General features: G+C 44.6%; 3 protein-coding genes and 1 pseudogene across 5 annotated transcripts; 3 read left to right on the top strand and 1 right to left on the bottom strand.

Moving 5' to 3' along the window:
* The first annotated feature begins 19958 nt into the window (after nucleotides 1-19958).
* On the top strand, nucleotides 19959-33712 carry LOC125550203 (dehydrin HIRD11-like). Of its 2 annotated transcripts, none has more exons than XM_048713146.1 (2): nucleotides 19959-20450; nucleotides 33648-33712. In XM_048713146.1, the coding sequence occupies exon 1, from the start codon at nucleotides 20115-20117 to the stop codon at nucleotides 20415-20417; it is 303 nt and encodes a 100-aa protein (XP_048569103.1). In that variant the 5' UTR covers nucleotides 19959-20114; the 3' UTR covers nucleotides 20418-20450; nucleotides 33648-33712. The 2 variants fall into 2 exon arrangements, with proteins under 2 accessions (XP_048569103.1, XP_048569102.1); XM_048713145.1 differs by lacking the exon at nucleotides 33648-33712 and adding an exon at nucleotides 20603-20809 and having other exon boundaries at nucleotides 19972-20450.
* Nucleotides 27613-30112, bottom strand: LOC125554497 (annotated as a pseudogene).
* Nucleotides 30762-31648, top strand: LOC125550204 (dehydrin HIRD11-like). Of its 2 annotated transcripts, none has more exons than XM_048713148.1 (2): nucleotides 30762-31248; nucleotides 31389-31648. In XM_048713148.1, the coding sequence occupies exon 1, from the start codon at nucleotides 30973-30975 to the stop codon at nucleotides 31225-31227; it is 255 nt and encodes an 84-aa protein (XP_048569105.1). In that variant the 5' UTR covers nucleotides 30762-30972; the 3' UTR covers nucleotides 31228-31248; nucleotides 31389-31648. The 2 variants fall into 2 exon arrangements, with proteins under 2 accessions (XP_048569105.1, XP_048569104.1); XM_048713147.1 differs by having other exon boundaries at nucleotides 30764-31248; nucleotides 31384-31646.
* Nucleotides 33713-44491: 10779 nt separating the features above from the next.
* LOC125553375 (protein VAPYRIN-like) lies at nucleotides 44492-46801 on the top strand. The gene has a single exon (XM_048717166.1). The coding sequence runs from the start codon at nucleotides 44952-44954 to the stop codon at nucleotides 46608-46610; it is 1659 nt and encodes a 552-aa protein (XP_048573123.1). The 5' UTR covers nucleotides 44492-44951; the 3' UTR covers nucleotides 46611-46801.
* Nucleotides 46802-53410: the final 6609 nt, after the last annotated feature.

The raw sequence follows: 53410 nt of genomic DNA, 5'->3' as shown, positions 1-53410 counted from the left end.
CATAAGCGTAGAGGCACAATTATTCCATGAAGATATGTATGTAGTGTCGAATTGAATGTGGTGGGTGAAATTGTGATCGCGTATCTATAAAGTTCGCACATCACACATGAGTGTTGAAAAACGAACTCAAATCATGAAAGACAAGTAATGTTAGGACAATAAATGACATATTGTTTGATCCATTCCATTTTATGGAAGATATACATAATCATCGAAAGTGATTGATAAGATTATCTGGCAATAACGTGGCCTGCACCAAAACGTGACTGGTGGCACCCTACCTAGGCGGTCAACACGTGGCATGACTCTGGAACTAGCAGAGGCAACATGTTGTGCCAACAACGCCATCCAAGTTTACTAATGGTGTGCCGCGACTTGGTTGGTCCGCCCGTAGGCTAGCCGCCGACATGACCTCCCTACCTTCCCCTCTCTTCTCGTCCCCATCGCATCACGTCCAAGATAGAGAGAGAGAGAGAGATACTGCTACTTGGACCGTGCGAAGCGCTAGGCGTTCCCCAAACGCTACCCGCTCGTCACATGCAATTCTTTGATTTCTACTAATGTAAAAAGAACTGAAAAAGGATTACTTGTCATAACAAGAGCCAATGATCACATGGTATTCCTGTCAAGTTACTAATATCGTGGTCCATCACATTTAAATTGGTACAATTTTTCCTCAAGAAAGGTGCCACCTATCCCGACTGTTCCTTGATACGTTGTTCGTCTCAGCACTCATGCTAATTGACTCGAATATCTCTCCATTGAATCGCAGCACTCTCGTCCGGCTAAGCATGATGCCAAACACCATCTTATGTTGTTTGACACATAAAGGCATGGTTAGTACCCGAGGCCTCTCATTTCAAGGTACTGTGATGCATTGGATTGTGCATTGGACAACGAGATGACAACGAAAGAGATGGCATATCCTCCAAAGGTCGCTAGTCATGTAGTTGAAGCAGATGAAGGAGAGGCACATGATGTCCATGAGAGTAGAGGCTTATTCCACGAAGTTATGTATGTAGTGTCGAATTGAATGTGGTGGGTGAAATTATGATCCCGTGTCTATGAAGTCTGCACAACACTCAGAGTGTTGAAAAGTAAAATCAAATCAAGAAATATACCAATAGCCTGGTCTCACAACTAAAATTGACACCATTTCTCCTGAAGAGAAGCTGCATGTATCCCGATGTTCTTCGAAATGTTTCTCGTCTCAGTATGCATGCTAATTGACCTAGACATCCTTCCACTGAAGTGTGACACGCTTGTCTTACTGAGCTATTAGGTGTGCAAGGTCTTGTGTTGTGTGACAACCAAGGGCATGCTTAGTTCACGAGGCCTCTCATTTCAAGATAGTGTAATCCATTGGATAGATATTGGACAGCGAGATGACAATAGAAGAGATGGCATATCCTTAGCTAGTCGTATAGTTGAAGCATATGAACGAGACGAATGATATTATATATCCATTGGAGTAGAGGATTATTCCATGAAAATATGTATGTAGTGTAGTGTCGAACTGAATATGGTGGGTGAAATTGTGACCACGTATCTATGAAGTCCGCACATCGCACGTGAGTGTTGAAAAACAAACTCAAATCATGAAAGATGACTAATGTTGGGACAATAAATGACACATCGTTTGATTCCATCCATTTTATAGAAGATATATGTAATAATTGACAGTGATTGAAAAGACGATCTGGTGAGAACCCCCTCTCCTTTTATTACTCTCTTGATCTTTTGCATTCGTTAGCTGATCATTTCTACATAACTTGTTAAGTGTTCACAACAAGAGCCAATGATCACATGAAACTCCCATCAAATTACTAATACCGCGGTCCATCACATTTAAAATTAGCATCATTTTTCCTCAAGAAAAGTGGCAGGTATCCTGGCTGTTGTTCGATGAGTTGCTTGTCTATATATTAATGCCAATTGACTAAGGCATGCCTCCATTGCAGTGCAACGCGCTTGTCTGCTTGAGCTATTTGCAAAGAAATATCGTCTTATGTTGTTTGACACAGAAGGGATTCTTTTGTTCCTGAGGCCTCTCATTTCAAGACAATGTAAATGCATTGGACAACGAGACGACAATGGAAGAGAGATATCCTATCTTTCAAAGCTAGCTAGTCATGTAGTTGAAGCATATGGAGGAGAGGCAGGTGATATTATATATATACATTGTCATAGTAGAGGCTTATTCTGTGGGCTGAGCATTGGATGACGAGATGACAATGGAAGAGAGATATCACATCCTTCAAAGCTAGCTAATTGTGTAGTTGAAGCAGATGAAGGAGAGGCAGATGCTATTATATATCCATGAGAGTAGAGGCTTGCTCCGTGAAGATATGTATGTAGTGTCGAATTAAATGTGGTGCGTGAAATTGTGATCACGTATCTATGAAGTATGCACAACATCATCAAAGTGTTGAAAAATGAACCAGATCAAGAAAGATAGCTAATGTTAGACAATAAATACATATAGTTTGATTCCTTCCATTTTATAGAGGATAAATACAATCATTCGAAAGTGATTGAAAAGATGATCCAGCAAAAACCCTCTCTCTTTTTATTGCTATCTCGGTCTTTTGCAGCCATTATCTAAGCATGTCTACCGAACATCTCAAATGCATGTCCACTCCCCATTCTTTTCCGCATTCTTTCCAGCTCACCGAAGGGGTTGTGTAGGATGTTTTACATGCATGAAAGTAATCCAAAATAGCCAAGGTCAGCAAAGATACATCTACTATTTTGAAAAATTCAAAACAACATGTAGCTATTAATATATGCCTGATTCACATTGTATTTTATCATTCGTTTTGTACAAACGATGGTTTCAAATTTAGACTCCACTTGGTATATGGTTCGGCAAAAGAGTCGAGATCAAAAGTGACCAACATTAATATGCGAGTCATCAGACAACGTATTAACATATTCACAAAGTATTTACCATCTTAAACACTATATCTCACTTCACTATGTTATGAGCCATCGATTCACGAGTTGCAAGTAGTCATCCACTTTACAACCAGACCACTTGAACAACCACTTACCTATGTCGGTGTCGTGGTAAAAACTATAACATCGACAGTCGGGTGTCTGTATAGTGCCATCATGGTAACTAGTAACTTGAACCTAAAAATTTGGCAATTAACTACCCCTGACTCCAAAACTAAGGCGTAGTTTGAGCATTCAAATTCATGCTTTGACAGTAAATCTCTTGTACAATATTTAGTCAATGGTTATAAAATCATAATCTTGCGTAAGTGCTTTTGACGATGAATTTAATGATTGATGAGGTTATCTCCCACCACGTAGGCCCATGGTGACTTGAAACCCAACAGAGGCCATGGATGCCCATGCCCACGTCCAACATGTATCAGGATAACATCAACACATAAGGGTTTTAGTTACTCGATATGGGTTACCCGTGTGGAGATTTCCGTCACTCAGCTCAGATTGAAAGGGGAGTATCCTCACTCGGATGGACCTCACCCGGATCAAAGCAACCTAATGGCTAGAAGCATTAATGGAGAGCTACCATTACTTGGACCGTGCAAAACACTAGGCATCCCCCATACGCTACTCGCTTGGGCACGTGATTCTTTGGTTTGTACTAATAGTAAAAAAGAGGATTACTTGTCACAACAAGAGCCAATGATCACATGGTATTCCCATAAAATTACTAATAACATGGCCCATCACAATTAAAAGCCGCACCATTTTCCGTCAAGAAAAGTACTAGGTGTCCTTGCTGTACCTTGGTATGTTATTTGTATCATTATTCATCTTAATTGACTCGTGTATTCTTTTGTCAAAGTGCAACCCTCTCGTCCGAGTGAGCACAGTGCAAAGTATCATCTTATGTTGTTTTACACACAAGGGCATGGTTAGTTCCTGATGCCTCTCATTTCAAGATGGTGTGATGTGTTGAACACTAGAGGACTAAGATGGCAGAGGAAGAGATATGGTATCCTTCAAAGCTAGCTAGTTGTGTAATTGAAGCGGATGGAGGAGAGGCTAATGATATTATATACTTATGAGAGTAGAGGCTTATCCCATGAAGATATGTATGTAGTGTCGAATTGAATGTGGTGGATGAAATTGTGATCCCATATCTATAAAGTATGCGCAACACATAGAGTGTTAAAAAATGAACTCAAATCACTAATGCAGAACCGGGCAATAGCACCGGTTCGTAAGGCCCATTAGTGTCGGTTCAGTAACCGGCACTAAAGTGTGGGCACTAAAGCCCCCCCCCCTTTAGTACCGGTTCATCACGAACCGGTGCTAAAGGGCAACCACGTGGCACGAGCCAGCTCCGTGGGCACGTAGGACATTAGTACCGGTTGGTAACACCAACCGGTACTAAATGTTTGGGTGTGTTTTGGTTTTATTTTTTATTTTTACTTTAATTTTGTGTTTTCAATTTAATTTAGTGATTGTTTTACATTATAATGAGTTGTTAAATCATTAGGTGAATGTACCGCAGATTAGTTTAACTGGATGCATGTGGATCCTAGCTAAGTCATCAAGTATATGTCATATCCATATTATATATACTTGATCACCTAATTAAGTGATCGAGGTAATATGGATATGGCATATACTTGATCACTTAGCTAGAATCCATCCAGTTGAAACTAATATGCAGTTTCTTTCATAAATGATATAATAACTCATCATCATCATATTAATATAAAAACTCTTGCATCATATATATCATCACCAACAACAGTTTTCATAGCTAGCTAAAAATCATCATATAATAGTCGTCTCATTACCACTACCTAATCATCATATAGTCATTATCTATCTAATCACCACCAACACTAGCTTAAAGAAGAAACGTTCACTTGTACCAGAAGCAAAGATATCATCGAGCTCAACATGATAATGATATTATAAGCGTTCATAACACCACAAAAGCAAACCACTCTTTGAGATTAAGTTCAGAACAAAGAACACGGACATGAGAGGACAAGTACTAATAGCATGAACTAGCTAATTAATCACTCCTGCTGCTCTCTCTCAGGTAAAATAGCATAGAACATGTATAGCTTTCCTGATTCATCATATTGGAGCATGCAGATGAACCTGTCTCCTAATCGTGGGTTGCGCTTCTGATTGCTGCCCCCTAGTACTTCTCTGTGATCGTTCATAATTTTGCTCCAGTCTTTTACTATTAAGCATTTCTCGCTATTAGAAATCCTGCACCATCGGGAGTCCCTATTGAAGAACATTGTATAGTAACATACTTAGCAATGAAGTTTAGCTTAAAAAAATAATGTATGCAAAAGATGCACCGAGGAGAAATAGTAGAAATCTTACCATCTTTCCTAAATATATGTGACCATAGTTCAGTATGAACACTATTGGTCACACGTTTTGAGTACTAACATTTCTAAGTGCAGGAATTTTTTTTGTCTTGACAGCATCAAGATCCTCAAGCCATGAAACATAATGACTTGTCTCCTCGCAGTTTAGTTCAGCCCTGGGATAGTGGACAGTCCTGTCTACCAAGCGCCGGACATGTTTGCTTGATTGGAAATAAGCTGTCAATATAAATTGAGATCTATTAATTATTCAACTGGTTCAAATAATCTCATATCGAAGACATAAATATGGTTGAGAAACTCACATAATGGTAGAACTGGAGGCGTCTGCACATCGACCCAGATGTCTCTATTACCTTCGATATCATCTTCCGGACGAATATCAAAGGTGATAACCATATCAGGCTCAAATGCATAAGCCTTGCATAGTGCTTGCCAAGTTTTGCATTCAAAATAGGTGTATGTGTCTGCATTGTATAATTTGACATTGAAGGTATAACCATGCTCGGTCTTCAAGTAAACTCTTTTTACCTCCATAGTTTCGTTAGGACTGAAACCTATCTTATCCAAGACAACAAATTTGCATGGCAGGGGATACGCTAGTAGAATAGTGAAAAATTAAAATTAAAAGTTGAAGCAAATGAAGCATAAGTCATGCTTAATTACGAAAAAAGACTTGTCGTTGTGACTTACTGTATCCACTTCGAAGTTCTCGTCCAGCTTGATGCTGAAGCGTCTATCATCAACTAGAAAATTTCTGCCGCACAGGCCGCGCTGGTCTTCGCAGTATTCGCACATAATGAAATCGTGTTCGTCGTCAGACGACATTCCTATGTTCAAAAAAACATTCCTATGTTCATAGGTGAAACATTAAACACTTATTAGTTCTATTAATTCAACTAATTCTGTTAATTCAACTAGTTCAACTAATTAATTGAACTAATTCAACTAAGCACTTACGAAAAATATACCTAAATAAAGTAGCTCAACTAATTCAACTAACTAGTTTAACTGATTAATTCAACTAATTCAACTAAACTAGTTCTATTAATTTTCTTACTAAAAATAAGGTAGCTAGTTATATATAATAAAATGTTAATTAGATAATGAATTCTCATATAATTAAATTAAATATATATCTAACATATAACTTATATCTAACTCATCTAACATTTGACATTAATATCTAACATATGTTCATATATAGGTGAAACATTAAACACTTACTAGTTCTATTAATTCAACTAAGTAAACTAGTTTTATTAATTCAACTAAGCATTTACTAAAAATAAACTAGTTCTATTAATTTCTTACTAAAATAAAGTAGGTAGTTCTATATAGTAATATTTTGATTAGATCATCAAATCTCATATACCTAAATTTTCTTACTAAAAACAACTAGTTCAATTAATTCAACTAATTCAACTAAGAAATTACTAAAAATAAACTAGTTCTATTAATTTTCTTACTAAAATATATAAAGTAGCTATATATAGTAATATTTTAATTAGATCATCAAATCTCATATACCTAAATTTTCTTACTAAAAATAAACTAGTACTAATTCAACTAGCTAGTTCAACTAAGCATTTACTAAAAATAAACTAGTTATATTAATTCAACTAGTTCAAATAATCTCATATACCTAATTAATTAATATCTAGCTAATTCATCTAACAATTGACATTAATATTTAAGTTCTCTATCTAATTCATCTAACAATTGACATTAATATTTAACTTCTCTATCTAATTCATCTAACATTAACATTCTAACATTCTTATCTAGGTAATTCATTTATATAAAAAACATTTATATATAACTGATATTTCTAATATTTCTATAACTAAAAACAGAAAAATTTCTAACATTTCTATAAATAAAAAACATAAAATTTCTATAACTAAAATTTATAACTAAAGAACTAAAACACAATGTGTGTGTGGACATGGCGGCCGGGGTAGGATCTCACCGGCGAGGCGAGGCGAGGCGACGGGGGCGGCGATGGGGACAGCGACGGGCGGCGCCGACGGGGATGGTGACGGCGGGGATGGCGGCGACGGGAATGGGGACGGGGCGGCGACAACGGGGACGGGGACGGGAACGGTCAGGGCGGCGACGACGGGGGCGGGGACGGGCGGCGACGGAGGCGTCGACGAGGGGTGGCGACGGGGGCGTCGAAGGGGCAGCGGGCGACGGGACAGAGGAGAAGAAGCAGATGAGAAACTGAATTTTTTGAAGTGTTTTCTTATATAGGATGGGCCTTTAGTACCGGTTGAAGCCACCAACCGATACTAAAGGCCAACTTTGGCCAGGCCAAGAGGCGGGAAGAGCAACGTTTAGTACCGGTTGAAGCCACCAACCGGTACTAAAGACCATCCTTTAGTACCGGTTGGAGCCACCAACAGGTACTAAAGGTTATGCGCTGCCACCCGCGATGCACTAAGTTTAGTCCCACCTCGCCGGGCGAAGGGCAGCCGCACTGGTTTATAAACCCAGCCGCGGCTGCCTTTTCGAACTCCTCTATAAAGCAGGCTTCTCGGCCTAACTACGGCGCGCTGTCCTGTGAGTCTGTTGGGCCTTGTGGGCCTGAAATTGCACGCCCGTGGTCTAGCAGGCCCACAGGGCAGTGCCCCAAATTTTTATATATAGTTTTTTTTTCTTTTCTGCTTTATTTTTTCTTCTATTTATTTCTGAGTAGTTTTTTCTTTTCTGCTATATTTATTTTCTTCTATTTATTTCTGAGTAGTTTTTTATATAGTTTTTTTCTTTTCTGCTATAGTTTTTTTCTTTTCTGCTATTTTTTCTTTTCTGCTTTTTTTCTTTTCTGCTTTTTTCTTTTCTGCTTTATTTATTTTGTTCTATTCATTTATTTTTATATACCATGCCAAGTTGATGGTTGAAAGTTGATGGCGTGGCTTTCAATGCTGCATACTAAACGCAAAAGAAGTCTGCAATTATAATAAGTTTAAAAAATGAAGTGTCGCTGTAACAGATGAGTTCTCGTCCGAAACCCTGATACTCCGAAAGAGATTGTCCAATTTGTACACGAAGTGCGTCCGGTTTTTGCCGTGACCCTCTCTACTGTTTCGCACATGCTATGCGGGTGAAATGATGATACCATGCCAAGTTTCAACATTTTCACAGTTCATTTTATAGTGATTTTCAATTTCATGGTCATTTAGCTCTCTAACAATTAGGTAAATAACTGAAAAACAGCAAATGATGTCAGAACATGTTGGAAATTGATGACGTCGCTTTGAATGTTGCATACTGAACGCAAAAGAAGTCCGGAGTTCAAATAAGTTTAAAAAACATTGAAGTGCCCACGTAACAGATGAGTTCTCGTCCGAAACCCTGATACTCCGAAAGAGATTGTCTAGTTTGTACACGAAGTGCGTCTAGTTTTTGCCGTGACCCTCTCTACTCTTCCGCACATGCTATGCAGGTGAAATGATGATACCATGCCAAGTTTCAACATTTTCACAGTTCATTTTATAGTGATTTTCAATTTCACGGTCATTTATCTCTCTAAACAATTAGGTAAATGACTGAAAAACAACAAATGATTTCAGAACATGTTAGAAATTGATGACGTCGCTTTGAATGATGCATACTAAACACACAAGAAGTCCGGAGTCCAAATAAGTTTAAAAAACATTGAAGTGCCCATGTAACAGATGAGTTCTCGTTCGAAACCCTGATACTCCGAAAGAGATTGTCCAGTTTGTACACGAAGTGCATCCAGTTTTTGCCGTGACCCTCTCTACTCTTTCGCACATGCTATGCGGGTGAAATGATGATACCATGCCAAGTTTTAACATTTTCACAGTTCATTTTGTAGTGATTTTCAATTTCACGGTCATTTAGCTCTCTAAACAATTAGGTAAATGACTGAAAAACAGCAAATGATGTCAGAACATGTTGGAAATTGATGACGTCGCTTTGAATGCTGCATAATGAACGCAAAAGAAGTCCGGAGTTCAAATAAGTTTAAAAAACATTGAAGTGCCCATGTAACAGATGAGTTCTCGTCCAAAACCCTGATACTTCAAAAGAGATTGTCCAGTTTGTACACGAAGTGCGTCTAGTTTTTGCCGTGACCCTCTCTACTCTTTCACACATGCTATGCGGGTGAAATGATGATACCATGCCAAGTTTCAACATTTTCACAGTTCATTTTGTAGTGATTTTCAATTTCACGGTCATTTAGCTCTCTAAACAATTAGGTAAATGACTGAAAAACAGCAAATGATGTCAGAACATGTTGGAAATTGATGACGTCGTTTTGAATGCTGCATACTAAACCCACAAGAAGTTAGGAGTTCAAATAATTTTAAAAAACATTGAAGTGCCCATGTAACAGATGAGTTCTCGTCCGAAACCCTGATACTTCGAAAGAGATTGTCCAGTTTGTACACGAAGTGCATCCAGTTTTTGCCGTGACCCTCTCTACTCTTTCGCACATGCTATGTGGGTGAAATGATGATACCATGCCAAGTTTCAACATTTTCACAGTTCATTTTGTAGTGATTTTCAACTTCACGGTCATTTAGCTCTCTAAACAATTAGGTAAATGACTGAAAAACAGCAAATGATGTCAGAACATGTTGGAAATTGATGATGTCGCTTTGAATGCTGCATACTAAACACACAAGAAGTCCGGAGTCCAAATAAGTTATTAAAAATAAAAAAGAGGTGCAATGTTGGTTAATTTGCTTCAAGCCTTTCGGAATAGTGTAGACTGCACTGCACATAGCTCAGTGCAATCTATACTATTCCGAAAGGCTTGAAGCTAATCAACGTGCATGTGAGCATTGCGCCTTTTCGTCATTGTCTCTGCACTCTTATAAACCGCTCATACTGCCTCTCCCTTGGCGAGGTGGGACTAAAAATCAGCTTAATAAGAAACTCTAGTACAGGTTCATGCCATGAACCGGTACTAAAGGTCTTCGTGGGGGCCCCAGCCTGACCACAGCCGCACTGGCCTCATTAGTACCGGTTCGTGGCATGAACCGGTACTAAAGGTTGCCCATGAACCGGTACTAATGATGTCCGTCCGCCTAGCCGTTGGAACCGGAACTAATGGTCACATTAGTGCCGGCTCAAATTCAAACCGACACTAATGTGCTTCACATTTAACCCTTTTTCTACTAATGAATCAAGAAATATAGCTAATGTTGGGACAAGAAATACATGTCATTTGATTCCTTTCATTTTCAAGAAGATATACTTAATCATTTGAATTGACTGAAAAGATGATCCGACGAGAAATCTATATCTTTTTGTTACTCTCTCAGTCTTTTGTACTCATTAGCTAATCATTTCTACCGAACATCTCTAATGTATGTCCATTCCCCATTCCTTTCTACATTCTTTTCTCCTCACCGAAGGGGTTGTGTAGGACGTTTTGCACGCATTAAAGTAATCCAACTAGCGAAGGTCAGCAAAGATACATCTACTATTTTGAAAACTCAAAATGTCATGTAGCTAATAATATACGTCCCCTTATTCACATTGTATTTTTACCATTCGTTTTGTATAGATTAGACCCCACTTTGTATGTTTTGGCAAAAGAATCAAGATCAAAAGTTACCGGCAGTAATATGTGAGTTATCAGACAATATATTTAGATATTCACGAAGTATTTACTAGCTTAAACATTATACTCACTTCAGTATGTTTTGAGCCAACAATTTGTGAGTTACCAAGTTGTCCACAAGTAGGGTGCCGAGGACATCCGCCACCTACTATTTGTGTGGGCACATGCACTAGACCTATGGAACCGTCTTGGGGTGATTCAGATTGTTGATCAAGCATTCAAGCTCTGCCTATAGACAGATTGGGTTCGGCAATCTTCGAACACATCCTCTCTCTTCTAGATGAACATCTGGTTATACACCCAAGGTTGAATTTCAAGCAAGTGGTAGCAGCCAGAGGCTGGTACTTGTGGTGGATCGAGAGACAGATTACTCACAATGGTTTGATCCCGCCAGGAGATGGAAGGGCCGCAACTTGGCTGGTCCGCCCATCCGCCAGCTGGCGACATGTGACCTCACTCCCCCTATCTCAGCACTATGGTCGCTATCTCCGGCCAGGGTTTGACGTCCCACTCTCGGAGTTTTCTCCTATAAAACAAAGCGGGGGGGGGGGGGGGGGGTGCTTCTAATTCCTCTACCCATCTTGTTTTTTTTCTTCCCGCCCCCGTTGCATCACATCCAAGATAGAGAGAGATATTGCCACTTGGACCGCGCAAAACGCTAGGCGTCCCCCAAATGCTACTCGCTTGCGCATGTAATTATTTGGTTTCTACTAAACTAATAGTAAAAAAAGATTATTTTTGAGGGAATGCCATCATGGGTACTATATTGAGTTATTATCAAAAGAAAATTCAGCTAGAAGATGGGCTACTCCATTCGTTCCATGAAAACGGTGCATAAAATGAACACCATGAATCATGCCAGCCTTGATGAAGCAATACTGATTTGACTCAGCAAGTTGTAGACACGGTCGCAACAAGAGTCAATGGTCACATGCTATTCTCGTCAAATTACTAATACTGTGGTCCACCACAATAAAAATTGGCACCATTTCTCGTCAAGAGAAGTAACATTTATCCTGACTATTCCTCGATACGTTGCTCGTCTCGATTTTCATGGAAATTGACTCGTACGTTCTTCAACCATTGTGCAAGAATCTCGTCCGACTAAGCTTGGTACATAGTATCATCTTATGTTTTCTAACAAACAAGGGCATGGTTAGTTCCCGAGGCCTCTCATTTCAACACAGTGTAAATGCATTGGATTGTGCATTTGACAACAAGATGACAATGGGACAGAGATATCATCATGTCCTTCAAAGCTAACTAGTCGTGCAATTGAAGCAGATGAAGGAGAGGCGGATGATATTATATATCCATGAGAGTAGAGGCTTATTCCGTGAAGATATGTATGTAGCGTCGAACTGAATGTGGCGGGTGAAATTGTGATCACGTATCTATGAAGTCTGTGTAACGTAGAGTGTTGAAAACTGAACTCAAAGCGGCTAATGTTGGGACAATAATGAAATGATTCCTTCCATTATAGAAGATATACATAATAATCGACAGTGATTGAAAAGATGATCTGGTGAGAACCCTCTCTCTTTTTATTGCTCTCTTGGTCTTTTGCAGTCATTAGCTGAGCATGTCTACCAACCATCTCCAATGTATGTCTGCCCCCAGTTCCTTTCCACCTTCTTTTCGCCGAAGGTGTTGTGTAGGACGTTTTGCATGAATGAAAGTGATTCGAAAATAGCCAAGGTCAGCAAAGATTCATCTACTATTTCAAAAATTCAAAACGTCATGTAGCTAATAATATATGCCTTATTCACATTATATTTTTACCGTTCGTTTTGTATAGAGAGGGTTTCAAATTAGACCCCACTTTGCTATGTTTTGGCAAAATTATCAAGATCAAAAGTTACCAACATTAATATGTGATTCATCAAACATTATATTCACAAAATATTTATCAACTTCAACAATATATCTCACTTCAATATGTTAGGAAAAAATAATTCACGAGTTACTAGGTTATCCACAAGTAGTCATCAATTTTACAACTAGACAATATTTTTTAAAGCGGGTACCTATCTCGGCATTGTGGTAAAAACTATAACATGGATGGTGGGGTGTCTGTATCAATGTCATGGTGGTAACCGGTAACTTGAACCTAAATGATTAGGTGACTAAATTAATGCTATGATGATTTTCTAACTTGGGTAACCGACTAACTACTCCCTCTTACTCCAAACAGAAGACGTAGTTTGACTATTCAAATTCATGATTTGACCATACTTAGGTAACTGACTAACTACACAATTATACAATAACGGGTTTCTTATCTTAAAGGTTGTGTATATACCTAGCCTTGGTAAAACTCCAAATTTTGCACTCACATATTGTGATTGTTTTCTACTGTAACAACGATCAATAGCTGAGATATGTGACGAAAGTGCTCTTTTGATCTCGAGCTCCTGCATGAACAGTAAAATAAAAAATTGTAAAAAAAATTAAAAAATTCTGATTTTTTTTGTGTTGAGCATTGATGAATGTTCTAACTGCGTGCATAATTTCAGATCGAAATGACATCCGTGGAGGTCTGGGCAAAAATAACAAAATCGATGCTCCAAGATTTTGCCCAGACCTCCACAAATGTCATTTCAGCCTGAAATTTTGCACGCAGGTAGAAATTTTGTCAATGTTCATCACAAAAAAATTCAGATTTTTTAAAGTTTTTATTTTTTTAGATTTTACTGTTTATGAGGGAGCATATGAGCTAAGGATCAAATACTCCATGTCCGGATATGTGATGACTTGTCAATATTCAAGTTCCGCAACGCTACATTATGTGACTGAAAGCATGCATGTGTGTGCGTCGACGTCCCCAAACTTCCCCGTCGCCAGATTCCAGTGTCATAGTCGTTGTGCGTGACGATCTCCTCCCCACCCTCGAACAGTCAAGTTTCACCTGGTTCCGAAAATAGTTTTTTTGATTGATTTTTTTCTAATGTTCTAAATTAGTTATATTCGACAAATATTCGGCTACCTAAAACCTTCTCTCTAACACACTTGAAACTGTTGTTAGAGCATGTACAACCGGACTTCTCAAACCCGTCTCATACGTCCGGCGGCCCGACCGGTCACTGCCCAGTCATAATTTTTTGACCTAGACAGGTCTTTCAAACGGCCCTCAAACGCCCGGGCTGACCGGCACCCCCATATCCAGCCCAAATACGGGACGGATATGGGGATGCCCGGGCGCGCCCGTCACGTCGGACCCGACAGCCCGACCCCACCCCAAATTGCACCAAATCCATCAAATCATTCCTCCTCTTCCCGCCGTCCTTCAACCATTCCCGCACCCGGACCCTCGCCAGCCTCCACCCTTGCTCCCAATCCGAGCCTGGTTAGTGCACACGGACGCGTCCGGGGCCAGATTTGTCAAGTCCAGCTGTAGATGCTGTTAGGTAGCCAAATTTGAGATGCTTTAATCCGAGCTAGTGTGAAGCCATTTCTGGTGGTTGGGTTTGGTGAAGCCGGGTCAGCTGCATACGCCCTTCACCACAAACGGAGACACCCAATACGACGGACGGTGACGCCGACCACCAGTAGCTGCTGGAACGAGAACGTGACGGTGGCGCCCCACACTACTGGCCGGCCGGCACGCGACACGATTCCCAAACTAGCCCAGCCAACTTGGCTGCCGACAACGCCGTCCAAGTCTACTCGTACATGGCGCGGCGTGGATGGCCCATCTGCCAGCTGCCCACACGACCGACCTCCTCCTCTCCTCCCGTCCCCGTCGCTTCGCATCCAAGATAGAGAGAGATACTGCTACTTGGACCGTGCAAAACACTAGGCGTCCCCAAAGGCAAATTCGCCCATGCAGTGCCATTCTTTGGTTCCTACTAATAATTGTACTAGTAAAAAAGAAAGATTGCCCGCAAAAAAAAGAAAGATTCCTTGTCACAGCAAGAGCCAATGATCACATGCTTCCCATCAAATTACTAATACCGTGGTTCGTCACAATTAAAATCGACACCGTTTTTCCCTCCAGAAAAGCGACAGGTATCTTGACCGTGCTTGGGCACGTTCCTCGTCTCAATTTTCATGTCAAAAGACTCGTATCTACTTCCATCACCGTGCAACCCCATGGAAGGGGAGGGGGAGGGGGAGGGGAGGGGACGGGGAGCCACCACGCCAGCTCTCGTCTCAATTTTCATGTCAAAAGACACACACACACACACACACAAATAACTAGTTCTTGTTATCTTAAAAATTGTATATATACCTAGTTTGGGTAAAAACCCAAATTTGGCACTCGCATATTAGGATTCCTTTCTTTTTTTACTGTAATGACGATTGATAACGGGGCATTTGTGACGACTTCATCAATATTCAAGTTCCGTGACCCTACATTGTGTGATTGCGAGCATGTGTGTGTGTTTGTGGTCTACGCATGAGTGTGTCTATATTAGAGAGAGAGAGAGAGCGCTACTTGCTACACGCAATACACTAGGAGTCTCCAAACGCTACTCGCTCATGCATGCAATTCTTTGGTTTCTACTAATAGTAAAAAAAGGAAACTGATTAGATTCTACAGGTTGTAGACACGGTCGCAACAAGAGCCAATGGTCCATGGTATTCCCATCAAATTACCAGTAGCCTAGTGCACCACAACTAAAATTCACTCCGGACTGTTCTTCAAAACGTTGCTTGTCCCCATATGCATGTTGACTCACTCGTACATCTTTCCATTGAAGTGCGTCACTCTTGTCTGAGTGAGCTATTCCTTGAGCAAGCTCCTATGTTGTTTGGCACATAAGGGCATGGTTGGTTCCCGAGGCCTCTCATTTCAAGACAGTGTAAATGCATTGGATTGAGCATTGGATGACGAGATGACAACGGAAGAGAGATGTCATATCCTTCAAAGCTAGCTAGTCGTGTAGTTGAAGTAGATGAAGGAGAGGCGGGTGCTATTATGTATCCATGAGAGTAGAGGCTTGCTCCGTGAAGATATGTATGTAGTGTTGAATTAAATGTGGTGGGTGAAATTGCTCGCATATCTATGAAGTATGCACAACACATGAGAGTGTTGAAAAAGAACCCAGATATAGAAAGGTAGCTAATGTTGGAACAATAAATACATATTGTTTGATTCCTTCCATTTTATAGAGGATAAACATAATCATCCGAAAGTGATTGAAAAGATGATCTAGCGAAAACCCTATCTCTTTTCATTGCCATCTTGGTCTTTTGCAGTCGTTAGCTGAGCATGTCTACCGAACATCTCCAATGCATGTCCACTCCCCATTCTTTTCAGCATTCTTTCCACCTCACTAAAGGGGTTGTGTAGGACGTTTTACATGCATGAAAGTAATCCAAAATAGCCAAGGTCAGCAAAGATACATCTAATATTTCAAAAATTCAAAGCAACATGTCGATAATAATATATGCCTGATTCACATTGTATTTTATCATTTATTTTGTACAAATGAGGGTTTCAAAATTAGACCCACTTGGTATATGGTTCGGGAAAAGAATCACCAAAGATGTCAACTACTAAGCACAGTCAATTGCAAATCGGTCGGTTGGTTTGCTTCTCTCCAAGTATGGGAGATTTTACAATCTTTGAAAGACGCTCGTACTTTCATGATCTTACGAATAAGGGGCTTTCCTTAGCTGTGGACTTTGGGATATTGAGAGTAGACCACGCCTTACGTTAGGGAATCCGAATCAATTCAGATCCTCTGACACTCGTTTCCGAGATCAAAAGTTACCAATATTAATATGTGAGTTATCAAACAATATTGTAACGTATTCACAAAGTATTTATCATCTTAAACTCTCTATCTCACTTCACTATGTTATGAGCCAACAATTGGCGAGTTACCGGGTTATCCAAAAGTAGTCATCAACTTTACAACCATACCATACTTGAACAACCACCTACCTATGTCGGTGTCGTGGTAAAAAACTATAACATCGACGGTCGAGTGTTTGTATCAGTACCATGATGGTAACTAGTAACTTGAACCTAAATAAGACAACTAAATGAATGCTATTGTGGTATTTGTAACTTGAGTGACTTATTAACTACCCCTGATTACAAAACCAAGGTGTAGTTTGACGGTTCAAATTCATGTTTTGATAGTAAATCTCTCGTACAATATTTAGTCAATAGTAACAAAATCATGATCTTGCGGTAGTGCTTTTGGGGATGAATTTAACGATTGATGAGGTTATCTCCCACTAGGTAGGCCCATGGTGACCTAAACCCAATAGAGACCCATGGATGCCCAAGCCCACCTCCAACATGTATCAGGATAACATCAACGCATAAGGATTTTAGTCACTCAGAATGGGTTAGCCGTGTGGAGATTTCCGTCACTCGGATTAGATTGAAAAGGGTGTATCCTCACTCGGATGGACCTCATCCAGATCGAAGCAACCCTATGGCCAAAAGCATTAATTGAGAGCTACCGCTACTTTGATCATGCAAAACGCTAGACATCCCCCATATGCTACTCGCTCAGGAATGGAATTCTTTGGTTTCTACTAATAGTAAAAAAAGATTACTTGTCACAACAAGATCCAATGATCGCATGGTATTCCCATCAAATTACTGATAACATGGTCTGTCGCAATTAAAATTGGCACTATTTTCCCTCAAGAAAAGTTCCATGCGCCCTTATTGTACTTTAGTATGTTGTTCGTATCATCATTCATGTTATCTGGCTCGTGCATTCTTCAGTCACAGTGCAACCCTCTAGTCCGACTGAGCATGGTGCAAAGTATCATCTTATGTTGTTTGACACACAAGGGCGTGGTTAGTTCTCGAGGCCTCTCATTCCAAGATGGTCTGATGTGTTGAACACTAGATGACTGAGGCAGAGCAAGAGATATCATATCCTTCAAAGATAGCTAGTTGTGTAGTTGAAGCAGACGGAGGAGAGGCTAATGATATTATATATATCCATGAGAGTAGAGGCTTATTCCGTGAAGACACGTATGTAGTGTCGAATTGAATGTGGTGGGTGAAATTGTGATCCCATATCCATGAAGTCTGCACAACACAGCACAAACACGCAGAGTGTTAAAAACAAACTCAAATAAAGAAATATAGCTAATGTTGGGACAAGAAATACATATCGTTCTACTCCTTCCATTTTCAAGAAGATATACTTAATCATCTGAACTGACCGAAAAGATGTCGATGAGAACTTTCTCTATCTTTATTACTCTCTCGGTCTTTTGTATTCATTAGCTGATCAATTTTTTTGAACATCTCCAATGTATGTCCATTCCCCATTCCTTTCTGCATTCTTTTCACCCCGTCGAAGGGGTTGTTTATGATGTTTTACCATTCGTTTTGTATAGATTAGACCCCACTTGGTATGTTTCGGCAAAAAGTATCAAGATCAAAACTTACCAACATTAATATGCGAGTTATCAGACAGTATATTCAGATATTCACAAAGTATTATCATCTTAAACATTATATCTCACTTTCAATATGTTATGAGCCAACAATCCGCGAGTTATCGAGTTGTCCACAAGTAGGGTGCGAAGGACATCCGACACGTACTATTCTTGTGCACACATGCCCGAGACCTATGAACCCGTCTTGGGGTGATTCAGATTGTTGATCAAGCTCTGCATATGGACAGATCGGGTTCAACAATCTTCAAACACATCCTCTCTCTTCCGGATGAACATCTGGCTATACATCCAAGGTTGAATTTCAAGCAAGTGATAGTAGTCGGAGGCCGGTACTTGTGGTGGATCCAGAGACAAATTACTCACAATGATTCGGTCCCGCCAGGAGACGACGGGGCCGCACTTTGTCAACCTCCGCAGATGCTTCCTGCCGTGGTTCGACCACTCTTGTGTTCTTGCTTAATGACCCGATAGGACGTCGTGTAGTGTGTGCTCCCAGTGCATTGTTTTTGCATTGCTCTTTGTTTGTCTGTTTTTATCTATACCAATATAAAAAAGACCCGAAGAGGCAGATCCAACTGATCTCGGCCATCGAACTAAGTCAATCCAACGACCTAGGCTGCTCCAATGGCGAGCGTTAAATGTGTTTAACGTGCAATTAATATCATACCAAATATTGCACTAATCACATGATTAACACAAACAAAACAGCGTACCTAATATCCGCATGTAATTAATATATTCCCTAAATATTAACATGCGTTGCACGTGCGTATTTACTAGTAAACATAATGAACGCACATTTGGCATCTGCATAATTAGAATGCACGTAACCCCAACACATGTGTGTGCACATACATACAGAGACTCATATTGCCAAAGAGAAATGTCATACAAGACAGAAGCCATCTGTAGTAGAGGGAAAAAAGAAAGAAAAGAAAAACCCCTAAGTGAAAAAAATAGTGATCAGCAAACTATAGTAACGATCATATTCACACCTGCAACCATATCTCCAGACATAACTAAAACAACGAGAAAGGTTCTCCACCAGACTACACTCTACAGAAAGGGAACGACGCTCAAATGCCGTTGTCGTCGCTCCAACATTGAAGGTCGGATTATGGGTTTTCACCTCAAATACTAGGTCCGAGCAACTCCTACAACAAGATGACGCTGCAAAAAAAACATTGTCATTGCCAGGTATGACCAACTAGGGTCAAAGCTAGTCTGATATAATGTGTTTTGTAAGAAAAGATTGCATCAACACCTTGTATTGCTCCATTGTCTGGCTTCATTTATAAATCAGGGCGCGAGACTATTTTGAGCATAAATGGTTAGAGAAGGCAATAAGGAAATAAGAAAATTACCCACGCACGATAAAAAGCTTTCATTGTTTATTTATAAAAAAGTGGTGCGAAAACCTATTTGAAGCATAAAAATGGTTGGAGAAAATGCTGTTAGGATTCAGGAATAGTATAGACGCATTTGCAGAGCAGAACGGTTGGTACGCTGCTCGGGTGCACAAAGCTTGCCTCCCCCAATAATCGCTGTCGGTCGCCAGCGCTTTCCTTGTTTGATTATTAGGCAGCGTGATCTGATCTCTTCCTCCTCCTTATCCGGCGGTCCTCCCGCTTCTTCAGACACCCTCCACCTCAGGCCACGGGGCCGCGTCCCCTCGCCGGTCTATAAATACCGGCGAAGGGGAGCCAAACAAGATCACCCACCACAACACCATCATCGCATCCCATTAGCATCGCCATTTTCCTTGGAGAGAAGTAGCCAGAAACAGCAGCGCCATGGCCGGCATCATGCACAAGATCGAGGAGAAGCTCCACATGGGCGGCGGCAGCGACGAGCACAAGAAGGCGGAGGAGCACAAGAAGAAGGACGGGGAGCACAAGAAGGACGGCGAGCACAAGGAGGGCATGATGGAGAAGATCAAGGACAAGATCAGCGGCGACGGCCACGGCGACGGCAAGAAGGACGGCGACCACAAGGAGAAGAAGGACAAGAAGAAGAAGAAGGACAAGAAGCACGGCGAGGGCCACAAGGACGACGACGGCCACGGCAGCAGCAGCAGCGACAGCGACAGCGACTGAGCCAGCTCCGGCCCGCGCTCCGGCAGCGTGCAGGTACGTACAAATGGTGGTCGCCGCCTCCATGCGTTCCTTTCTCTTCTTTCCGTTGTGTTTGCGCTCTCATGTAGTCATGTTCTTGTTGGATCTGATCTAATTAATTAAGAAGGTAAGCAGTTGCTAATCTTTTTTTGGATCTGTTCTTGCAGTGAAGGCGAGATCGATGATGAACACTTGGGAGAAGTGTGACAGACATATATGTTGCAGGGTTTGGAGCGTGTGGTAGCATATGTATGTAATGCGTGACATGTCTCATGGATCTTGTGATGTATAATAATTAGCCGGCCGCACTGCACTGCACGGTGCTTGTAATAATAACGTTAATCATGTTGGTATTGATACATCTCCATTGGTAATTTTGTACCATCGTATTTTCCAAGCTTTTTGTGGATGTGGTGTCTCTGTTCATCTCTGGAAGCAGTTTTTTTTTTGTTTTCGACAAACTGGATGTGGTTAGAAACATGTTGAATCATCATTGGTGTTTTGTTTTCCTCCTCTTTTTCAGTTACAGAAGTTGTGTGGTGCTCGCTTTTCTTTCAGAGATTTGCTTGGTTGCAACTTTCCTCTGTTTTTCATTTTAGAGTTTTGCTTGTTTGCAACTTTCCTCTGTTTTCCATTTTCGGATTTGTGCCCGGTATTGATTCCAGGAACGCAAAAATCAAAGTTGTCCCTCACAAGAGCCAATCACCACATGGTCTTCCTAACTACTACTATTTACTTGTAGTATCACGTCACATTTGGAATTGTGACCCATGTTATCATCAAAAAGACGATTCAGCACCCATAATAGATAAGCTATACTAATTAAATTTAGCCCCTTGCGATTGCGGGCTAATAAGGTGCTAGCTGAAGGTGCCAGGTATCCCGACTGTTCTCCGAAACTAAATATTCATGATACCAGATCTCTCTATAGCAGCACGTTATCCTCTCTTATCTGAACGTCTTCCAGCATATTGTCTTGAACTGTTTTACGCATAAGAAAATGGTTAATTCCTGAGGCCTCTCATTTCTAGATAGTGCAATGCATTGAGCATTAGATAAGAAGATGATAGAAAATGAGAGAGTATACCATTTGATTCGGAGCTAGCTAGTCCATTTGAGGTAGATCAAGGAGAGGGAGAGGATTATATATATACACACACACACGGGAAGATGACTGGTGTAGAATTGAACGTGATGGATGGAATTCTGATCTCACATCTACTACCTCTATTCCAAAATATAAGACATTTTGGAATGGAGGTAGTATCATAGCTGCATAACCCACGTGAGTTTTCAGAAGGCAACGACAAGAGAAATGAAAGATAGCCACGTCTGGGACCAGATGTCACGTGATTTGACGACCTTGGTTTTCTAAAAGATGTATGTAGTCACGGGAAGAGATAGGAAATATGAGATGAGGGCTATTTTTAAAGAACATCTAGACTTGGTACCACAGTAGATGGAATAGGATATACAATTAAATATGAATTGTCTATTGATGGAGGGTTAGGCTCTGTTTTTGTTGAAAAAGGATTTTGGGATAATTCAGTGCTTACTATGCTTGCCACATGGTGATCGGGGCTAATTACCGTCTAATCAAAAGCATGTAGGTGAAACAAAGTATTTAACTATAGTGTATAATTTTAAAAGTTAGCGTCGACATTTCCTGTAGTGGGAATATACATGATCGATAGTCATAGAAGATCGAGTGGCTTCACCGTAGGAGATCATCTCTACTCCACTTCCCCATCTCAGTTGCATGCCGCCTCGTTCCCATCCGTGTCCTCGCCGCCATGTTAATGCCTTTGCAACTCATGCATTACACAACCTCTAGTTCTTTCTTTAGGATCCTATATTTCTAGTGTATTGGTTCATCTCGAATAACACTTCATCATTGTAGAGAGGGCCATCAACATCTGAAGTGCCATCATTTACTGTCACTTATACAACCGAAAAAGGACGCGGCATTATTGTTCATGGTTAGGCAGGGGCAGAATTAGGATTTTTGCATGAGAGGGGGGGGGGGGGGGGGGGGGGGGGCAAAAGGAGCAACAAAAGTGTTGTAGGCTTCTAATGGCAGAGTAGGTCACTCTTGCCAACTAGATGCCTCAACTTCTCGCCGATGATGCAAATGTAGATTGCCACCTGGGGATGGGCTTTATATTGCAGCATATTGTCATTCTCAGGTGGAGCACAAACTCAAAGAAAACTGCTACATTTCGGCACACATAAGTATGAAGTTAGTTCCCGAGGCTTCTCATTTCTAATTACTGTAAAGTAATTGAGCTTCAGATGAGGGGATCGTAGAGGAAGAGAGATCAACTCATTCAAAGCTAGCTAGTCATGTACTTGAAGTAGATCCAGGAGAAGGGGATGATACTATATATACATGAGGGGAGGCTGTTTTTACAAAGAGAAATATGTAGTGCAGAATTTAATGTGGCAGGTGAAATTATGATCTCACTCCTAAGAAAGTTGTCCAAGACATGAGAGTACTGAGAAGGCTACATGTCGATTCAATGACAAATACCTACCAAATGGGACGAGAAATTACATATTGTTTGATACCTTCCATTTTTTGAAAGATGCACATAGCCATAGGTAGAGATGGAAAAGATGATCCAGCTAGCAAGATTTTAGGACCCTCAGTCTTACCACACTCGCTCGGATGCCGCTAGTACTCTTACCAGAAACAACAACACCATGGCCCGCATCATCCATAAAATCAAAGAGAAGCTCTACCCGGAATAAATTGTAAAAAAATCATCACAATTGAGGACCCTAATTCAGAAAACCACCATCTTTCGTTTTTTCTCTTCAGATGGGGCCGCTCTAAGTGGTGATGTGCCACCGAAATCTTGCGGTGTTTGTCCTGTACGATAGCCTGCACATGGTATCCACACGTCGGCCTGTGCACTTCTTCCTTCCCCTCGAGCGCTGGCAGGAGAAAAAAAATCTGTGCGCCCGCATCTGACCGGTGCACCACCGTATTCAGCCGCCGGCCGGCTCGCGAGCCTCCACCTCCGCCATCTCCCTCTTGTCTCTATGCTGCAACATGCAAGCAGCAGCGGCGGACACAGCCGGGCATGGGGACGGAGCAACAGCTCAGCCATGCATGGGCGCGAGCAACGGCAGAGGCCACGACCACGCACGTGGCCGCGAGCAGGAGCACCGGCCGCGCACGGGCGCGCGAGCTGCCGTCTGCTCCAGAGCACGAACGCGCCGCGACGGGGGCAGGGGCGCATGCAGCGGCAGCGTCCACGCGGCCACCGGAGCTCCTCGACCCCTCCTACATCGCCGCCGAGATCCCACGTGAGGTCTACCTCCTCTCCCACTCTTTCCCGCTTGCCCGTGACCTCCCAGGCGCCATGGCCGAGAGCACGGGCTCGAGCTCCGCCCAGCGCGCGGACTACCCCAGTGTGCCCTGGTCAGATGCCGCCCCACTACGCGACCTCCATCTCTTGGCCGCGGCACCTCGCACTCGGTCGCCCGCGGTGCATTCCTGCACCATTGCCGACGGCGTTGTGCTCCTGCCACTGGCGAGCGAGGCGGCCGGCCGGATGCCTGCTAGGTGTTTGTGGAAATTATTCAAAGAGGCAAAGGAGGGGTTGACCGGGTGACCTAACATCCGTATCCTCGCTCCGTTTGGCTCATGCCATGTCGACCTAACAATGGGACCTACCTCTCAGATTCGGTGTCAAATGGCTCTAATCGATCGATCAAAGTTTTTTGAAAACTGTCATGTCGGCACATCATGTCGGCACCGACATGATGAAGTAGGATTCACAGAATGACGGAAGCAACATGGCCCTGGCGAGCTCGACGAATCGATGGCACTGTCGCACGTTCATGTTCTCCTAGCGATATGCATAGTGTGGGGAGTATTAGGATTAATTGAGAGGACACGCCAACCCCAAACAAATAAGAGCACCTCCAACGAAACGACCCAAACGGATAAAAAACGGACAAAGTCAGCGTATGCCTGTCTGCGTCCGCTTTTTCATTTGGGTCGGCAAGTGCGCCCAACGAAAGACAGACGCATTTTATGCATTTCCGCGTCGGCATTTAGTCAAACACCTGATGGGCGAGCTCGGCTCCGCCGCCTGGCCCGCCGCGCGAGCTAGGCTGCCTCGACCACGCGCTCCGCGCGCTCGGCTGCCCCGCCCCGCGAGCTCGCCTCCGCCGCCTCATGCACCGTTCGCCGCGCTTGCTACGCGAGCTCGCCCGCACACGCGCGCGGCAGCTGCGACTAGCTAGCTAGCCAACACACGCGCGCGGCAACCGCGACTAGCTAGCTAGCCAACACACGTGCACACCAGCATGCATGCACGGCCAGTGGCGGCTAGCACGCCCGCGACGGGCAGCAACGCATGCATGTATAGCTAGCTAGCTAGCACGCGCATGGCAACAGCACCAGCAGTATGTGTGCGGCCAGCGGCGAGGTGAGTCGACGGGAGCGGTCGGCATGGGCGCCGGAGAAGCTCGAGCCCACCATGGCGGAGCACCGGTGCCGGAGAAGGACGAGCGGGGTGGGTGGATGGGTGGGAGAAGAAAAATGAGGAGAGAGACGGGATGGGACGGATGGGTGGATGGCAAGTGGGGTAGGCAGCACATGCAGCCGGACAGAGGCGGACGGGGAGGGCACAGAGGGCACCCGCTTTGTGTCCGCTTTTGACCCAAATTTTCTCAAATTTGAAACGAAGATGGGTCCGCACGGACACGAAACAGACAGCGGCCGGACGCTGTGTCCGTTTGAGTCGCCTCGTTGGGCCAACTTTTGTGTTCGGATGACCTAAATGGACAAAATGGATCGCCTCATTGGAGTTGCTCTAAATGGTCTAAATGAGAAAACATTTTCCAAATTTCTAAGCAATGAGCTACCCTTACTTGTGGATTATTTTGGAGGCTTAAGTACAACCATGCACATATATAGCCAGGAGAACATATACCTGCCTTAAGTAGTAATTTAAAACAGATTAATTATCTGAGCAATTATCTGCAACCATTAACACACACATATATTGATAGTTTACTACTGTAGTACCACTAACTGGTGTAAAAACTTGAGGGGGGCCATTGGTGGAAGTCCAGCTCTTGATCTCCTTTCCCTATCTCTGCCCTTGTGGCTAGGCACGAGTGAGATAAAACTATCAACGTTTAATGACTAGGCAATTGTTTTGGCAATTCAGACGATTTCTATTCATAATACACAAAATATAGATTGGAGAGTTGAAAGGGGATTCTGAAGTGCTAGCTCGCCGAGGAGAGCAAGAAAGATAGTAATGATTAAAGATGGCAACGGAATAAACACTGATCAGGTAATGCTACTTTTCCATGTAGCCATGAATTACAAGCTTGCCTGCCAGCGGACCCGTCCCTTAGCGGCGGGCAGTTTGTCTGCCTCTCCCTGCTACCCAAGCATTACTTCACCGCAAGAGTCTCGGACACATCTTAAAGAGTAAATAGCATAAAACTACTACTTTACAGGTTAGGGTTTCAAAAAACTACCGGTTTTTAATTTTTCTCAGATAACTACCAAACGAGGGGTCGGCTGTTTCAAAAAACCCAAAACGCTGAATGCTTATCAATTGATCGTGATTATGACAGGTGGGACCCACACATAAGAGAACCGTTTGTTTGACCGTTACCTTACATGTAGGGCCCACATGTCAATATCTATGTAAGTTTTTAAAAAGCAATCAGGTCCCTATATCTTTTTTTAAAAGCAATCGGGTCCCTGATGTTTTCTGAAAAAAGCAATCAGGTCCTTGATGTTTTCGGGAAAAAGCAATCGGGTCCCTAATATTTTTCTGGAAAAAGCAATCAAGAACTGCGCCGGCAGCTCGCCGACGGCCAGATCGCCGGCCAAGCGAAAGGCGGCGGCTCGGCTGCCGCGTTCCTCGTCGCGACGACGGGCTTCTCTAGTCGGGCGACGGGCTAGGTGGAGGAGCTCCTGGCCATGGCGCACGGCTGGTGGCGGCCCGAGCCCCTGGCCATGGCGCGGCTGGCGGCGGCCCTTGCTCGTCGACGCGCTCCTGGCCATGGCGTGCGCCTGGTGGCGGCATGAGCCACTGGTCATGGCGCAGCTGGCGACGGCCCGAGCCCCTAGCCATGGCGCGCGGCTCGCGACGGCCTGAGCCCGCCATGGGGAGCCGGCGTAGAGGCAGCCACTGTCCCCGCGGCGTCGTGCAGCACGGCTAGGCGGCGGGCGTAGAGAGGTAGGAAAGAAGGAGGTGAGGCGGGGCAACCGCCATGGTTGAGCCCCGATGAGCGCCGGCAGCGGGTGGCTCACCGGCCGGAGGAGGCGGAGCCGCGAGGTCCAGCTCTGGAGCGAGAGGAGCACCAATGGATCCTGGTCTGAGAGCAGGGACCCGATTGCTTTTTGTGAAAAAAGCAGGGACCAGATTGCTTTCTTAAATTTGTGTGCAGGCCCACACTTAACGGTCAAACAAACGGTCAAACAATTAGAGCTCTTACGCATGGGGCCCACCTGTCATAATCACAATCAATTGATAAGCACTCAACGTTTTGGGTTTTTTGAAACAGCCGGCCCCTCGTTTGGTAGTTATCTGAGAAAAATTAAAAACCGGTAGTTTTTTGGAACCATAACATGTAAAGTAGTAGTTTTATGCTATTTACTCCATCTTAGAAGATACACGTTTGGGATTTGGGCAAAAGGAGCAACAAAAGTGGCCCCATGCTTGTTGTAGGCTTCTAATGGCAGAGTAGGTCACTCTTGCCAACTAGATGCCTCAACTTCTCGCCGATGATGCAAATGTAGATTGCCACCTGGGGATGGGCTTTATATTGCAGCATATTGTCATTCTCAGGTGGAGCACAAACTCAAAGAAAACTGCTACATTTCGGCACACATAAGTATGAAGTTAGTTCCCGAGGCTTCTCATTTCTAATTACTGTAAAGTAAATGAGCATCAGATGAGGGGATTGTAAACGAGGTAATAGCACCACAGGTCCTTGAACTTGTCCAAGATGTGATGGTTTGGTCCTCAAACTTGTAAAAGTGAATTATTTGGTTCTGAAACTTGTCTCGGACGTGCGCATTTGGTCCTGGGTCAATCAACAACAGCCATGTGGAGCCAGCTGGGCCGAGCCGGTCAGCGCCGCACTTTTCGCATTTAGCCCCTTGCTGTTTATATGAATTAATCCATGGGACGCCTCATGTCGCCGGCAACGCTACGAGCTTGGCCGGCACGGTGCCGGAGAGGCGGTTGTGGTCTAGCACGAGGAACCGCAACCTGGGCATCGCCACCATGGACTCCGGGATGGTGCCTGCGAGGGACGTTGAACAGGTCCAGCATGGTCAGGCTCGCCATCTTCTCGTGCCGCATCAGGGAGCAGCGGGTTGCTCGAGAGCAGCAGGTCCTGCAGGGCCGCCATGCCCAGCACGAACTCCGGCAGCCCGCCAGTGAGGTTGTTGTTCCGGAGGTCGAGCAACGTGAGGCTATCCAGGCCGGCGAGCTCCGGCGGGATGCGCCCGTCGAGGCGGTTGTTGCCGAGGTCCATCTTAAGCAGCCCCTTGAGCCCACCTAGCGACGGAGGCAGAGACCCGGTTAGAGAGTTCTTGCTCATGTCCATGGCCAGCAGCTCGTCGAGGCGGCGGGGGTTACCGAGCGTGGCCGACACGGGGCCCGACAGCCCGTTCCCGGACAGCACGAGCCGCCGCAGCTTCGCCAGCCCGCCAAGCTCCAGTGGCGCCGGTGAGGTTGTCGTCGATGAGGACCAGGGACTGCAGGCTGGCCAGGCGGCCGAGGGACGCCGGGATGGCGCCGGCCAGGCCCGGGTTTGAGTGGAACTCGAGCGTCTCGAGGGTGCCGGAGAGCTTGTCCCAGTTTGTCACCGGGATGGCCGTGGAGTTGGCCGCCGGGAAGCAGGCGTAGAAGGTGAGGCTCTTGAGGCACCGGAGGCCGAACAACTTGGGGCTGAACCTGGCGTCCGGGGCGCACTGCAGCGAGTTGTCGAGCACTGGATCCAAGAAGCAATTATTTCACTGAATCGAATATCGTCATCATCAGTCAGTAAAATTGTACTACTACATTCTACATAGATGCATACTTAAATCATGCAAATGAATAGTAAAACATAATTGACTGGGGTAAATATTAGGAACAGAGGTGGAAGGGTCACATGTTCTGTTGTCAGGTACAACTTTCTTGGCTTGTCATGAGGATCAGAATGTAATTCTAGCAGTACCACTGAGAGTGAAAATAATTGCGAACAGCATATGTAAACCTGGTTATAAACTAACTAACTATGTGTATGATCGCCAGAAAGTGCTAATCAGACCAAGGTAAACCAGTGTTAAATCGGTGGAAGTAAAAAATGTACTACTCCTACTGAGTTGGTACCAATGATTTTGTGGGCAAAGCAAAAGAGCAAGAGGACGCCCTCCAAAAAAGAGGAAGAGGACATGAGAAAAGAAAGACCAAATGGGATGTGTTTTAAAAAACAAGGACATGAGAAAAGAAAGACCAAATGGGATGTGTTTTAAAAAACGTTGACATTGCATATCTGCAATCGCAGATTCTTATCATGCGCAGGGAAAGAAAATTGTTGCGCACAAGAGAGGAAGAGAGACAGTAAAAAAAGGTTCCAAATTAGGCAAGAATCGCGAGGCAGTAGGTAGGTTGAGGAACAAAGGTTTCGTCTCACTCGTCCAACAGTGAAGTAGTCTAGCAAATCCTGCATTCTCCAAGGAGAAACAGTGGAGGAACAATGGATCAAACAGTAAGAGAGCTGCTACAAGTGAAACAGGGGAATTTGAAAAGATGATGCAGTGCTGAGAATTTGACGATTTGTTTGGACGTTCCCAAGATAAGTCATTTAATTTTTTTTTTGAGATATAAGTCATTTAATTGGAGGTGCAAGCAAACAACATCCTTTTGAGCAGCGATTTGTGGTGAATCTCAAGACATTGTAATGCAGAACAGGAAAGAAACTGGGTATAAATCTATGAAATGAGAGCAAATTTTGGTGTTTACCAGTACTCAATTTGTTCAGAGTTTAACACTTCCCATGAATGAATCAAGAACCGAAGACACTGAGTAAAGAGAAGGAGCTAGCAGTGGGCGAGACGAACCTAGATGGGAGTCTGGCTGCAGGGGTCAGAGAAGAGGCCGGAGCCGTTCCACGCCTTGCCCACGAAGCTCCCGATGGCGGCGTACAGGGCCGCCTTCTCCTTGGCCTCCATCGGCGCCTCCGGCTCCTCCGCCGCCCCGGCGAGCCCTCCTCGTCCTCCCCTTCCGCCGTGGAGCCGGAGAGGAGAAGCAGCGCCACGAACAGCGCGGCGAGGACAGGGAGCAGCCTGCCGCCGCGAGCACATTTCATCATAGTACTTCTCCGCAAGAAAACAAACAAGAACCTCTGCTCCTGGGCGGAGTCCATGGCGGCGATGCCCAGGCTGCGGTTCCTCGCGCTAGACCACAACCGCCTCTCCGGCACCGTGCCGGCCAAGCTCGTAGCGCTGCCGGCGACATGAGGCGTCCCACGGGTTAATTCCGATAAACAGCAAGGGGCTAAATGCGAAAAGTGCGGCGCTGACCGGCTCGGCCCAGCTGGCTCCACATGGCTGTTGTTGATTGGCCCAGGACCAAATGTGCACATCTGAGACAAGTTTCAGAACCAAATAATCTACTTTTGCAAGTTTGAGGACCAAATCATCACATCCTGGACAAGTTCGAGGACCTGTGATGCTATTACCTCATTGTAGACAAAGAGAGATCAACTCATTCAAAGCTAGCTAGTCATGTACTTGAAGTAGACCGAGGAGAAGCGATGATACTATATATCCATGAGGGGAGGCGCGGAGATGGAAATCCGTTGGTGCTCCCGGGAGCGCGCGCTCCGGCATGTGAAAAAATATTTTGAAGTGTGAAAATATTTCAAACAAAAATTTTACGCATACATCTCGGCATTATATGTGTGTACGTCAAGTTTCGGAGAAAACCGATATTTTTTGTGGCTTGTGCAAAAAAGACAAAAAGATGTCTTGTGGAAAGCATTTTTTAACACTGGATTTTATCTTTTTCACACGCGGCAAATAAGTTGTCGGTTTTCCCCGAAACGACTTTGTGAGCATGTACAATATCGAGATGTACGCGCCAAGTTTTTGTTTGGATTTTTTTGAACTTTCAAAATATGTTTAAAACACATTTTCAAAATCTGGAGCGCGCGCTCCCATGTGCCAAAACACCACTCTCGGAGGCGAGGCTGTTTTTACGAAGAGAAATATGTAGTGTAGAATTTAATGTGGTGGGTGAATTTATAATCTCATATACCTATGAAAGTTGCCCAACACATGGGAGCATTGAGATGACTACATGTCGATTCAATGACAGATACCTACCAATGGCACGAGAAATGAGATATTGTTTGATGCCTTCCATTTTTTGGAAGATGCACATAGGCCATAGCCATAGGTAGAGATGGAAAAGATGATCCAGCTAGCAAGATTTAGGACCCTCAGTCTTCCTACACTCGCTTGGATGCTGCTAGTACTCCTACCAGAAACAACTGTGCCATGGCCGGCATCATCCACAAGATCGAGGAGAAGCTCCACATGGGCGGTGGCAGCGACGAGCACAAGAAGGCCGAGGAGCACAAGAAGGACGGCGAGCGCAAGGAGGGCATGATGGAGAAGATCAAGGACAAGATCAGCAGCAACGACCACGGCGACGGCAAGTCGTCCCGCGACCACAAGGAGAAGAGGGACAAGAAGCACGGCGAGGGCCACAAGGATGACGGCGGCCATAGCAGCAGCAGCGACAGCGGCTGAGCGTGCTCCGGCAGCGTGCAGGTACGTACGAATGGTGGTCGTCGTCTCCATGCGTGTGCGTGTGTCAACATTTTCTTGTTTCCTTCCCCTCTGTGTTTGGCGTTCTTCGCTTCTTGCTGGATCAAACTCTTCTTTTTTAAAAAAAAATTTGTGCAGTGCAGGCGAGATGAAAGGCTTGGGTTGATTTGGAGCGTGTGGCAGCATATGTATGCAATGCGTTACATGTCAAATGGATCTTGTGATGTAATAACCAAACGGTTGCATTGCATTTCACGGTGTTTGTAATAATAACATTAAGGAATCATGTTGGTATTGATGGTGCATCTCCATTGGTAATTTGGTACCATCTTATTTTCCAAGCTTTTTGTGTATGTATATGTCGTGTCTCTGTTCATCTCTGGGTCTCTCGGCCAGAGCGTGATTAACGTCTGGGATTGTTTAGCAATGGTTATTGGTGTTCTGCTTTTCCTCTTTTCAGTTTCAGAATCTGTGTGGTGCTCTGTTTTCTTTCAGAATTTGTGTTTGCAACTTTCCTCTGTGTTCCGATTCTGGATTTGGGCCAGGTATTAATATTAGGAATGCAAAAATCAAAGTTGTTCCTCACAAGAGCCAATCACCACATGATCTTCCTCTCTATTTGCTGAACACATATCACATCACATTTAAAATTATCGCCCATGCTGTCATTAAAAAGATGATTCAGCACCCATGCCAGATAAGCTATACTAATTAAATTTAGGCCCTTGTCATTGCGGGCTAATAAGGTGCTAAGTGATGCTGCCAAGAGGTGCCAGGTATCCCGACTGTTCTCCAAAACTAAATATTCATGATAGTTGATGTCTCTGCTAGAGCACGTCACCCTCTCTTATCTGAACGTCTTCCAGCATATTGTCTTGAACTGTTTTACGCATAAGAAAATGGTTAATTCCTGAGGCCTCTCATTTCTAGATAGTGCAATGCATTGAGCATAAGATGAGAAGATGACAGAAAATGAGAGAGCATCCCATTCAATTCGAAGCTAGCTAGTCCATTTGAGGCAGATCGAGGAGAGGGGGAGGATATTATATATACACGAGAGGAGAGGCTGCTTTTGTGAAGATATCTAGTGTAGAACTGAACGTGGTGGGTGGAATTCTGATTTCATATATCTCATAGCTGCATAACCCATGTGAGTTTTCAAAAGGCTACGGGTCAAGACAAATGAAAGATAGCCACGCTTGGGACCAGAATGCGATGTAATTTGATGACCTTGATTTTGTAAAGATGAATGTAGTCATGGGAAGAGATAGGAAAGATGAGATGAAGGCTCTTTTTAAAGAACCTCTCAGACTTAGTACCACACTAGATGGAATATGATATACAACTAAATCTGAATCGTCGATTGATGGAGGGTTAGGCTCTCTTTTGCTGAAAAAGAATTTTGGGGTTGTTTAGTGCTTACTATGTGTTCCACGTGGTGCTCGGGGCTAATATTCGTCTAATCAAATTCATGTAGGTGAAACAGAGTTTTTAACTATAGCATATACTTTCAAAAGTTAGCGTCGACATTTTCCGTAGTGGCAAAATACATGATTGATAGTCATAGAAGATCGAATGGCTTTGTTTCAGGTGATCATCTCCACTCCACTTCCTCATCTCACTCGCATGTTGCTTCATTCCCATCCGCGTCCTCGCCATCACACTGCTGCCATTGAAACTCGTGCATTACAAAACCGCTAGTGCTCTCTTTTGGATGGTGTATTCCGAGTATGTTTATTCATCTCGAAGAACACTTCACCACGTAGAGAGGGCCATCAACATCTGAAGTGTTGTTGTTTGTTGTCATTGATACAACCAAAAAGGACGTGAGATTATTGTTCATGGTTAGGCAGGGGTAGAATTAGGATTTGGGCATGGGGGGAGGGGTGGGGAAATACATTTCACTTTTCACATCATGTTCAGAATTGGCACCCATGTCTTTTACATGACCCCACACTGAAGTATTATCATCGTTATAGGCCAACTCCAACACACAGGAAGGCACAGAACCGCTTAAAACACCATTTCTCCTAACGTTTTTTTACAAAAAGGGAGCGATGGCATGGGCAGCCATATTGTTTTCCAACACTCATCTTACAAATCTTCACATCCTATGACCGAACCAAAATCTTCATCGCCTCCTTCTTCAAGTCAATGATTCGTATTTGTCAAACTGAGCGGACATGACAAATCTTACAACATATAAGCAGTCTATCTCAAGCGTCGTTGTGTTTGCGCTCTCATGTCCTCGTTGGATCTGATCTAATTAATTACTCCCTCCGTCCCATAATATAAGAGCTTTTTTGACACTAGTGTAGTGTAAAAAACGCTCTTATATTATGGGACGGAGGGAGTAATTAAGAAGGTAAGCAGTTGCTATTTTTTTTGATCTGTTCTTGTAGTGTAGGCGAGATCGATGATGAACGCTTGGAAGAAGTGTGGCATACATATATGTTGCAGGGTTTGGTGTGTGTGTGTGTGTCATGGCTGCCACGACTACCACACCTGCCACGGCGGCCCCAGTGGTCAGCGAGGGCAACGGAGCCACTACTAGCTGGGTTGACGGAGTCAAGGCGCTCGAGAGAAGGGCGACCAGTGGGCCCGCACGGTCAGGGCGCGTCGCGTGAGTGTGGCATGCCTGTCGCGGGTATTACTACGCCCCGATGGGTGTGAGTGGGTATCGAGTATTATTGTATCCACATTAACTAGAGAAGCTGATCTTCTCCATCGGCATCCTCCTTCCTCCTCTCTCCCTATAAATCCCTCAGACCTAGATCGGGTCCCTTACAACTTGGTATCAGAGGTCCATCATCCTGGATCCACTCTACCAGAAGCCCCGCTACCACACCAAAGCGGCGCAGCAGGCGGCAGCCATGGAAGAGCAGATCGCAGCCCTGGTGAAGGCGGTCCATGACGGGCGCACCGTCAACGACACCTGCCTCGACGCGATCCAGCAATCGCTCGAGCTCTGGCGGCCGGCGGTGACCAACCTGCAGCAGCAACTCGACAAGCTACGTACCCATGTCGGTCGGATCGCCCTCCACCCCGTGCTGACGGCGTCTTCGACATCACCCGAGGACGCGGTGGTGCAACCGGCGTCGTCTCTTTCGACCGATGACCCTGGGCACCACGGGCCAAGTGGCCACGGCAGGAACATCGACTCCGGGGCTTGGCACACAGGGTAGTCACTACCCTGGCGCCGCCTCCGGTCACGGGTGAGCCTCTCCGACCCCCTTTCCCTTCGAAATCCGGCGAATTAGGCTGGGATCTGGGCATCTGGCACATCCTGTTGATCTTCCACCTCAGTCTCCCCACATTTTGTTCGGGGGACATATCAATTGGGCCCTTCCGAGGCTTGATTTCCCACCCTTCGATGGCGAAAACCCCCAATTCTAGAAAAACAATTGTGAAAAATATTTCAGTGTCTATGGAGTTCAGAGAGAGATGTGGGTGCGGGTATCTACTCTCCATTTCGAGGGTAATGTCGCGCGTTGGCTGCAGGTGCAGGAAGCACACGGCACCTCCTTCACCTGGGAGATGCTATGCTCAGCCGTGCGTGCCAATTTTGGCCGCGAACAGTACCAAGTTCAGCTTAGGCAGTTTAATACTCTTCGTCAGATAGGGTCAGTTATAGAGTACATGGAACAATTCGAGGAACTCATGCATCAGTTGTTAGCTCATAATCCTGCTTTTGATCCGTTGTTCTTCACTACGCAATTCCTTGATGGCCTCAAAACCGAAATTAAAGTTGGTGTTGCTTTACATCGCCCTCAAGACTTGGACTCCGCCTTTTCTCTTTCTCTGTTACAGGAGGAGCTGATGGGATTGATGCCCCGAAAGGACCAAGGTCAGGCGAGACACCCTGCTCGGCCACTGCCAGTTGCGGGTGGATTACACCCCCGTCCGGTGCCGTCCGTGCCTCTAGTAGCGGCAGAAGATCGTTGGGCCTTGGACGCGGCTCGTGCAGCTGACCGGCGCGCTGAACCAGCGCGAGGTGAGACGGTGGAGGGCAACACCCGACAAATAGCCATAGAAGCTCCATGTTTCATATTAATAGTCTAAGTTACATGTCATTTCAAGTACGTTGACCTTTATTTCGCAAAATAAAAAGTATGTTAACGTTTGATGCACACAACCAGGGACGACTACAATAGAAAGATCCTTGCCGGGGCAGCTCACCCAACGGCAACATTGCAGCCACCCTTGGGCCTAAGAGTACCGACACCATCAACATCATTGGAACCAAGGCTCGGGAAGCACCTGCATAGTTGGCATGCAGATCTTTGTGAATACAAAGAAACCACAAGACTAGACGATGACCAAAAAACAAAACAATCGCAAGCCCCCTTGCCGAGGATGCCCCCGAGGCCCCGACAAGGCTCCTTGTCGAAAACACTCGCAAGGCCCCGACAAGACTCTAGCCGAGGGCGCTCATGAGACCCCGACAAGACCCTTGCCGGGAATATACACGGGACCGCGACAAGACCTTGCCGCCCCAGCTCAGCAGCCAACCCACCAACTGAGGCTAGTACCCACGTGGCAGTACGTGGATGCTAATCCAACTAGCCAAACACCAGCGTGGCGGCATGCAGATCTTTGTGAAGACCTTACCACCATGCCGACTCAGCAGCCTATCAGCCTACATGGTGTTGCATGCCTCGTTGGCCTGGACGCGTGTCGGGGTAAGGTGGAGCGGCGACGGACGGGACGGGCCTCGTTACCGCCCCCGATAAAGCAACGGGACACCTAAGGAGCGCATTTAATGCGCCTTGTCCCGTAATGACATGCAATAAGCTTAACCACCGTATACCTTTCCACCTCGTGTGTGCTACTGTGGCGACCTCTTTTGACTATAAAAGGAGGCCCGAAGCATACTGGAGAAGGATTCAGATCTTTTGGACTACGCACGCACCGCAGCTAGTTCGAAAGCTCAAGAACACTCAAATATACACCAAAGCAGGATTAGGGTATTACGCATCCTTGCGGCCCGAACCTGGGTAAACGATCTTTGTGCTAGCTACTAGACCCGCTCTTTGCACAACCCCGCGCCCACCAACCGTAGAAGGGATCCCAGTGATTCCATAGGTGTCGTTTCCACCGACACAAACAAGAGTTGTTTCAGTTGTAGTCGTCCCCACACAACCGGGCCCAGCCATTTCTGAATTCGAACACAAGTTAGTGGTACACATGCTACTTACTTAGAGGAAAACGATGGGCAACCTGGATATCCACAAAACAATATATGAAACAAATTAAGCACTTTATCATGTCACGCCTAGGCAAAACCATGTGTTCTTTGTTAGTACTTGTCTAAGCTCTGGTGCAACAACCGGTAACCGTTCACGGATGCATTACATTTGGAACCATAAACATGAGTCTGCAGCTGTCCCACACTGCAATCTTAAAAGTCCTTAGAGATGTGCAGCAGATACTCCAACCTCCAGTGCGATCTGCGAACAAGGACATAATTTACTCCTCTTATGTAATTAACTCATACTCCCTCCGTTTCGAAACGTTTGAAGTTTTGGGTTTGTCCAAAGTCAAATATTTCTAAGTTTGACCAAGTCTATAGAAAAGTATACTAATATCTACAACATCAAATTAGTCTCGTTACATTAGTTATATTTTCATTCTATGTATGGTTGATGTTGAAGATGACATATTTTTTAACAAAATCTGAGTAAACTTAAAGATGTTTGACTTAGGACAAACCCAGAACTTTCAATATTTTCAAACGGAGGTAGTAGCTAAAATGTAGATCAAACTGCTGAAAATTCTCTTTCGAGAACCGGAGAAAAGACAACAATGATGCATTGCAAGAAGTGTGAGTCCTTGATACGCAATTGAGGACACAATCAATGTAGCTGGCCCTGGCCTGGACACACACACACACACACACACATATATTTACAATCTTAGCAAGAAGAGCATGTACAGCTATAGCTTAATCTGACATTACAATGATTAGGATCGAAGATTACACAACAGCGACGTGTACATCCATGTGAAGATTGATTTAAGCAGCCTTCCCCGTACTTATTAGCTGTGATGCTTACTTGCTCGGCATGGCCTTGTGCGGCTAGCTCGTACCAAGCTGCCATTAGCAGTCAATTAAGCAGGCAGCTGCATCCACCATGTGGTTAACAGCTGAAAGCCATATCATATTGGACTATAGGAGTATATGCGTCTTAGTGGTCAATAAAGTACGGATATACGGAATGTCCCAACATGAAACTGTCGCCTATCGCGACAGCGGAAGACGGGCTAGCTCCATATGTCTGGATGTCAGGGCAGCTACTTGCTGATCTCAACGTCACTAACTGATTCTGTGAAGCACAACTTAGTTTGCATAATCAGTTAAGTTACTGAATGTGCTGGACATCAATTGCCGTGTCTAACTGGTCATTCATTCAAGATAGTGCCCTGATTCTTATTGACTTAAAACTTGCTCTTTCTCTTGACAGTCCTTTAGTTCTTACTTCTGAATTTGCCATGTTGTTGAACTTGAGAGATCTCTTTTTAATGGTTGACTTGGAGATTGAGAATATGTAGAACAGCAAGCAGTTGCGTGATAGTTTAATGTAAAGAAAAGCAGCAAATGCAGTAAGCTTTTTTTGTTTTGAAGGATCCAACAGTTGCTTGGTTTTTCATTGATAAGCAGGTAGAATATTTACATGGAAATGCAGTAAGCCTTGTATGTACAGCAACATGCACTTCATAAAAATTGTTGGCAAAATCTTTAGCCTCGCAAGGGAATCGTGTGATCAAGTTCTTTGGTTTTCACTTTCAGTCAGATTTCGATGAATATCACTGAATTTCAATAATTCCAATAGGCACTGAAATATTTACCTTTTGGTCAAAATATTTCAGTCATTTTAGTTGTACACATGAATTCTATGTTTTTCAAAACATTTTTGATTTTTTCAAATACTTTTTTGAATTTCAAGTGAGCATTTCAGTCCTTTGGCCGAAATGCAAACCGAAATTACTGAAATTCAGTAATTTCGATAGGTGCTGAAATATTTCTAAAACTAACATTTAAAAGCATATTCACTACATAATCAGCTTCACATGGATGGCTATTAGCTCTACCATTCTTCCAAACATACAAACCGAACTCTTTATGTCTTACTTGAGACGCACATCCCCACTGCAAAGTGCAAACACCCAAAGCTCACTTGCTCAGTCAATTGAAGCCACATTCGGATGGTTTCTGGACCTAGACATCATTATCTGCTTGCCCAGTCATCCGCAATTGGTTAAACCATCAGATAACTTCCTCGACAAAGAAAGATACTAATCTGAAAAGGATGATTGGACCAGTTCATCGGTAAATCTTGTCTCTAATCCTGCTCAGGAGATTTTGGTTCTTACATGTTTGTGGTTTGGGAAGGAGATATGTTTGTCATTTAGGAAGGAGATTATTTAGGAAGAAGGTGTTTGTGAGAGAAGAACATTGAGAAAAGAGATACGTATTTTATATGGGAAAGGAGAAATTTATGCGGGGAGGATGTATCAAGACGACGCACAGACTTCCCTTTAATAGTACTCCTCTGTAAACATATATATTTTCAAACTGTAGGGATCTAAAATATCCTCGTTTACAATGTTGTCTTATGTTAAATAATAGGACTAATAGACTAAGTTACACATCACATCGGATTCGTTGACCTTTGTTGCGCACAGCCGGATCTAGACATTTCACACTCTGACACGTCACATTTGAACACAAGTTAGTTGTATGCAGGCCGCTTCCCGAGAGAAAAAGCGACGTGATACTTGAATAATATCCACCAAACATACTAAACAAAGCACTTATCATGCATGTTACGCTTAGGCAACGAAATCATGCATTCGTTGTTAATTACTTGCCTAAGCTCTAGTGCAATGCATTACATTTGGAAGCACAAACAAGAGTCTGTGTGTGAGAAAGACCATACATGCTGATGGGGTGGCACATTAGACCGTGAAGTTTAGTTTTGATAATAGGTCAGAGGGTATTGTGTGTGAATTGTGATAGTTTACTGCCCTGCATGGCGAATGCTATTAGGAATTGTAATGTCATTTTAATCAATTAATAGTATATGGGAGGTGTTTTAATTTAAAAAGAAACATGCTGATGAGTTTCCCTCCAATTTACCTGCAGATGTGCAGCAGACACTCCAAATTAATGTGGTATTCACACTGATGAAATTTGGGCGACCATTAATGGCTAAGGCGTAGACCAAACCGGTGAAAATCGTTTCAACCCTTTTGGAAGAAAGACAACAGCGTTGCATTGCAGGGAGTGTGAGTGATTGACTCGAAGTGCGCCTGCTACGCAGCCAATCGAGGACACAAGGTAGCTGGACGCACACATACGAGCTTAGCAAAGCAAGAAGAGCTCGATCTATAGCACACACATAGCTATAGCTTGATGAACTGACATTACAATGATTGGGATCGAAGATTACACAATAGCGACGTGTACATCCATGCGCTGATTGAGTAATCAGCCTTTCCCCCACTTAGCTGTGATGCTCACCTGACTTGCTCGGCATGGCCTGGTACGGCTAGCTTGTAGTACCAAGCTGCCATTAGCAGCCAGTTAAGCTCCATCCACCAGGTGGTTAACAGCTGAATGAAAACCATATATCATATCATACAGGAGTATATGTGTCTCACTGGTCATTGAGTACGGATATACGGACATCACAGTGTCGCCTGTCGCGACAGCGAAAGATGAGCAGAAGAAGAAGGAACCCTAGTGCTGGCTCCATATGTCTGAATGTCAGGGCAGCTTGCTTGGTGATCTTAATCAACATCACTGACTGATTCAGTCAGTGTTGATGTTGTGCAGCTGCTTAATTAGGAAGCATGGCGCATAGTTTAGTTTTGCATAACCAGTTAGTTACTGAATGCTCTGGGCATCATTTGCCGTGTGTAACCAACCGGTCATTCGTTGAAGATGGTACCCTGATTCTTATTGACTCGCAAACTTGGTCTTTCTCTTGACAGTCATTTAGTTCTTCTTACTTGTTAATTTGGCATGTCGCTAAAATTAAGAGTTCTGTTGGCTGTCATTCTTAAAGGTTTATATGGAGATTGATTTAGCATATGTATGTACAACAGCAAGGAGCGAAGCAGTTACGCGATGACGATGTGCTTAAGTAAGGTTAAGCAAAGCAGCAAATGCAGCAAGCATTGGTTGTACTGCAACTTGCACTTGATCATGAATGTTGGTAACACTAGTTCGTTTGTTTAAAAAAAGAGGGCCTCTGCATCATGCCATGCTGATAACATTGATGACGTACCGAGTTCTTATCTTCTATGGAGAAATCTTTAACCTCGCAAGAGAATCGCGTGATAAAGTTTATTATCACCACACACAATCAACTTGTCATGGATGGCTACTAGTTCTATATATCATTCTTCCTAACGTACAAACTGAGCTCTTGGTATCTTACTTGAGATGCTCATTCCCATTGCAAACGCCCAAATGCTCAATCTATTTTTAGGGCCAAATCCGGAACCTAGCTGTTTACCCAGTCCTCTGCAATTGGTCAAGCCATCGGCTAACTTTCTCCACAAAGAAAGAAAGAAAGAAAGAAAGAAAGAAAGAAAGATACTACTGATCTGAAAATGATGTGTAGACCAATTCATTGGTACAGTAACTCCGTCCACTGATTAGAATCAGCAGGAAGAGCAAAAACCATTACTACTTACTAGCAAACAGAATGCCAGACAATGTGCTATCCCAGTAAGATAAGTGAGGTGTCTAAACGGCGACAAGCCGAGAACATTGTACTTACCTTGCAAAAATTAAGATCAGAGCAAGGATGGACAGATAAACATGACTTCCTCCTCCTCATTGTAAATTCCAAGCTCTTGGCTGGCACTTGAAGAAGGGGCAAAAAACAATTCTACCTGCCTTGTAAATGCAGCAATGAGGGAGGATACCACCAAAGCAATTTCCAATTTACAGCACCAGATCATAATTTCCACAAGGGTGAGTATTATTTTAACTGAATGTTGGTGAGGCTAGCAATGTGTCAAGTAATTAACGTTAAGTAATCCACCTGATTGATACGTAAACGACAAGCGGTTTTGATTTGCCTGTCCGTTTGGTTGGAGGGTGGTTAGTTAGTATGACAAATGCAAGAATTCTGATCAAGACGTTCTACTGTCCTATACGGAAGGTTTCACGGAGAGCTAGCACATATTTTGTCATTATTGTGCCATTTTCTTACAAAGAGGCAGAACCATCCAAGAAATACGTTAAGAGTTTTTTACAAAGAGGGGAAACCCATGAAATATTGCCACCAAGTACATACCGAACTTTAAAAGAATTTAACTTCTTGTGAGGATTTCTAAGAAAACACTATGCACATCTAGAAGTAGACTGATCTTGTCTCGTACCATGACATAAATTAAAGACGGTCTGAAATTCAGAATACCAATTCGGTTGGTGACCATCAAAATAGACAGACAGACATCAAGGTTACCAGAGATTGAAGATGCATTACAGTGACATGATTGACCGGCCTTACTTGGATTATTATGACGTATACAATACTACCAAGGAAGGGTTGATGTTCTCTATTTTAGTTTTTTTGATAATGGGTTAACTGCTCAGGGACAGTGAATTATCATGTTTATGTTCTCTAACACGAAGAGCACATGCCAACACAAAAATCAAAATCCGTGCAGTTATTTGTTCTCTTAATTTTTTAGAGGCATATACATAGATCCTTTTGGAGCATCTGGAGTTTCACACTCTGAAGGAACTGCATGGCAGTAGTAGTAATCTACTATTCTCTTCAAGCATGTTGTAAGTTAAGACTGAGGTAGTAATAGTTACCACTTTAGCTATATGTAAGTTGCTGATTTTAAAATTTGGCTAAGTCGATTTTCTGACAGTTGATTTTTTTTTTGGGTCAAGATTTGTGCTGTTTTTTTCTCTCGTTGTTTTATGGCTTCTTAGGCTGACTTTTCTATGGCAGGTGGAAGTTTGGCAGCAAAAACAATTAATTTTTTTGACTTGCCCCTGTATGGGGTAAGACAATTTTTTTCTTAGGCTGAATTTTTTTATTAGCCCCTGCTTGGGGTAATTCGATTTTCCTATTGGGCTTGAAGCCCGTCACACATTATTTGTTTTTTTATCGTATGTGTTTTTATTTTTTGTTTTTATATTTTAGTCATTTTTTACATGGATATTTTTGGCATGTTGGATGGGTGAAAATGTATACACGCATACATTATACAGTACGTGCATAAATTAAATTAGAGTATGAAAATTGCACTATTAAAGCATCTACACTCGGGCACCCCAAATGCATCTCAAACACCTGTCACTGACCGGTCACAAAAATCAACCAACCCAGACACCTTAAACCGGCCTCAAACGCCTGGGCTGTCCGGCGCCTCTCATATCCAGCCCAAATCTAGGGCGGATATGGGGCGGCCCGGGCGCGTCCGCCTGACAGGCTCGCCCACCACCGACCCCACAGCTTCCCACAAAATCCCTAATCCAGCTTTCAGCTTCGAACCCGAGCTCACTCCACTCGCCTCTCTCGCTTCGTCCTGTCCTCTCCACCCCCGCATTTCGATCCAATCCAGAGCAATGTCGAGCTCCGACCTCGACTCCAATGAAGAGTTGGCCCTCCGCATTGCCTTGGAGCGGTCCAAGGTGGACATCGGGGGCAGCTCCGGATCTGTAGTGCCGCCGCAGCACGAACGCTGGAGTTGGACCCTCCCGGCCCGCGCTCAGCTACGGTAGGACGGCGCAGTTAACACCGCCCCCGCGTCGTCCCCTTCCCCCAACGGTCACTCCTCCGCGTGGACAGCGGTGGGTGCTAATGCCCGCGCAGCCGGCCCGCACGCGCACTCCGGAATCGGAAGGGCAAAGGCCCGGCACGGAAGTGGTGATCCTGCTCCTCCTTATGTTTATATCCTTTTTAGTTGTTGATGTATAAGAACTTGTTCGGCGACGAACTGGTTGATCTTTTGGATGATGTCATGTAGAGTAGCTCACGTTGTATGTACAGTATACAAATGCAAGAATTCTGATCAAGACATTGTGTTGTCGTATACGGAAGGTTTCAGGGAGAGGTGGCACATATTTTGTCATTATTGTGCGATTTTCTTAGATACAGAGGCAGGACAGTCCAAGAAATAAATTAAGAGTTTTATTTACTTGAAACATTGCTATATGGAGTACCAGCGCGTACCGAAGTTGAAATAAATTTATTTACTTGTCGTGAAGATTTTAAGGAAACACTATGCGCAGAAGTAGACTGATCATGTCTCTCTCGAAACAGAGGCTTGCGTCGTGGCATAGATTAAAGACGGTCTGAAATTCAGAATACCAGTTTGGTTGGTGACCATCTTTCAAAATAGACACACAGACATACAGGCAGCAAAGTTGGCCAAGAAGCAGCATTACAGCGACATGATTGTAAGACCTTACTTGGATTATTAGTATGACTGAGATACTACCAAGGAAGGTTTGATGCTTTTGATTCTAGTTCTTTTCAGTAAAAACAATGGGCTAACAGTTCAGATACCAGTTTGATGCCTTTGGTTACTGGGTGCAACCAATGAAAGATGGTGACTCGGACTATATTCAACCGGTTCGGATGGCGTTCACATAACAGGATAGAGGGCTAGAGAGCTTGTCCTTATTATCACCGTATCGGTTGTTTTTAGGCCCTTTCTTTTTTCCAGATCTTTGTGCTATGACTTTGCTCCGTTTGCGAGCTGTAAGACATTTATGATGATACTTCCTGCATTTTTAATAAAAGGGCCGCATGCATCATCATGATGCAGAGGCCGGGGGTATACCTCCATTTTCAAAAAAATAACAGTTCAGGGACAGTGAATTATCCTGTTTATGCTCCCTTGCAGATGTAGAGCATCTATATGCCAGCACAAAAACAAGTTTTTTGTGCAGTAATCCCTTCTCCTGACAAGGAATATCCATCATAGATCCTTATGGAGCATCTGGAGTTTCACACCCTGAATGGCACTAGTAATGTAGAACGTACTGTTATTTCTTTTCAGGCATGCTGTAAGTTAGGACTGAGGCTAGTCTAAAACTACTACTGGTACTAAATAGTTGTCACAAAATGAAGGACGCAAATTATTCTAAATGCGACAGCAAATTTGATAGCTCATCTCAGAGGAAATTTAACTGTTTTTGCTGTCAAACTGCCACATGTTACACAACAAATTTGAATGGAAATCTGATGATAATTTTCACCAGCCAATCACATCTGCTTTGTTCATATCATTAGTTTACGGATGGCCTAGAATGACGAGCGGCAGACGGCGACGGGCAAGGCAGCCGGGAAGTTTCCGCCGCTACGCTCCGGCCTCGGACCCTCCCCATCTCCATCTACATTGCCCCTACGGACCAAACTCCACCTTCGCCGTCATTAAACAATGGCGAATGGCGCATGCCCGCGGCCAAGGCGGCCAGCATATAGAACAAGTCCGCCTTGTTGTTTACACCGGCCATGTGGCACGCCAACACGCCGCGCCGGCCGTCCTTGGCTCCTACATAACGCCCCTCCACTGCTCTCACTCCCTTTGATGGCTTCTTACCCCACCACAACCTCCACCAACAACTCGCCATTGCTGCTGCACTAGCCTCCTGCTGCTAGCTAGAAGCTCTATCTACGCCAGCAAGCGAGGAGAGCACGTGAAGGGTAAGGGAAGGGGGCGAGATGGACCGGCTGGTGATCCCGGAGCCGACGAACGAGGTGGTGGTGCGGGTGGAGCCGGGGCGGCCGGCCAGGGGGGAGCTCACGCTGCGCAACGCCATGCACACCATGCCCGTCGCCTTCCGCCTGCAGCCGGCCGTCAGGGGCCGCTTCGCCGTGCGCCCGCACACCGGGATCCTGGCGCCGCTCGCCGCGGTCACCGTCGAGGTGCTCTACATGGCCTCCGAGGCGCCCGACGGGCCCGGCGGGGGAGGCAGCCGCGGGGAGGACGCCTTCCTGCTGCACAGCGTGGTGGCGCCCGGCGCCTCGGTCAGGGAGCCCGTGTCCGCGCTCGACTCCGTGAACCCTGAGTGGTTCTCCGCGAGGAAGAAGCAGGTGTTTGTCGACAGCGGCATCCGGGCGTCCTTCGTGGGCGCCGAGGTCGCGGCGCGCCTCGTCGCCACCGGGGCCGTGGAGGCACTCAGGGAGGTGCTCGACCGCAGCGACCCCGCGTGGCGCGCCGCGGACGCCGCGGACGAGTCCGGGAGCACGCTGCTCGACCTCGCGGTCGGCCTCGGCCGCGCGGACATCGTGCAGGTGCTCCTCGAGTACGGCGCCGACGCCGACAAGCCCAGCCGCGGGAGGACACCCCTCGAGATCGCCGCGGCGTCCGGCGAGTGCCTCATCGCGGAGCTCCTCCTCGCCAATGGAGCCAAGCACGCCGGCTCCGACGCGCTCCACGTGGCCGCCGCGGCGGGACACGACGATGTCTTGAAGCTGCTTCTTGGAAAGCCTGCGTCTGCTTCTCCCGGCTCCTCTTCCTCCGCTTCCTTCTCCGGTTCCTTCACATCCATCGACGCGGCGGGGAGGGATGGCAAGACCCCACTGCGGCTGGCGGCGGAGGGTGGCCGGCGGGAAGCGGTGAAGGCGCTCCTCGCGGCAGGTGCAAGGGCCGACGCGAGGTGCGGCACGGACGGTGGCACCGCCCTCCACGCCGCGGCGAGGCGGGGCGACGAGGCCGTGGCCCGCCTGATCCTGGCGCACGGCGTGGCCGGCACGGCCTCGGTGCGCGACGCAAAAGGGAAGACGGCATACGAGACCGCGGCCGAGGAGGGCCACACCGGGCGGATCATGGACTTCCTGGGGCTCGGCGAGGCCATCCTGGCGGCCGCGCGCAAGGGCGAGGCCCGGGCCGTCCGTCGGGCCGCGGACGGCGGCGCGTCCGTGGAAGGGCGGGACGCGCACGGGTGGACGCCGCTAATGCGCGCCGCGTTCAAGGGGCGCGCCGACGCGGTTCGCGACCTCATCGAGCGGGGCGTCGACGTGGAGGCGTGCGACGCCGAGGGCTACACGGCGCTGCACTGCGCCGCCGAGGCGGGGCGCTCCGACGTGGTGGACATCCTCCTCAAAGCCGGGGCCAACGCCAGGGCAGCGACGGCGAAGGGAAGGTCGGCCGCGGCATCCGCAGCGGTGACGGGCAAGGCCAAGGTGGTGCGGCTGCTGGAGAAGGCTGGCGGGGTCGGGCGGAAGGGTGCCGGCGAGAAGGCGTCGCCGGCGGTGTCGAAGGGCGGGAGCATGGACAGGCGGCGGAGGGGGAGGAAGGGGAGCAGCGGCGCCATACGGTTCGGTGGCGGGAAGGAGGGGTTCGAAGCCGCCACGGTCACCGTCGGGTGGTCCCACTAGCGGTTGCTAAACTTTGGGGGTTTTGGTTGAAAAAAATGAAATGACCCCTCGAGAGAAAATGCATGGGAAGTTGTGATTAGTCGGGTGAGATGGTGATTTTTAATTTGTTTTCAAGGCAGCGATGTGTTTTTACCGTGGTGCTCTAGTGTAATGTATACACTTTGTATAAATGGAATTGTTCAAAGGTTTCATTGCTCTCGTGTTGCAATAAGATGATGCTTTTCTTTAGCTCTACTTTGGATCATGTTTTGAACTCTGGTTTATGCTAATGGAACAGCGAAGGGTTTTACCTCCCCAATTGCTTTTAGAAAAAAGCTGATGGCATCAGTTCTGGGGTTCAGGTTAAGAGGCTTGCACCGACGGTTTTATTTTCACCAGATTTGTGCTATTTTTAAACAACAATACTAACACAGAAAATGGAATCCCATGACTGGTCGAGCAGTGCCGGAGCTTGATGGAGAATGCCAGCAAGAAGGGAGGTCGGATAAACAGAGTTGAGGGGAGCAAGGAGACAATTTGTACGTACAACTTGGATAATATTTGATTTTCAAAATTGACAGTTTAGGAGATATGTAAGTGGATCTAGACCCCACGATCGATTTAGGTACTCAGGACGAACAATCAAGAAACTAATGTGATTGCTAACTGTCAAATCAGCGCTCCTGGCCCATATAATATCCCCTATTGAATTATCAAGCTAGTTGGTAACATTGTCAAGCTTGACATTACACATGTATCTAATTCCTTCCATTCTGGAATTTTGATTGTTCATAGGTTGAAATACGGTGTGATAGCATTCTTACCTAATTTTTTGGAGCTGATAAGATTCAACAATATGGACCCACTTTCTTTTAGATGCATTTGTAAGTGGATTACTAAAACTCTGGACCTTAGACTTGATCCGTATGCTGACAAGCTTTTTAGTATTTATGAAGTGTTTTTTAATCAAAAACATGAACATCATGGATGGTCTTTTGTCCTTGCATGAAAATTTGTACCACACACGCGTGAAAGAACAAGTTGAGACCATTTTGAAATTGGATTTTGAAAAAGCCTACGACAAAGTGAACTAGGATTTCCTCTTGAGTTGTCATAGAGCTAGATGTCTGTGTGACAAATGATGTGATTAGTTACCAGAGGTGGAGCGGCGGGGGTGGCAGCAGGGTGCGGCGGGGGCGTCCGTGGAGCAGCAGAGGTGGAGCAGCGGAGGTGGAGCGGTGGGGGGCGGCAGCAGGGTGCAGAAGACGTGGTGTGTCGTGCGCTCTGGGAAGAGTGGTCTCTTTTTAGCCGAGAGAAGGGCATTTTTTTTACATCAAAGCACTCTTTATTGCAAGGTGGTCACCATATTATCTTTTACGAGAGTTTGTTTCATTATATTATTTTTTTTCATTTTGATTATAGGATTGGGCATCCCAATTATCAGCCTCTCTCGTGCAATGACAAGCGAATAAACACCCATCATGAGAATAACCCGCTTAGCATGGAAGATACTGACCCCGCCCTGTCTCTCCATGTGTAGTACGGGCACACAAAACAAATTCTTATTTGAATGTTTAGAGGTGGCACATGCAAATTTACTTGGAATGGTAGGGTAATACCACATTTTCTTGGACTGTCCTGCCTCTGCATCTAAGAAAATGGCACAATAATGACAAACAAAATGTGCCACCTCTCCATGAAACCTTCCATATAGGACAGCACAATGTCTTGATCAGAATTCTTGCATTTGCCATATTAACAAACCACCCTCCAACCAAACGGACAAGCAAATCAAAATGGCCTGTCGTTTACTTATGGCTCCTGACTAATTACCGGTTAATTACTCGACACATTGCTAGCCTCACCGGCGTTTAGTTAAAAATAACAGTCGGTCCTTGTGGAAATTATGATGATCCGGTGCTGTAAATTGCTTTGGTTGCATCCTCCCTCATTGCTGCATTTACAAGGTAGGTGGATTTGCTTTTTTGCCCCTTCTTCAAGTGCCAGCCAAGAGCTTGGATTTTACAATGGGGAGGAAGAAGTCATGTTTATCTTGCCATCCTTCCTCTGATTTTAATTTTTGCTAGGTAAGTACAATGTTTTATGCTTGTCACCGTTTAGACACGTCACTTATCCTACTGGCATAGCAGCACATTGTCTGGCATTCCGTTTGCTAGTAAGTAGTAATGGTTTTTGCTCTTCCTTCTGAGTCTAATCAGGGGCCGGAGTTACTATACCGATGAATCGGTCCACACGTCATTTTCAGGTCAGTATCTTCCCTTCTGGAGAAAGTTATCTGATGGCTTAACCAATTGCAAAGGACTGGGTAAGCAGATAAGTTTGGTTTTGTCCATAAAGAGAACCATCCGAGTTTGGCCTCAATAGATTGAGCATTTGGGCGTTTGCAATGGGAATGGGCATCTCAAGTAAGATACCAAGAGCTTAATTTGTACGTTAGGAAGAATGATATATAGAACTAGCAGCCATCCATGACAAGTTTATTGTGTTCGGTGATAATAAACTTTATCACGCGATTCTCTTGCGAGGTTAAAGATTTCTCCTTAGCAGATAAGAACTCGGTACGTCATCAGTGTTATCAGCATCACATGATGCAGAGGCCGGGGCGTTCCTCCTTTTTTTTAAACAAACAAACAGACAAACTAGTGTTACCAGCATTCATGATCAAGTGCAAGTTGCAGTGCAGCCAATGCTTGCTGCATTTACTGCTTTGCTTAACCTTAACTAAACACATCATCATCGCGCAACTGCGTGTTTGCTGTTGTGCATACATATGCTAAATCAATCTCCGAGTGAACCTTTAAGAATGACAGCCAACATAACCCTCAAGTTCAACAACATGGCAAATTAAGAAGTAAGAAGAACTAAAGGACTGTCAATGACCGGTTAGTTAGACATGGGAAATGATGCCTAGCACATTGAGTAACAAACTGGTTATGCAAAACTAAACTATGCTTCACACCTCCTGATTAAGCAGCTGCACACCATCAACACTGACTGAATCAGTCAGTGATGTTGATTGAGATCACCAACCAAGCTGCCCTGACATTCAGACATATGGAGCCAGCACTAGACTTCCCTTCTTCTGCTGCTCATCTTTCGCTATCGCGATAGGTGACACTGTCATGTCCGTATATCCGTACTAGATGACCAGTGAGACGCATATACTCCTATATGACTCGGCCTTCATGGAGGCCGGATTTTTTGAAAAATTCAAAATTCACACTTTTCAGTTTCAAAAAAATCTTAAAAAAATCATACAAGTAAACAAGGATGTTATGAGTATGTATGTAAAATTTGAGGATGAAATACCCTAGAATGCGATCTGTGCAAAAAAGACAAATTCATGGACTTTGAGAATGAATAGTGCATCTACTAAAAAGCCTCAGATTTGTTCTTTTTGTGTAGCACTCATTTTAAAGTGTTTCGTCCTGAAAATTTACACACATATGCTTTATGTCTCTAAGTATGTGTGTATTTTTTTTCAAAAAAATTTGAAACGTGAAAATTTGAATTTTGATCAAGTCAAACTCAGGCTCCATGGAGCCCGAGCTCTAAAGAGCATTTTCGATGATATACGGCTTTCATTCAGCTGTGAACCACCTGGCTACTAATGGCAGCTTGGTACAAGCTAGCCGTACCAGGCCATGCCGATCAAGTCAAGTGAGCATCACAACTAAGTAGGGGAAAGGCTGATTACTCAATCAGCGCATGGATGTACACGTCGCTATTGTGTAATCTTCGATCACAATCATTGTAATGTCAGTTCATCAAGCTATAGTTGTGCGTGTGCTATAGAGCTCTTCTTGCTTTGCTAAGCTCGTATGTGTGCGTCCAGCTACCTTATTTGTGTCCTTGATTGGCTGCGTACCAGGTGCACTTCGAGTCAATCACTCACACTCCCTGCAATGCAACGCTGTTGTTTTTCTTCCAAATGGGTTGAAACGATTTTCACCGGTTTGGTCTACCCCTTAGCCATTAATGGTCGCCCAAATTTCATCAGAGTGTGAATACCACATTAATTTGGAGTGTCTGTTGCACATCTGCAGGTAAGTTGGAGGGAAACTCATGAGCATATTTTTTTATTAAAACACCTCTCATATACTATTAAGTAATTAAAATGACATTACAATTCCTAATAGCATTCGCCATGCAGGGCAGTAAACTATCACAATTCACACACAATACCCTCTGACCTATTATCAAAACTAAACTTCACGGTCTAATGTGCCACCCCATCAGCATGTATGGTCTTTCTCACACACAGACTCTTGTTTGTGCTTCCAAATGTAATGCATTCGTCTACCGACTATTGCACTAGAGCTTAGACAAGTAACAATGAACGCATGATTTTGTTGCCTAGGCGTGACATGCATGATAAAGTCCTTTGTTTAGTATGCTTGGTGGATATTCAAGTATCACGTCGCTTTTTCTCTCAGGAAGTAGCCTGCCATACAACAACTTGTGTTCAAATGTGATGTGTCAGAGTGTGAAATGTCTAGATTCGGTTGTGCACAACAAAGGTCAACGTACCCGATGTGATGTGTAAGTTAGTCTATTAGTCCTATTTAACTTAGGGCAACATTGTAAACGGGGATATTTTTGGTCCCTACAGTTTGAGAATATGAAAAACATCTGCACATCTTTTGTACTATTAAAAGGAAGTTTGTGCGTCGTCGTCATGGTTGATACATCATCCCTGCATATATATCTCCTTTCCTAAATAAAATGCACATCTCTTTCCTCAATGTTCTTCTCTAAAAAACATCTTCTTCCTAAATAATCTCCTTCGTAAATCGCAAACAAACCTCCTTCCCAAATCACAGACATGTAAAAACCAAAATCTCTTGAGCCGGATTAGAGACAAGATTTCCGATGAACTGGTCCGAGCATCCTTTTCAGATTAGTATCTTTCTTTGTCGAGGAAGTTATCTGATGGTTTAACCAATTGCAGACGACTGGGTAAGCAGATAATGATGTCTAGGTCCAGAAACCATCGGGATGTAGCTTTAGTTGACTGAGTATTTGGGCATTTGGGTGTTTGTTGCTTTGCTTGTACGTTCAGTTGGCTGTGTGTCTTAAGTAAGACAGAAAGAGTTCAGTTTGTACGTTCGGAAGGATGGTAAAGCTAGTAGCCATCCATGTGAAGCTCATTGTATAGTGGTAATAAACTTGATCACACGATTCCCTTGCGAGGCTAAAGATTTTGCCAACATTTTGATGAAGTGCATGTTGCTGTACAGACAATGCTTACTGCATTTCCATGTAAAATTCTATTCTACCTGCTTATCAATGAAAAACCAAGCAATTGCTGGATCCTTCAAAAAAACTGCTTGCTGCATTTGCTACTTTGCTTGAAATTAAAGTTAAACACATCATCATGCAACTGCTTGCTGTTCTACATATGCTCAATCTCCAAGTCAACCATTAAAAAGAAAACTCTCAAGTTCAATAACATGGCAAGTTAAGAAGTATGCCCTCTGTAAATTAATATAAGAGCGTTTAGATTACTAAAATAGTGATCTAAACACTCTTATATTTGTTTACGGAGGGAGTAAGACCTGAAGGACTGTCAAGAGAAAGAGCAAGTTGTAAGTCAATGCGAATCAGGGTACTATCTTTAACGACTGACCAGTTAGACACGGCAATTGATGTTCAGCACATTCAGTAACCAACTGGTTATGCAAACTAAGCTATGCTTCATACCTCCTAATTAAGTAGCTGCGCACCATCAACACAGAATCAGTCAGTGACGTTGAGATCACCAAGTAAGCTGCCCTGACATCAAGACATATGGAGCTAGTCCGTCTTCCCCTGTCGCGATACGCTACTCCTATAGTCCAATATGATATGGCTTTCAGTTGTTAACCACATGGTGGATGCAGCTGCCTGCTTAATTCACTGCCAATGGCAGCATGGTACGAGCTAGCTCTACCAGGCCATGCTGAGCAAGTGAGCATCACAGCTAATAAGTACGGAAAAGGCTGCTTAAATCAATCTGCACCATGGATGTACATGTCTTTATTGTGTAATCTTCGATCCTAATCAGTGTAATGTCAGTTTAAGCTATAGTTGTGCATGCTCTTCTTCGGGGGCGGAGCCAGGATTTTAGTATGAGGGGGACGAAGAAAATAATGAGACAAAAAAAAAAGTAGACACGTTGGTGTAAATCACAAGGTGTCCGTATGTCCGTGCAATGTCAGTATTCATGCTATGCATCTGTAAGAAGTCGAAAGATGTGGAGCCGGTTGCGCCACAAGACCCTAACTAGTTATATGCACATTCACCCCGTATTGCCCCCCTACATAAAGTCTTAATCTAACATTGACATCAAAGCAAAATAATATATGTTTGCAAATATAAAAATGATACATTCTATTAGATGGAAATTAGCCCTATGGTTTACCAACAACTTAAACAAAGTTAAACAAAAGACCTTTTACGGTGCATCAAATCAATTTGGACTGTTAATTTATGTGGCTTGAAGGGCCTAGATAAGACAATACTACAACAGATTTTCGGTAGTATATTGACTAGTTAGGGGTATTTTGGGTACTCTAATGTTTATCAATCACGCAAGCAGGTTTCTTCCCCGCCATGGCGCAGTCCACACCATCTAATACTTTTCGGTCGGCGATGCACGATGAAGACGATGAAACGAAGTTGACGATCTTGATTCATGCTCCAAGCTGGCCTGCACCGGACGTACACAGCGACCTAGAAAAGCTATGCTAGTAGACTCACCGCCGGCCAGCCGGATACACAAGCATGCACGTCACACGTATGCAAGTACGCAACAATCA

This window comes from Triticum urartu, chromosome 4, assembly GCF_003073215.2.
Source record: "Triticum urartu cultivar G1812 chromosome 4, Tu2.1, whole genome shotgun sequence".
Classification (NCBI taxonomy): domain Eukaryota; kingdom Viridiplantae; phylum Streptophyta; class Magnoliopsida; order Poales; family Poaceae; genus Triticum; species Triticum urartu.
The sequence above is the reverse complement of the archived record's forward strand: the minus strand, read 5'-3'. Positions and strand labels throughout refer to the sequence as shown.

Bases quoted from the DNA above. Each gene is read 5' to 3' on its own strand.
- LOC125550203 (XM_048713146.1), top strand. From the start codon at position 20,115: ATGGCCGGCATCATGCACAAGATCGAGGAGAAGCTCCACATGGGCGGC.
- LOC125550204 (XM_048713148.1), top strand. From the start codon at position 30,973: ATGGCCGGCATCATCCACAAGATCGAGGAGAAGCTCCACATGGGCGGT.
- LOC125553375 (XM_048717166.1), top strand. From the start codon at position 44,952: ATGGACCGGCTGGTGATCCCGGAGCCGACGAACGAGGTGGTGGTGCGG.